At 40.3% G+C, this 72089-nt stretch overlaps 1 protein-coding gene across 1 annotated transcript; it reads left to right on the top strand.

Moving 5' to 3' along the window:
* The first annotated feature begins 17405 nt into the window (after positions 1 to 17405).
* On the top strand, positions 17406 to 47297 carry SEM1 (SEM1 26S proteasome subunit). The gene is made up of 3 exons (XM_088833356.1): positions 17406 to 17616; positions 37397 to 37490; positions 47100 to 47297. The coding sequence occupies exons 1-3, from the start codon at positions 17541 to 17543 to the stop codon at positions 47140 to 47142; spliced, it is 213 nt and encodes a 70-aa protein (XP_088689482.1). The 5' UTR covers positions 17406 to 17540; the 3' UTR covers positions 47143 to 47297.
* Positions 47298 to 72089: the final 24792 nt, after the last annotated feature.

The raw sequence follows: 72089 nt of genomic DNA, 5'->3' as shown, positions 1-72089 counted from the left end.
TGAGATCTAGAGGTTTTAGACAGTTATTTTACAACTACGATTTTTCACGTTTTTATTTGTCCAAGAATTTTGTCATGGTAAAAGATCCAAGAAATCTTTTATTGGGATTGTAATTCTTCTCAAAGTCTAGAACCAATCATTGAGTATAGAGCATTGATAATGAAGATGCAAATGTGAGCTGTTCACAGAGATATACATCCCTCTAAGAAGAGCTAAGCCTCCTGGTGTTTAAGGAGCAAGAAAATTTCAGAGGAAAAGTCCCAACAATGAGAAACAAACTTGAATTTAGTATGGCTGTTGAAGGAGTTCTGGATATAACACCCTAAAATATACTGCTTTGGTATATTGATTTTGAGCTTGAAGGCACATGAAAAATGACAAGACAAAGGAGAAGCTTTCTTTGAACTTTACCTGCCTAAAGACAAATCCTCCAAAAGGAATTCAACTGTCATAAATCTTCTCCCTAGGATTGACTCTCATCACATGGGAAGACTAGCTGTCCAATTCAAATCCAGACAAATTGTCACAAACTATATCTCCCATCTATTCTTCAAGAGCCCATTTATCATTCTTAAAAATCATGGAGGCCTGGCGTGCTGTGATTCATGGGGTCACGGAGAGTCAGATACAACTGAGCGACTGAACTGAACTGAACTGAAGTTGCCTATGTCCCCCACTTTCCCCTATTATATTAAGACAGTATGTAAGCTCTCAAATCTCAGTGCTTTTTGAGGTGTTCCCTTTTTCCCCTGTGATATCCTGCTGTGTGTTATAATAAAAAATAATAAATTTGTTTATCTTTAATGCTGTTAATCTGCCTGTCATAAATTTATTTTATAGACCCAGCTACTGAACCTAGGAGAGTAGAGGGAACATTTTTTTTTTCTCTCCTACAAAGTTAAAGACACCACAAGTTTGGACTAGTCACACAGTATTGATAGCTGGATCAATTTTCAGAAACTCGGTTATTTTCCCTTACATTTCATTGAAACCCTTGATTCTTAAAAGGTGGGCCCCAAACCAGCAACACTGACATCGCCTGTGAGCTTGTTAAAAATGTAGAATCTCAGGCCGTAGGCAGGCAAGATTAATATAGATCTAAACACACATTAAGAGTTTAGAAACACAGTCAGTCTCAAGTATTTGCTCCAGAAAAATTTAGTTTTATTCTAGTGGACTGATGGAAGCTGAAGAAGCTACTGTCCAGGATGTAAATCTAAAAGCAGAAAGACCATGTCTGCAAGTGGCATCTGCACAGCATGTAGCTCAAAGCAGAATCCATAAACAAATAAGTTTGAGAAAAGAGAATGGAAATTATCTCCTTAATTTTGAAACTGGCAAAACTCCTTAATTTCAAAAATTTTGAAAAAATTTTCAAGTTTTGTTTTTAAAAGAAGACATTCTATTTTCACCCACTCCCCATAAGTCAAGCCATTAAAATATATATACAAATCAATTCAAAATGGATAAAAGATTTAAATGTAAGACCTGCAGCTATAAAAAACTCCTAGAAGAAAACATAGGGAAGAGCATCATAACATTGGTCTAGTCAGTTTTTTGGATATCACATCAAAAAACAGCCAACACACGTACACCCCGGGAAGATTCATGTCAATGTATGGCAAAACCAATACAATAATGTAAAGTAATTAGCCTCCAATTAAAATAAATCAAGTAAAAAATAAAAAAGAAAGTTGATTGAAACAACAATAACACCAAAAAAAAAAAAAACAGCCAAAATAAACAAGTGGTACTACAGTGAACTAAAAAATTCTGTACAGCAAAATAAACAGTAGAGTGAAACGGCAACCTACAGAATGGGAGAAAATATGTGCAAACTATATATAACTAACAAGGGGTGACTCTCCAAAGCACACAAGGAACTCCTACAACCCAACAGCAAAAAAACCGCCAAATAACCCAATTTAAAAATGGGCAAATGACTTGAGCAAACATTTCTCCAAAGAAGACATACAAAAGAGTGACAGGTATGTGAAAAGGTACTCAACATCATAAATTATCAAGGAAATTCAAATCAAAACCACAATGAAATAGTCTCTCATATCTGTCAGGATGGGTATTATTTAAAAACCCTCAAAAAGTAACTTGTATTGACAAAGGTGTGAAGAAATTGTAACCCTTATATAATACTGGTAGGATGTAAAAGTTGCAGCCACTCTGAAAAACAGTATAGAGATTTCTTTTAAAAATTACAAACAGAACTACTATATGATCCAGCAATCCCACCTTTGGACATTTATCCAAAAGAATAAAAATCAGGATCTGGAAAAGATAGCTGCACTTCCACATTAACTGCATTAACCATAATAGCCAAGATATGGAAACAATCTAAATATCTATTGATGAGTGCAAGAATAAAGAAAATGTAGTATATATGTACAATGGAGTATTATTCAGCCTTAAAAAAGAACTTCTGCCATATTTGACAACATGGATGAATCAGGAAGATATTCATGCTCAGTGAAATAAACTAGTCTTAGAAGGACAAACACTGAATGATTCCGCTTGTATGAGGACCTAAAATAGTCACACTCATAAAAACAGAGAATAGAAGGTCGCTGCCAGGAGCTGAGAGGAGAGGGAAATGAGGAGCTGCTTTTCAATCACTAAATTTCAGTTATACAAAATGAGTAAGTTCTAGAGGTCTGCAGTATAACACTGTGGTAATAGTTAACAACACTGTATTGTGTATTTTAAATTGTGCTAAGTGTTCCTACCACAACAAATTAAACAAACAAAAACACCTAACATAGATCACAGCAGGGTTCAGAGCTAGTGTCCAGTGTTGTAACCCAGAGATACCCTCATCTTTATTTTCTAATATCTCATCCTTTCTACACTTCCCCTGCTTTATTTCCACGGCTGCAAGTGGTTTTGCTTTGACCCACCTCCTTTCAAATTTTTGTTTTCTTATAGAGTTACATTTGCATTTATTACCAATGTATGTAAAATTTCGTATATTATGAATTTGGTTGGGAGAGCAGGGTCCTGAAGGTGGGCTTCATGGATTTAATCTCATCTAGAACCTGCCTTTTGAAGACACGGAGAAGCTGCAGCAAACGGTTGTGTTCTGGAGGTTAGAAAAGGCAAGTAAAAAGATAGCTGCAACAAGGTAAAAGTTCATTATTGAACTTTGATGTCAAACATGGATGCTGTTGGAAATAAACTTTTCTTCTAACCTTGAGTTTTATGCATTGATATAAGGTGGGAGTCAGCATTATTCTTCTTTCTACTTCAAACTATTACTATTTATTGCCTATTTACCATATGCCAGGCACTCTTCTGAGTATTCTATATGAAACCGATCCTTTAATCCTTACAACAACCTGACAGGGAAGGTAATATATTACTCCCACTTCCAAGATGGGTAAACTGAGACTCAAGACGGAAAGTAATTTTCTAGGACCTCTCAACTGATAAGTAGCAGAGCTTGAGTTTGAACTAAGGTAGACTGACCCTGGAGCCAAAGCTTTTTGCATACTTCGAATGGACATTCTCTTCAGTTCTTCATGACTGGTCAATTAGCTGTTACTTCCAAAATCAAAAGGAAAGTGCCTTTGAAATCAGTCCTTCCTTTAGATATCAGCCATTTGATGATCCCTCACCTGGAAAGAAATACAGAAAGGACAATCTTAATGATCCATTCTGCCCCATGACTGGTCAACTCCACAGCAAACTTAAGTATTCAGGTATTTGTGGTTTAACTTTTATTATGTGCATCCCATTCACTTCTCCAGTGGACCACATTTTGTCAGAACTCTCCACCATGACCTGTACAACTTGGGTGAGACAGACTGAAAACCACAATCACAGAAAACTAACCATACTGATGACATGAACCACAGCCTTGTCTAATTCAATGAAACTATGAGTCTCATCTCATTCTCCCCAAATTTCCTAAACTATTGGTCATCTGCTGAATATGTTAGCTTCTTCTGATTTTAGTCAATTTCTGGTTCCAAGTGATTAATCACTATTTAAGGATCAGTTTGGTGTTCTAGTCATACAGTGTCATGGTGGAAAGACACTATCATTTAAGCCAACTCACACTTACTATGAAATTCCTAAAGATGACACATCCAAGAAGATGAAAGGCATTATTTTGTACTCATTTCTCAGCACTCACTTCTTTTGAAAGATTTCCTTGGCCTTGTTGAGGTCCCCAGAACAAGCCACCAAGCTATGCTGCCAGCTGTCTTCCCAACTCAACCCCATCTCATTCAAACACTGAAGTTTCTCTGGGCATCATCTTCTAACAGCTGAATCAGATCAATACTTGCTGTTGAACTGGAGATAGGTCTGATTTAGCATGACATCATAGATGCACAATTGCACTCATCTCACACACTGCTGCTGCTGCTAAGTCACTTCAGTCATGTCCGACTCTTTGCGACTCCATGGTCTGCAGCCCACCAGGCTCCTCTGTCCATGGGATTTTCCAGGCAAGAGTACTGGAGTGGGGTGCCATTGCCTTCTCTGCATCTCACACACTAGTAATGCTCAAAATTCTCCAAGCCAGGCTTCAACAGTACATGAACTGTGAACTTCCAGATGTTCAAGCTGGTTTCGGAAAAGGCAGAAAATCCAAAGATCAAATAGCCAACATCTGTTGATTATTGAAAAAGCAAGAGAGTTCCAGAAAAACATCTATTTCTGCTTTATTGACTATGCCAAAGCATAGAGTGTGATCCACTGTGCGGAAATTGTGGAAAATTCTTAAAAGAGATAGGAATGCCAGATTACCTGACCTGTCTCTTGAGAAATATGTATGCAGGTCAGGAAGCAACAGTTAGAACTGGACATGGAACAACAGACTGGTTCCAAATAGGGAAAGGAGTATGTCAAGGTTGTATATTGTCATCCTGCTTATTTAACTTATATGCAGTGTACATCATGAGAAACGCTGGGCTGGATGAAGCATAAGCTGGAATCAAGATTGCGGGGAGAAAGATCAATAACCTCAGATATGCAGATGACACCACCCTTATGGCAAAAAGTGAAGAACTAAACAGCCTCTTGATGAAAGCGAAAGAGAGTGAAAAAGTTGGCTTAAAGCTCAACATTCAGAAAATTCAGATCATGGCATCCGGTCCCGTCACTTTATAGTAAATACATGGGGAAAAGGAGGAAACAATGACAGACTTTATTTTTTGGGGCTCCAAAATCACTGCAGATGGTGACTGCAGCCATGAAATTAAAAGACGCTTACTGCTTGCTCCTTGGAAGGAACGTTATGACCAACCTTGATAGTATATTAAAAAGCAGAGACATTACTTTGCCAACCAAGGTCCGTCTAGTCAAGGCTATGGTTTTTCCCGTGGTCATGTATGGATGTGAGAGTTGGACTGTGAAGAAAGCTGATCGCCGAAGAATCGATGCTTTTGAACTGTGGTGTTGGAGAAGACTCTTGAGAGTCCCTTATACTGCAAGGAGATCCAACCAGTCCATTCTAAAGGAGATCAATCCTGGATGTTCATTGGAGGGACTGATGCTGAAGCTGAAACTCCAATACTTTGGCCACCTCATGCGACGAGTTGATTCACTGGAAAAGTCTCTGATGCTGGGAAGGGTTGGGGGCGGGAGGAGAAGGGGACGACGGAGAATGAGATGGCTGGATGGCATCACCGACTCTGTGGACATGAGTTTGAATGAACTCCGGGAGTTGGTGATGGACAGGGAGGCCTGGCGTGCCGTGATTCATGGGGTCGCGGAGAGTCGGACACGACTGAGCGACTGACCTGACCTGAACTCCTTGGAAGTAAAGTTATGACCAACCAAGATGGCATATTAAAAAGCAGAGACATTACTTTGCCAACAAAAGTCCACCTAGTCAAGGCTATGGTTTTTTTTGGTAGTCATGTATGGATGTGAGAGTTGGACTGTGAAGAAAGCTGATCGCTGAATAATTGATGCTTTTGAACTGTGGTGTTGGAGAGGACTCTTGAGAGTCCCTTGGATTGCAAGGGGATCCAACCAGTCCATCCTAAAGGAGATCAATCCTGGGTGTTCATTGGAAGGACTGATGTTGAAGCTGAAATTCCAATACTTTGCCCACCTGATGTGAAGAACTGACTCATTTGAAAAGGCCCTGATGCTGGGAAAGGTTGAAGGCAGGAAGAGAAGGGGATGACAGAGGATGAGATGGTTGGATGGCATCACCGATGCGATGGACGTGAGTTCGAGTAGGCTCTGGGAGTTGGTGATGGACAGGGAAGCCTGGTATGCTGCAGTCCATGGGATAGCAAAGAGTGAGACATGACTGAGCAACTGAACTGAACTAACTGAACTGAATGTGCATCCCAAAAGGAACTTTAGGTTTCATTTGCTTGAGATAAATGGAATCATCTGTAAAATCTGCTTCTGACTTGACTTTCTGTGAAGTTAAATGTAATCAACTAATTACAGATATTGTTACCAAAACACAAGTCCGTGTGCTTGACACACAGTGAGGCTGAACACTACCTTTAATAATATTAATGGTCTTGCAGTAACATTTGCCTGGAAAAGCATAGGCAAAAACAGACCACAGTAGTGGCCACGTGGAACAGAGAAAGCTGTATTGAGGGCCCTGCAAGGAGATGGGTGGCTCATGCCTTAAAAACCCCAAACTCTCAGAAAGTTCTCAGCAAAGCAGTTTCTTAGGAAAGGTTAGGGAGGGTGTGGTGAGTTGCTGCAAACTTCCTGGTGTCAGTGTAAGGTCAGACCCTGGTGGCCTTCTTGGCTTCCCCTTCCCAGTGGCCATCTTGGCTCCTTCTTCCCCTCTTCATCTCCCGCTGGAGGGAAAAAGTCCCACCAAACCGCTGAGGAATCTCTGACGTAATAATCCTCTGCCGAGATCTACCCTCCTTCCTGACCTCCAGAGCGACCAACCTGGTCTTGCCACCTCGACTAGCTGACCATTCACAATCTCGCGTTCCCGAGCTTTGCCTTATTTAGGCCTGTCCAGGTTTATATGATGTCACTTCCTGCCCCGAAGACATAAAAATCGCACTCTGCCTTTGTTCGGGACAGAACTCCTCGTGGCCGTTCTTTCTTTCAGTCAGTGGGTTCTGCCCAGGAGCGCACTGCCAATAAAGCCTGTTACTTTCCCTTGGTGTCTGGGTTATTTCCTTACAGCTTGAGATGCCTGTTTTTGCGACCTTACATTTGGCGCCCAACGTGGAGCCCGAGGAGAGAGCCCTCCCCGCTGGCCACGGGGCTTGCGGCTCCATCGGGCCCGGCCCACACCCTGGGTTGATCCACCGCCTCACTGAGACTGTTCAACCGTCTGACAGGGTATGGGGTAAGTTCCCTGGGTTAGGTCCCAGAGTAGCTCTCCCCCTTGGCGAGTAATCCATGGGAGTCCAGTCCTTGCGGGCCAGGCCCATCACGAAAATCACAGCACTGTGTCTGGCTCCCTTCTCCGGGCACCAGTTGAGTCAGACACGTCCGCCTCAGCTGCGATAGCCCCCTCCGCAGGACAGGTCCTACTTCCTGGGCACCAGTCGATCTCGGAGACATCCATTTCGGCTGTGGTTAGCCCTTCCGCTGGGGTGCTAAATCTTTTGGGGACGGGACGCCTGATTGATTTGCCCCTAAGCCTATATTCCGTAGCTTGCCAATGGGGACAACTGTTTCCAAGCCTGACCAGGGTTGGTCAACTCCTTTGGATTGCCTTCTGGCCAACCTTAAAACTCTGCATCTTTCAAACGATATATGACACAAACAATTGATTTTTCTCTGTTCTGATGCCTGACTCCAATATTCTCTTGACAATGGCTCAAAATGGCCCTCAGTGGGAACTTTGATTTTGATATCCTCCGTGATTTAGATAATTACTGTCGAAGGACGGGAAAATGGTCTGAGGTACCATATGTGCAGGCTTTTTGGTTGTTGCACTCCCGTCCTGCCCTCTGTACTAACTGTTCTCCTTCTCAGATCCAACTAAGAATGCCTCCACCTGTGCCTCCGCCCACTGCCTCCCCCTCGGTAACCGTCTCTCCTACAGCTCCAAACTCTCTCTCTGCTGATAACATCCGAGGTCAAACGCCACAACCCATAGACGAAAATTCTGCTTTCATAGTCCCTCCAGAAGACTTGGTGGCCCCTCCTCCTCCATACACTGTGGCGGCCCCAACTCCTCCTCCTCTATCACCTCCTACCTCTCCAATTCCACCAGATCCTCCTACAATTGCTGCTCCCGCTCCTTGATCTCCCTCTCCAGAAAAAGCAGATCAGAGACCCCCGTCCATTCCCTCCCTCTATCCGCCTCTTCCAAAAACACCTCCTCCCATGTATTCGCCTGTTAGTTCCCATACTAGGTCTCAAACTCTATCTGCCATATCTGTTCCTATACCGCCCACACCGCCCGCTTCCATGTTTCCGCTTTGGCAGGTCATCGGACCTGAAGGGCTAGCTTACGTCCATGTTCCTTTTTCGCTGCAAGATCTGTCACATATTGAACAAAAACTGGGCTCCTACTCAACAAATCCTTCTAACTACATAAAATATTTCACTCAATTGTCTCGCTCTTATGCTCTCACTTGGCAGGATGTCTATGTAATTCTAGGCTTCACAACCACTCCTGAAGAACGGCAGGCCATTTGGGCGGCGGCCAGGATGGTAGCTGACCAGTGCCATCTAGCAAATTCAGCTGATCCTGATTGGCCCCCAGCTGCTGCCGCTATTCCAGATAGGGATCCAGGTTGGGACTATCAGGATGGAAGGCGGGGAAAGGCAAATATTCGGCACCTGATGGAATGTTTATTAGAGGGAATGGAAAACACCTCTCTTAAAGTTGTTAATATGTTAAAACTGGATGAGGTAACTTAGGGGCCTGAAGAAAATCCGGCAGCTTTCCTTAATCGACTAACGGAGACCCTACTTATACTCGGATTGCCCCTGATTCCCCGATGGGAGTCGCCACTTTGGCTAATCGTTTCATTTCTCAATCAGCTCTGGATATTAAAAAAAAAAGCTATCCAAAGCAGAGGACGGACCACAGATCCCCATCCGAGATCTGGTAAAAATGGCCTTTAAGGTATATAACGCACGGGAAGAAGTAGCCGAAGCCAGCTGCAAGGCAAGGCTTAAACAAAAGGCCAAACTTCAGGCTAGTCTCCTAGAAAAACATACCCAGTCACTAGTAGCAGCTCTAATGCCGTCTACACGGCCTCAGGGGGGCCCCCAGAAGATACCACCAGGAAAATGTTTTAAATGTGGCCAGGAAGGGCATTGGTCATGCTTCTGTCCTAATCCTAGGCCTCCGACTAAGCCATGCCCACGCTGTGGGAAACAGGGACACTGGTCGAGTGACTGTCTGCAGGGGTCTCGGACTACGGCCCCTCTAGGCTGAGTCCAAAACCCCAAAAAGGTGGTCCAGCCCTTGTCCCCTGCTCTAGAACTTCTCTCTCTCGATGAAGACTGACGATGCCCAGACTCGGGGACCCCCATCACTCAAGCCGAGCCTAGGGTAATGCTTCAAGTGGCGGATAAGTCTATCAATTTTTTGATAGATACGGGGGCTACTTATTCCATGCTTCCTTCTTATGGAGGACTTTTAATTCCTTCCCAGGTCTCGGTGGTGGGTATTGACGGCAAGCCTTCCCACCCACTTCAGACAGGACCTCAATTATGCCAAATTGATGATCATTTATTCACACATTCCTTCCTGGTACTCCCTTCCTGCCCAACTCCTCTGTTGGGACGGGATGTTTTAAACAAACTAAAGGCAACTATACACCTGCCTACCTCAAATTCAGGCAGTAACTCATCCTCTTCCATACCACTACTTCTCCTATGTGCCTCTAATTCAGTTTCGATAGCTCATATAATCTGGGACACAGAAATACCTATAGTAGCTACTCAACTTACGCCGATCCTTATCAAACTCAAAGATCCTACCCACTTCCCCAGCCGTCCTCAATTCCCTATCTCACAAGCACACCTGCAAGGTCTTAAACCGATTATAGACTGCCTTATGGGCCAAGGACTTCTAATACCTACCACCTCTCCTTGTAACACGCCTATTCTCCCAATACGCAAGGCTTCCGGAGGCTACCGTTTAGTCCAGCACCTTCGCTTAATCAATGAAGCTGTAATTCCTGCACACCCAATAGTCCCTAACCCTTACACTTTATTATCAAACATTCCTCACAACACAACCCATTTTACTGTAATTGATCTAAAAGACGCCTTTTTCACTATCCCGCTACACCCCCTGACTTCACTCCCTGCTCTCCCTACAACCTCTTCCACCGACCCACCTGACTCACATGTCTGTTCAGAAATTATGGAAACTCTTTCCCAGCCCTCTCCTAATCTTTATGCTGAACCCCTAAAATGCCCTGATAATACCCTTTTTGTAGACAGCAGTTCCAAACGACATGCCAATGGACGCCGTACGGCAGCTTACGCCATTGTAACCAACTCAGGTATATTAGAGGCTAATACACTCCCAGATGGGACTACTTTCCAAAAATCAGAATTAATAGCCCTAACACGAGCCTTATTTTTATCTGCTGGAAAGCATGTTAATATATACACAGTCTCTAAATATGCTTTTTTAATAGCACATTCACACTCAGCTATTTGGAAAGAAAGAGGCTTCCTTACCACCAAAGGCTCTCCAATTACCAATGCTCCACTTATTACAAAGCTCCTAGAAGCCATCTCACAACCTGCCCAGGTTGCCATCATACATTGTAAGGGACACCAGATGTCCTCTGATCCTGTATCCATGGGAAATAATAAGGCCGATCAAATAGCCAAACACTTGGCTCTAAGCCAAGTACCTTCATCCATATTATTCCTAAAAACTTCTCTCACTCCGCAATATTCCAGTGATGAAGCCAGAGGCCTTTTATCCCAAGAGGGGTCCTCCCGGCATCCCTCAGGCTGGATTATGTTCCTTAACAATTATTACAGAAATTCATAACTCTCTTCACATTGGCCCAAAAGCCCTTCTGACTTTCCTAAGTCCTCTTTTCTCTCCCTTACATCTCCAGCAGGCAATTCAAACAGCATATGACCAAACCCCTCAATGAGGTTTCCGACCACCTCATAAGACTCATCAGCTAAGGGGCCATCTTCCTGGCCAGGACTGGCAAGTTGATTTTACCCACATGCCTCAACATAGGTCTTTTTGATACCTTCTGGTCTTCATTGATACCTTCTCGGGTTGGAGAGAGGCATTCCCCACAGCATCAGAAACTGCCAGCATGGTCGCAGATAAACTTCTAAATCATGTTATTCTCAGGTTTGGCCTGCCCACTTCTATGCAGTCTGACAACGGTCCAGCCTTTGTCTCTCAAATAACCCAGCAAGTGGCTAAAGCCCTAAATATCTATTGGCATTCACATATTCCTTACAGGCCTCAATCATCCAGCAAGGTTGAACGGGCCAACGGCATTCTCAAGAACCATTTGACAAAACTCTCCATCAAATTACACTTGTCCTGGGTCGAACTTCTGCCGGCGGCACTTAACTCGGATCCGGACTACTCCACACTCAAAAACAGGTTTAACCCCCTTTGAGCTGTTATACGGTAGGCCATATCTACTCACCAATCTCCCAGACCCTCCTTGCCTCCTCTCGGAAACTACCTGCGTTATTTTACATTGCTCCGATCTCTCTTACGTGAACACGCAGAAAACGACCAATCTCAGGACCCCTCTCTAAATGCTGTGGCCCCCGGTGATCAAGTGCTCTTAAAAAATTTGACTCCTGCCCCTCTTCAACCTAGATGGATGGGCCCCTTGACTGTTATCCTTACAACTCCCACAGCAGCTAAACTCTTGGGACATGAGTCCTGGTATCATTTGACCCGACTGAAGCCAGCACCCTTGCATGGGTTGCCTCCCCAGCCTTCTACTCCAACATACTCATATACTTCAAAAAGTTTAACCCCCACTAAGCTTATTATATCCAAAACCCCATTACCACCCATTGCTGAATCTGAGTAATGATTCTTCAGCTTACTGGGTGGGATTTAGCTCTTTTATTCCTATTAGCTATAAGATGGCTCTAGACATCCTTACAGCGGCCCAAGGGGGAACATGTGTTATTATACAGGTTGAATGCTATGTATATATTCCTGATTTATCAAATAATGTGTCATCTGCCCTAAAAGATATGCAAACTCAAATCCAAGCTATATGTCTAATGTTCAACCCCCATTTTGGGCTTCAGTTCTGGCCTGGATAAAAGGCAACTGGTGGAAATCGATTTAAATCATTCTTATTTTCATAATAGTGCTCTTACTGTTCAGACCTTGCATCCTACAATGTATTGCTCAAAGGATTCAGATGATGGTCCAAGCTGCCACTGAAAAAATGATGCTACTAGCTACATATTCCAGAGTCCCCTGTTGAAGACCCAACAAGACTATAAGACCACAAATAGAGTCAAGACCACTTAGAGTCCGACCATGACCCCTTCCCATGACGCCCCTGTTCATCAGGAAGCAGCCAGAGACGACTACGTCACCCCTTATCCTATCAAAAGGGTCAGAATGTAAGGTTGGACCCTGGTGGCCTTCTTGGCTTCCCCTTCCCGGTGGCCATCTTGGCTCCTTCTTCCCCTCTTCATCTCCCGCTGGAGGGAAAAAGTCCTGCCAAACCGCTGAGGAATCTCTGACGTAATAACCCTCTGCCGAGATCTACCCTCCTTCCTGACCTCCAGAGTGACCAACCTGGTCTTGCCACCTCGACTAGCTGACCATTCACAATCTTGCATTCCCGAGCTTTGCCTTATTTAGGCCTGTCCAGGTTATATGATGTCACTTCCTGCCCGGAAGACATAAAAATCGCACTCTGCCTTTGTTCAGGGCAGAACTCCCCATGGCTGTTCTTTCGGTCAGTGGGTTCTGCCCGGGAGTGTACTGCCAATAAAGCCTGTTACTTTCCCTTGGTGTCTAGGTTATTTCCTTACAGCTTGAGATGCCCGTTTTCACGACCTTACAGTCAGAACCTGTGTTCTTGACGTCAGGTAATGGTCAGGTAATTTGCATGTTTGCTCAGTCATGTCTGAGTCTTTGTGACTGTGTGAACCGTAACCCATCAGGCTCCTCTGTCCATGGGATTTCCCAGGCAAGAATACTGGACTGGGTTGCCATTTCCTTCTCGAGCAGATGTTCTCAACCCGAGGATCGAACCAGCATCTGGTCAGGTAACATGTTCCTGCCAGTCTCCACCAAACAAATGTTATTTTCTGCTCTGACAACAAAGAGCCAGGTTCCCAGACACAACGTTCCCCCTCCAAGGTCCATGCCTGGCTGAGAGGAGGCAGATCTCAGCTGGTAGCTTCCTCAGGGCCAAGTCCCCAGGCCCCACCCAACCATCATCCCTGGTACCTGAGGGGGCCGGGTACCCAGGACCCAACTAGCCCTCGGCCTCCTCAGGCTGCCCAGAGAACAGGGGCTAGACCCACAAACCAGGTCCTAGGCAGAGAGCTCCTGCCATTAGGTTGCAGAGGCGGGGACAGGGAAGAGGTTCACCACTGCCTCAAGGCCTGGGCCTGGCCAGTCGGTGGCCTTGGCGAGGGCTCTGGAGACCTGCAGGACACAGCTTCAGTCTGTTCCCTGGGCCTCCGAGGTCAGCTGCCAGCCATAAGCCACGTGAGCTGGAGAGTCCCTGGGAGAAGGCCAGGAGCCACCTCTTACCTCACACTTCCAATCCACCGGCCAAGTGGAACAGCCCCACTAACGGTCGCTCAGTGACAGTTGCTCGTTTGGGGGAGGGGCCCACTGTGGTGCCTGACCAATGGCTGAGCGACTGCTATCAGTCTTCTGGGTAACCGTTGCCAGGTAACAGCGGCCGACACAGCAACAGCCTGCGATGATGGCGGCACCCGGCCCTCCTCTATGATAACATCGTCTGATATGTAGGTGACGGCATAGGTTTAACTGATGGAGAAGGCAATGGCAAGCCACTCCAGTACTCTTGCCTAGAAAATCCCATGGATGGAGGAGCCTGGTAGGCTGCAGTCCATGGGGTCGCTACGAGTCAGACATGACTGAGCGACTTCACTTTCACTTTTCACTTTCACACATTGGAGAAGGAAATGGCAACCCACTCCAGTGTTCTTGCCTGGAGAATTCCAGGGACGGGGGAGCCTGGTGGGCTGCCGTCTATGGGGTCACACAGAGTCGGACACGACTGAAGTGACTTAGCAGCAGCAGCAGCAGGATGCTTCTCCTTAGAGTTGTGAAGGGTTTCCCCTCCAGAGAGCTAAGTCAATGCTAAGGGTTGTTTTCTTCTTCATTCTACTGCTTGCCCTCTGCAAGTCTACCTACATTTTATGTTTCTGCCATTTTCCTACATGTATGTATGCTTAGTAGTGGTAGAAAGAAATGATTCCAGGGGTTCTTGTGTCAACTGTCGACCTCTTCACACATTGAGATAGTTTGTTTCCTATCCTTATGAAAACGCTTTAGCACTTCACCACTTTTTAGCACTGTGAGTTTGGCCACATCACAACCTCTCTGTGCCTCAATTCCTATAAGCACAAAGGGGATTTTTTTCTACTTACTTCATAGGGCAGTTGTGAGGACAATTCAGTAAGTAAATATTTCGCACAGTACTTGATACTTGTTGAAATCTGAAAGTGTCAGTCGCTCAGTCTTGTCTAACTCTTTGCAACCCTATGCACTATAGCCCACCAGACCCCTCTGTCCATGGGATTTCTCAGGCAAGAATACCGGAGTGGGTTGCCATTTCTTTCATCACGGGATCTTCCTGACCCAGGAATCGAACCCAGGTCTCCTGCATTGCAGGCAGATTCTTTACCGTCTAAGCCACCAGGGAATACTTGTTAGCTATTATTATTTTATTATTATCATGACTTGTGGAGGACCTGACTTACTTGCAAAATATCACCAAGATATCATCTAAGAAACAAAACCCACATTCTGAGACTTTTAGGGTTGGTATGGAGAATCTGAGATATTTAAAATGTACTTCAAAAAAATAAATGAATAAAATGTACTTCAAAGAAACTAAGTGATTTGCCTAAACTCCTGTTTAGTAGGAATGGGTCCATCAAATACATATTCTTATGTGTTCAATTTAACTAAGTAATAACGCTGCTTACACTTTATTAATAGCTACCATTTTCCAAAGTTTTTCCATATACCATGACCATTAAAATAAGAAGTTGTTCATTGTGCCACGTGCCATGATGACTAAAATGAAAAGTTATTTCAGTGGTTCCAGCATTCTGGATTTAATGAATCAGCAAATTTTTTTAATTGGAGATTTAACATAGGGCTGTTTTTTAAAAAAATTAATTCCTTTAAATTGAATATATTCTATTCTAGGAGAAGATCATTATATGTCAAAAACTCTTGACTTTTTGGTTAAAAATTTTATAGCACTTCAAAAATGGAGATAGATAATACATCCTATAACACAAAATTCACGATTTTGAAGTGTACACTTCAGTGGATTTTAGTATATTCCCTACACTGCAACCATCATTACTATCCAGTTCCAGAGGACTTTCATCACTCCACAAAGAAATCTTCCACCTATCAGCAGCTAGTCCCAGATCTCCCTTATCCATCTATTCAGTTCAGTTCAGTCACTCAGTCATGTCCGACTCCTTGTGACCCCATGAATCACAGCAAGCCAGGCCTCCCTGTCCATCACCGACTCCCAGAGTTCACTCAAACTCATGTCCATCGAGTCGGTGATGCCATCCAGCCATCTCATTCTCTGTCGTCTCCTTCTCCTCCCGCCCCCAATCCTTCCCAGCATCAGAGTCTTTTCCAGTGAGTCAACTCGTCGCATGAGGTGGCATAGTAGTCAATGTTTCTATCTCTTCAGATATGTCCTTTGGAATATCTTTTATCTATGCACAAAATGGCTGTCTCAGATATGTGATCTGGTTTTCATTCTTTGCTGTCTAAATTAAACTGCCTGCCCAAAACTTTGCCTTGGTGTGTGGGTTGCCAGGGGCATATGTAATATGTATAACAGAAGGTACAGTAGAGAGTATGAAACTCTTAAGAGACCTCACTGTCTACATTTACTTCCAATTTTTAATTTCGTTCATCTTTTCTTTCATTAACTTGGTATTTAATCATATAACATGCCAAATTACATATACTTTGAACTTAGTTTGAAGACAGCTAATGTTCTCAGTAATCAATACAAATAAAAACAGTATTATAAGAACGTATTTTTTAAAAAATTTACATCTAAGTTCCCAAATTCTGGTCCAAATTTGTGCTCTTATTTCATTGCTCCATTGTATGTGCACACATTCTGTTCATTTCTAAGACAATTTTATTTTAAAATAAAGATTCAAATGTATTACATTTCACTATGTTTTACCTGTTTACATGTCTCTGAGTGGAATATGAACTCCTTGAAGTAAGGCCTTTGTCTATGTTTGATTTTCAGCACACTGCATGGTACATGGTATAAAATAATGTTGAATGAAGTAATGTGATTTAAATACATAAACAATGTATCAAAACCTACAATAATACCCAATTATATAAAACAACTCCTCTATAATACTACCTATGTTAGTTGCTTAGTTACATTCATTCTTTGCAACGCCATGGTCTGTAGTCCACTAGGCTCCTCTGTCCATGGAATTCTCCAGGCAAGTGGGTAGTTACTCCCTTCTCCAGGGATCTTCCCAACCCAGGGACAGAACACAGGTCTCCTGCATTGCAGGCAGATTCTTTACCATCTGAGCCACCAGGGAAGCCCAATATTGTATACTACATATACACATATCATCTAAAGTTTTATGTAGTTCACAACCATATTCAAAATAATACTCAATATTTGAAAAATTCAAAACGACATATTTAGAACACTATAAAATGTCACATGTATAGAGTTTTACATAGTATTCTAATACCTTGTAAATTAGTTATTACATATACACAGCACACTGTTTAGCAGGGTATTTATCATAGCTTATGCACAAGACAGAAGAAAATTGAACAATGAAAAAGCTTGGAGATTAAAGTCAGGCAAACAAACCCGCATTTGGATTGTTTAGCACTACCTGAGTGATGCAGGCAGTTCTTTGTGAATTTTCTGTGATGTGGAGACATTTAATTTCAGGGTTAGGGAACTGGTTTAAGGGTTAATTAATTAACTGTTTAATCTAATGTAAGAACCTGCACTTGGCCGACTTTTGAGGAACTTTAGCCGATACTTCATCCCTCAGCCTAAACCAGGTAACGGCATTTATTTTTTCCACACATTAGGAGTCTTTTCCAGTTAGGGAAACCTACCCTGTTTCTCAATTTGTCAAGTCAGAGAGTCCGGGTAAAATGGTAAAGGCACAAAACAATCCATCTTTCTAACTCTTGAATAACTGCTAAACCCGCAGGAAGCGCCGGGCGGACCTCCAGTATCCCAGCATTCCTTGCGCTACCCGGCTGCTCTTCTCCCGTATCTCTATGGTAGAGTCAGCATAGAGGCGGTCGCGGCAACGGCGGAGGCGGCTGCGGTGAGGAAGAACGAGGGTTCGAACTTTCTTACTGGCCTGAGAGCTTTGGGGCTCCTGGGGTCACGATGTCAGAGAAAAAACAGCCGGTAGACTTGGGTCTCCTGGAGGAGGACGACGAGTTCGAGGAGTTCCCTGCGGAAGGTAGGCCGCGGCCCCTGGGCCTCGTGGACCGTGACTCAGGCCTCCGAGTGGAGGCGGTGTGAGCCGAAGGGCCCGGCCGGGGGGCGCCGGGGGGGAGTGAGGGCCGTGCCGTTGGGACTCGAGGCTCTGCTCGCTCGACCCTTCACGGCTGCTTCGGGTCGGAGTGTCACGGTGGATTCACCTCAGCAGTGAGGCCAAATTCTGTTTCCTCACTGGGAGGAGCCACGGTGGTTCCCCAGCCCAAATCCGGTTGGTGTGTCCTGTTACGCTTCAGCTCGGTTACCCGCCACCTCGTTCGTATCTACACAGTCTTTTCCCCTTATTTACTGTTGTCGTTACTATTATTTGTTTTAGCAGTCTTCCTTTGCCTTGAACCCTTCCAGAGTTGAACTGTTCCTAGTTAGACCAGTGCTGCTTACTTTCAGGATTTCGCACATGACGCCTGTTGAGTAGAATGGGAGGATCAGGTGTTGATGCTTAACACCCGTTATTGCCTTTCTCTTGTTCCTCATTCACTTTTGATCACTTAAAGTTTTAGGATTTATAAAACCCCAAGACGTCTGCATTTTTGTTAGCTTCTTGGTTGCCAAGAGGAACTTGTAAGTAATAGCAAATAGGTAACAGTGGTTGAGTGGTTGCTTGTCTTGAATGTTTTGCTTGTATTAATTCATTTTCACAAGTCTAGTAAGTAGTAACTGGCATTAACATTTTTCAGATAAACAAACAAGCTTAGAAAAGTTAAGAAACTTGCCCAGTGTTGCATAAGTGGCTTGAAAAAATGGACAGCTGGTTGGTTCAGTTGACACTAGCACTCTCTTTAGCGGTATTGCTTCTGTTTGTTAGATCGTTGTTGCCAGTTAGATTTCCAAAATTAATTGGTTTTTATGGACTAATTGTTATGCATAGGATAAATATTTGTCTCCTAATGAAAGTGGCTTTTCTAAAAGTGGTAGAGAATTGGGGTTGATGGTGAACAGATCTGTTACATTAAACTGTTATTGCGTCACCAAAATCTTCCTAAATTGTGCTCCTACTGTGTATAAAACCGCATAGCTGTAACATTTGTTATTTTTATTTATAGTGTATTCAGTTTAATGGAAGAAGACATCAGAGCACTTATTACACAAACTCATAAACTAACTCAAAAGTACATTTATTTTCATTTCTGGGATTCATTTTGTGTTGTTTTTTGTTTTGGTAGTGGATTTATCTGTCCAGACATATTTTCTTGATCTCACTTTCAACTTGGTTCATAATCCTTAACTGTGAGCTACCTAGTAGAAAATTGGCCTATTGAGATTAGTATCTGCTTATAACTCAAACTTAATATTTGATATAGTTAGCATTTATTCATTGTTTATCAGATACAAGATACAATATTAGGTACTTTATCTACATTTTATACTCTAATTCTCACAACTCTAAGGAAACAGGCTCAGAGATTGTAAAAGCAAGTCATCAAGTGGTCAGGATCTAAAAGGTCTTTGAGTCCCCAACCCAAGCAAAGTGAAAGTGAAGTTACTCAGTCACTCAGTGGTGTCCGACTCTTTGCGACCCTGTGGATTGTAGCCCACCAGGCTCCACCTTCTTTGGGATTCTCCAGGCAAGAGTACTGGAGTGGATTGCCTTTTCCTTCTCCAGGGGATCTTCCTGACCCAGGGATCGAACCCAGGTCTCCCGCATTGCGGGCAGATACTTTAACCTCTGAGCCAACAAGGAAGCCCAAGCAAAGTTCAGCCTAAATCCCTAACGTTTAGCACAGTGCCTGGGACATGGTAGATGGTCAGTAAATGCTTGTTGAATGAACAAACTTGTGTTTAAGATAAGTACTTGAGAATTCACTGCTTAAAAAGTATGGTGGCTCAGATGGTAATCTGCCTACAATGCGGGAGACCTGGGTTTGATCCCTGGGTTGGGAAGATACCCTGGAGAAGGAAATGGCAACCCACTCCAGTACTCTTGCCTGGAAAATTCCATGGACAGAGGAGCCTGGTAGGCTGCAGTCCATGGGGTTGCAAAGAATTAGACACGACTGAGCGACTTCACTTTCACTTTTTCAAAGATAATTGTACCTGATGACACATTTGATGTTTCAGCAACTTTCATCAGTTTTTGCAGAATGTTATTCTTACACTGGTTATGTTGTGAGCATCAGTTTATCCAAAATATTTATAGTTACATATGTTTAAAAAATCTTACTAAAGTTAAAAGGAAAAACAAAGAATTTTCTTTCCTCTGAACAGACTGGTTTTCTCTCTCACAGTAGACTGGTTTGTTAGCATTAGTAGCTCACCATTTATTGGTCACCTTACAGAAAATTTATCATCTTCAGGTTTGAATATGTAGAACTTAATTCATTCAGGAAACTTTCTCTTTAGAATGAGAAATAACGTTTGAAATGCCTTTGCATGTTCAGATTTTTGTACGTTCTCCAGCTTATATTTCAAATAGGTAAAGTCAGAGAAGTGCTGTTCAAAGCAGTACTTTGAAACTGGCCTGTTTTGAATCTTTCAGTATTTCAGTTTTCAGATCAGCTACTAGTGCCCTGAATTACTTTTCAAGTCTTTTCCCTTCTTTGGAGATTGTTTTCCTTGTGATTGTCTTATGGTAAATATGCCATTGATAAACTTGCTAGCAGATCATGATTAAAATTGCCCATAGCCATGTTTGGTTTATAGGAAGTCTTACTTTCAGTGGTCTATTGGGTTCTATGCTCCAGAAAGTGAATGATGTCCATTATCTAAGGTAGCTTTCAGTTAAGAGCCCGTTTCATGAAAGTCATTACTGAAATTGTGTATCTTTGGTTTGACTAAAGAATTGTAGGTCTTTTGAGGGTGTTGTTGCTTCATCTCATTCTGGATAAGAATGTGTTAGGTGGGTGTCAGTTCAATCATAAGGAAAGGGAATTTCTGTTTTAGAGAACTAAAATAGTTCAGTGTTTAGTCTAATTAGTCTAAAATAATTTAGTGTTTTCATGGAGACTTCTTTGTTTCTTCTGAATAGGTTTTCTTCAGGGTGAGGTGTAACATGTAGGGTGATTTTCTGAAGTTGCAAGGGAACAAATGCTCCTTTTTATAATTTATAATGAAAATAAAAATAATCAAATGAAATCTAATTAAACTTAAAAGCTTCTGCAGCAAAGGAAACCATAAACTAAACAAAAAGATTATAGATGAGAAAATATCTACAGATGAAGGGACACACAAGACTTTTAAACTTTAAAACTGTGTATCTGTATTGTTAGTCCTCATGATTCTAATTGGTGGGTATGTAATCTGGTCATAAACAGGAACTGTTAAAAATCACTTTTAGGATCTTTGTGAATTCTGCAGCTTCTGGACTATTTAAACTGCTTGAGTATAAGCTTTATTGGAAGACTTTCCACATTTTGAAAATGGTCATAATAGTTTTGGAGGCTTGGAATGTTTAGAAGTTTAGAACTGGAAAGCAACTTAAAGTCAAGAGAAGCTAGCACTTGTCAAGATCTTATAGCTAGGTTAGCAGGGTGGCGCCTAAAATTGAACTAATCTGTAATATATTTGAAATTTTAAACAATTTTGTAAATCAGACATAAAAGCTGTTAAAATATTTTCATTAATCTCATTTCTCTTACAGTGAGAAGTGGGTGTGAATAAAAATGGGAAGAGCCAGTGGGCCTTTAAGTTCTTTTATTCGCTTCTTCCTGTGCCAGAATTGAGAGGTTTTTTTCCCCCTTTTTTGAGGGAAAAGAATATTTAAAATGAACCTGATTTTGCCTTCAGAAGCAATGATGTTTACAAGAAAATACTGTTACACTTAGTAGTCTGTGCCTTTTCTATAAATCAGTGAAACTGCTGTGCTAGCTGAAGCAGACTGTGTGCTAAGTCAATTCAGTAGTGTCTGACTCTGTGCGACCCTATGGACTGTAGCCCACTAGGCTCCTCTGTCCATGGGATTTACCAGGCAAGAGTACTGGAGTGGATTGCCATTTCCTCCTTCAGGGGATCTTCCCAACCCAGGGATTGAACGTGCTTCTGATGGTTCCCTAATGCTAGTATTAACATTGTGGAATAACTGAGGCACTTTGGCCTGTGCCTAACAAAATAGGATATCTTATAGTGTAGTTCTTAACCAGGGGAGTATTTTTGGATATCACATTCACTTGTCTAGTGAGAAAGTAGAATAACTTAGCATATAGTGGGTAAAGGTCAAGGATTTTAAACACCTGCTATGCATAGACCAGTCCTTCACAAGGAGGAGTTGTCCTATGAGAAATGTCACTGAGAAATATTTATGTGAACATTGGATCCCAACTGAAGTTAAATCCTCAACAGGAAGGTTCCTTAAAATCTTAAATATTGAAAGTAGATACAGCTAATACCATGCCAGATACTATACTAGTCAGTTTACCTAAAACCAGAAGGGCTTTGGTATAGTAAACACATAAATTAAATCGCGTTTAAATTAGTTGCATGGTAGTAGCAAGAAACATAGAATTATGTTAACTAAAATCTTATAATAAAAAAGATAAATAGTGAGGGACTTCCCTGGTGGTCTAGTGGCTAAGACTGAACTCGCAGTGCAGGGGGTGTAGGTTCCATCACTGATCAGGAAACTAGATCCAGCATGCCACGACCAAGAGTTCCCATGCTGCAACTAAAGATCCCGCTTGCCACAACTAAGATCTGGTGCAGCCAAGTAAATAATAATAGTAATAATAAAAAGAGTGGGCCATGCCTCAGTCTTACATATATTAAAAAAAAAAGATAAATATACTACATGCTAAAGTACATATGTGATTTCTGTTCATGGTAATCATATGCAAGAAGAAAGTTTCTGAGCCCCAGGATGTGTGTGTATTTCCCTCACAAAGGACAGTATTTTATATACTGTTTTTCTACTTGCTTTTACATTATATATCTTAGACATGTGTCACATTAACATAAACATCTACCTCATGCTTTTTAATAGTTGTGTTCTACTAGTCCATTGTATGCACATTAAATAATCTATAAATATCTATTGATATCTAGTGGTTTTAGGTTTTTTGTTTGCTTGTTTTTATGCTTTGTTTTTTCTGTTACAGAATATATTGAGGTGAATATTCTTATATCTTTGCTTTTGTTCTTATTTGTAAGATAAATTCTTAGGATAGTTTGATAGTTATTCCGACTATCATTCCAACTATTAACAATGGAATAAATTAATACTCATTTATTCTATTGTTGATAATCTCTTTATTAAGTTAGTGTCTGTGATTCTTTTCCACTGTTAGATTACACTTTCTCTCTTTGTAATTAATAGATATTTTACTGAGAGGGACTTTGAACCTATGTAAATACAGTTTTCCATTCATTATCAGACTTTCAGTTTATTTGTTTGTGTATTTGTATCAGTACAGATTCATGGATTCTCATTCAGTGGGTTATAATTTGTTGCTGTTATTTATTTTGATCTTTAGAGTGCCCCAGATTTGAACATCAGAAATCCCATCAAGCTGTCTTCTGTGACCTTTTGATGTCACCATCATTCTTTGTGCATTTTGTAACATTCTGATATAACAAAGTATTTCAAGCTGCTGCTGCTGCTAAGTCGCATCAGTCGTGTCCAACTGTGCAATCCCAAACCAATTTTATCTTTTTCCTGTTCCAGTCCTGGAATCAGCCATTCCTTTAAGCTGCAATCGTTTTGGTGGAGATGATACTTGGATGGCAAGATCTTACCTCCAGTTGTGCTAATGACTTTTGAGATGCTCTCAATGGAAGGAGCTAGGAAATACACGAATGTGTGTATACATATATACTCTTTTATATCTATTTATGTATGCGGTAGTATAAAACCATGAATTCAGATAGATCTCTCTAGTTTACAGTTCAACATCATAGGGCTCATTCTAGTTTGTTCCCTTTTCACATTTGTAACTTTCTTCCCCAATAGTGAGAACCTGGCTTCTGTTATCATAAATAATTGTCTGTTGGGTGATTGTCCTTCTAACCAATGTTTGTTGCCCTCCCCACCCAACAAATCCCCTTAGCATCTCACTTGGGCTTCAACATTTTATGCCAGGCCACTGTCACCTTTCCTTCCTCTAGTTTTAGATGGTTTCTTCACTCTGCCTTGGCTATGACACAACAACCACACAACACTGCCCCTCCACAGGAATGCACTTCTGGCTCTGCTTGGGCTCTGACACCTTATTCCAAACCAGGTACCTTTTGAATTTTGACATAGTCTCAGATTGCCGTTTACAAGTGTTAGTCACTCAGTCGTTTCCGACTCTGTGCAAACCCCCATGGACTGTAGCCCACCAGGTTCCTCTATCCATGGGATTCTCCAGGCAAGAAGACTGGAGTGGATTGCCATTTCCTTCTCCAACTATGGTTCACCTTTTCCCTCAGAAGGTTACCTATACTCCATATTAAACATTTTAGTCTTTACAAACATGAGGGATGAAAATGGAATTGCATCATTTGATTTGGATTTATTTCTTTGAGTGACATTGACCATTGCATTTTTTCTTGAATTGTTACCTTCTTAATCCTCAGTTCCTTCATGTAATTTGTGGATAATAACTAGAGTCATGTAGCCACCTCATGCGATGAGTTGACTCACTGGAAAAGACTCTGATGCTGGGAAAGGTTGGGGTGGGAGGAGAAGGGGACGACAGAGAATGAGATGGCTGGATGGCATCACCAACTCTGTGGACATGAGTTTGAGTGAACTCTGGGAGTTGGTGATGGACAGGGAGGCCTGGCGTGCTGTGATTCATGGGATCGCGGAGAGTCAGACACGACTGAGCAACTGAACTGAACTGAACTGAAGGATTATATGATTATATTAGTCTGTTTGAGCTGCCATAACATAATACTGTAGATTGAGTGACTTAAACAATAATAATTTATTTTCTTGCAATTTGGATTGTGGAAAGTCCAAGATTAAATGTTAACCTGTTCAATACCTGGTGAGGGTTCTTCTCCTGGCTTGCAGATTGTTGCCTTCCCACCATATCCTTACAGGGTAGAGAGAGAGAGAGTGCTCTCTGGATTCTCTTCTAACAACACTAACTTCATTATGAGGACTCTACTCTCATGATTTCATTACTACCCTCATTACCTTCTAAAGTCCCCATCTCCAAATACCATCACAATGAGAGTGACTAGGGCTTCAACATATGAATTTCAGGGTTTGACACAAGCATTCAGTCCATAAGAATGATACATTTTATGTACAGCATAGACTTTGGCACAAAGTTGGGATTCAATGAACATTAGTCCCCCCTTTTTTTCTCCCTCCTAATGTTAAGGATTTGGATTTTTGTGTGTTTGATATTTATTTAATTTGAACCATTTTTGACAAATATTTTGTAATTTTAGATGTATCCAAAATTAAGCTTGTTGAGCTTGTGGGTTATTTGATTATCTTTTAGTATTAAAAACTTACAAATTAAAAAACACTGTCAAAAGTTTTTCCAAAAGTACTTTAAAAATAGTTGGTTATTTACATAAAATATGAAGATATATACTGGCACACACTGTTTTAAGAATGTGTACAGGAGATATAAAGAAATACAGTGGAATGAAAAACCCCAAGTCAAGATACTAGTGCTTGCCAGAGCTTTGTGAGAGGTGTGACTCAGGATATTAAACAGTAAAACTACTTGGAAAAACTATTTGCTTACTTAACTTAGTGGAATGAAGAAGCATTAAGCAGTTGTGATTTAAATAGTGTTCTGCGTTACATAGTAATGTTTTTAAACATAATCCACTGAAAGATGTGATGAACAGTGAAAACGAGGGGAAAATAGAAGTTTCAAAAACTATACTTACACTTTTCTGAAGTATTAAAAATTCACCAAATACTTTTTTTTTCCCCAATTTTCTGTTCTGTTATTGAAGTAATGCTTGATAGAAATAGTATTATCTTTATTCTGGACCCAGTTTCTCTTTTTTACCTTCATCACCCCTTAAGTTTCCTTGCAGTGGTTATTACATAATAAATAACTTATTAATTGGATATATGTTTGTAGAGTGCTTCCTATAAATCTGGCACTGAAAGGGGCAGAATGAGAATGATTCTAGCTGCCATTTATCAGTACAAAGTGCTTTAAACAGTCTTGTGTAATCCTCATAACAGCATAATGACAGTTTTATAATTCAGTCAGTTCAGTTCAGTCGCGTCCAACTCTCCGCGACCCCATGAATCGCAGCACGCCAGGCCTCCCTGTCCATCACCAACTCCCGGAGTTCACTCAAACTCATGTCCATCGAGTCGGTGATGCCATCCAGCCATCTCATTCTCTGTCGTCCCCTTCTCCTCCCGCCCCCAACCTTTCCTAGCATCAGACTCTTTTCCAGTGAGTCAACTCGTCGCATGAGATGGCCAAAGTATTGCAGTTTCAGCTTTAGCATCAGTCCTTCCAGTGAACACCCAGGGTTGATCTCCTTTAGAATGGACTGGTTGGATCTCCTTGCAGTCCAAGGGACTGTCAAGAGTCTTCTCCAGCACCACAGTTCAAAAGCATCAGTTCTTCGGCGATCAGCTTTCTTCACAGTCCAACTCTCACATCCATACATGACCACGGGAAAAACCATAGCCTTGACTAGACGGACCTTTGTTGGCAAAGTAATGTCTCTGCTTTTCAGCAAAATAACTTAACCAAGGACCCAGTTAACTAGAAGCTGCATTGAGTGAAATTTGACTCTTTAGGTAGATATTTGTCTGTGAATTTAGTGATATAAATGTCAGTGGAGATATGGATCAGTAAGTGTTCATGCCAGGCTTGCGCTTTTTAGTATTTTGCAGGTGCTTATCCTATGGGGAGGGCTGCAAGCCTTTCTCTCCCCACCCCCAATTAAAGCAGAACACCTTCACTTTTGACTGGGTTTATCTGTTGGGTTTCTGGGTAAGGTTTTGCTTGGTTTCCTTCCAGTGGAAGGGGAATTACTGGTGGTGTGAGGATTAAGCCATTGATAGTAAAGTGCAGCAGCAGTTTAAAAGAAGGGGAAATTATTTCCAGTTGTGTACCATGTAAGGCAGCGACATTTGAACAGAGCTTTCAAAATGTAGAAATGTAGGAAAGGGATTTCCAGAAAAAAAGAGGACTAGATACTTGGAGGTAGAAAGTCAGTGTCTGTGTGTGTTTTATTTGACTATGAAGTAGTTGCACGTGCAGGTAGTTTGGGGACTAATCATGGAAAGCTTTAAGTCACATGACCAGTTTGGACCTGATCCTTAGGTAGATGAGAAGGGGGGAGGATTGTTTGTTTGATATGTGTAAGTTTCCTTAAGCAATAGTCAGTTTAGGAAAAACTAACCCAGCAGAATTAATTTGAAAGGATAGAAAGAAAGAGTCTGGGAAGCTAATTAGCAAATTGTTCAAATAGCTTAGTTAGGTCTAAGGGCCTATAGTAGGTTGTTATTAGAAAAGAATGATGCAGAAATAGCAAGGAAGCTTTGGCAACTAGTTTGGTACTGAGTGTGGGAATAGGAAAAAATCAGGGATTGTGATTTTGCACTTCCATGACTAGTGGAAGACCCATGGTGGAAAAGATAAGAATAATTCATGGCTTTGGGGAATTTTATAGAATTAAAGCGTCTAGTTCAAGGCTATGGTTTTTGCCGTGGTCATGTATGGATGTGAGAGTTGGACTGTGAAGAAAGATGATCACCGAAGAATTGATGCTTTTGAACTGTGGTGCTGGAGAAGACTCTTGAGAGTCCCTTGGACTGCAAGGAGATCCAACCAGTCCATTCTAAAGGAGATCAGTCCTGGGTGTTCATTGGAAGGACTGATGCTAAAGCTGAAACTCCAATACTTTAGCCACCTCATGCGATGAGTTGACTCACTGGAAAAGACTGATGCTGGGAGGGATTTGGGGCGGGAGGAGAAGGGGACGACAGAGAATGAGATGGCTGGATGGCATCACCGACTTGATGTACTTGGGTTTGAGTGAACTCCGGGAGTTGGTGATGGACAGGGAGGCCTGGCGTGCTGTGATTCATGGGGTCGCAAAGAGTCGGACACGACTGAGCAACTGAACTGAACTGAAAGCACTGATCAACAAAGAGGACCAAAGTTAGCGTGTTTGTAGTGGGATCTGATACACACACACACACAACGTATATTGTTGTTGTTCAGTCACTAAGTTCTGTCTGACTCTTTGTGACCTCATGAACTGCAGCACGCCAGGCTTCCCTGTCCTTCACCGTTTCCCAGTGTTTGCTCAGACTCATGTCCATTGAGTTGGTGATGCCATCCAACCATCTCATCCTGTGTCGCCCACTTCTCTTCCTGCCCTCAATCTTGCCCAGCATCAGGGTCTTTTCCAGTGAGTTAGCTCTTCGCATCAGATGGCCAAAGTATTGGAGCTTCAGCATCAGTCCTTCCAATGAATTTCAGGGTTGATTTCTTTTAGGATTGACTGATTTGAATTCCTTGCTATCCGAGGGACCCTCAAGTGTCTTCTGGAACTCCATAGCTCAAAAGCATCAGTTCTTTGGTACTTAGCCTTCTTTATGGTCTAACTTGCACATCCGTACATGACTACTGGAAAAACCATAGCTTTGACTATACCTACCGTTGTTGGCAAAGTGATGTCTCTGCTTTTTAATATACTGTCTAGGTTTGTCATAGTTTTCTTCCAAGGAGCAAGTGTCTTTTAATTTCATGACTGCAGTCACAGTCCACAATCATTTTGGAGCCCAAGAAAATAGTCTGTCACTGTTTTCATTTTTTCCCCGTGTATTTGTCGTGAAGTGATGGGACTAGATGCCTGATCTTAGTTTTTTGAATGTTGAGTTTTAAGCCAGATATGTTTAATTATTGATGAAAGGAATTACATTTGAACTTCCTTTTTTAAAAAATGTAAGAAAAATTACAGATGATTATGTAAGTCATCTTGGGCCTCTGTTTCAGACTCTGAACCACAAACAACTGAAAGTTCACCAGTACTCTGGTAGCAACATCATTTAAGACTTGCTTTTGGTTGTTTGCTCTGAAGTTCTCCACTGACACTTTTGATCCTTGTTGGAGAAAATGTAGGTATAGTATAATGGTGCTATGTTCGCAGTGATTTCCTAGCTACTGGGTATGTAGATGTTTTTGTATCATGATAACCTACAGAAATGAAATTTTATAAAAAAGTTTGATATGTTTTATACAACTTAAGCAGGAACATGTGTAAATTTAAATCAGAATGACTAGATATAGTGTGGCTTTATTATCATATTTATGACTGTAATGATGCTATTTGCAACTATGGCTGTCTCACCTTTGGTGGTGAATGTACAATTTAAAACTTTTTTGAACTTTCCTTTGTTTCTTTTATATTTTTCTTCTTGTAATGTTCTGTATATACATGCACATTTTTTATTTGAAGGAACTTTGTTGGAGATTAGTTTGTTTATATTCAGAGTAGTTTTACTGTTAAGGAATGAATGAGAGCTTGATGCTCCTGAAAATCGCTGTGAAATAGAATATTTGCAACCCTGCTGCTGCTAAGTCACTTCAGTCGTGTCCGACTCTGTGTGACCCCATAGACGGAAGCCCACCAGGCTCCCCCGTCCCTGGGATTCTCCAGGCAAGAACACTGGAGTGGGTTGCCATTTCCTTCTCCAATGTGTGGAAGTGGAAAGTGAAAAGTGAAAGTGAAGTCGCTCAGTCGTGTCCGACCCTTAGCGACCCCACGGACTGCAGCCTACCAGGCTCCTCCATCCATGGGATTTTCTAGGCAATAGTACTGGAGTGGCTTGCCATTGCCTTCTCGTCTTTACTTTTCTCCAAAGTGGTATACTTCATACTTTCAAGAAATTTCAGAATGTATGTTGGAGAGTGGGGAGAGTAAATACTTTTAAAAACATTGAGAGAAAAACTTTTTCATACTTAAATGTCAAGGTGATACTTAGATGAAGTATTGGGATCTTTGATAACTGATTTTTGAAATTTAAAGCCAGTCGAAGATATAGTTCTCACTGGCAACTGTGAACAAAGCCAAATTTGGGGCAAAGTCTCAAATAATTTAGGATTGCTAGAAATTTAAGTATTAAGCATCTGTTATTGGTTATTTCCAATTCTGACTTCTTAAAATATGGTAATTTTTTAGCAGTATGCATCTGGAGGTCTGCACACTGAAGTAAACACAGCTGTGGTTATTTAAATGATTAATCACAATCTTGGCAGTGTATTTAGTTTTGAAGATACAGTGTGTAGTTTATAGTCATCTATGTATTGAAGGAGGGCATTAGACATAAATCAGGTATCCTTGTTTGATTTTTACTATTTTGCCCTTTTTTATAAAAAAAAAAAAGTATTTCTGAGTTTACTGCTTTAAAAGTAATTAAGATTGCATGGTTATCAATGCAGTGTTATAATGGAAAAGTAAACACAGTTCAGAGATGTTTTGCAAGAGAAGCCTGCCAAATTGAGATTAGTCAATCATGTTTTTATGTTGCATACTCATTAAGTTGTATTTACATATATTGTAGTTTATATATATTGTAACATGTATAGTATGGAGGACTTATAAGAGTTGGAAATAAATTTGGGGATATTATACCCTATTTATACTTTTTATGTAATATAGTTCATTCAGTACATTCCTAGATAAAGAAAATCTTTATTTACAGTTTTTGTTTAAAATAGGTTATAGATTCTGGTTTGTTTTTGTATGCTCCCTAGTGCAATAATTATGAAGTAGTAGATAATAATAATACCTAAGGAATATAGAGCTATTGTCATGAGTCTTTTTGTGTGTGTGTTCTACCTAAAATCTTGCTCACAATACTGTTTTTTCTCCATTCATGAGCCAGTTTCTTTTTCTTGGGACTTTATTTCTTCTTTCGTTCTTTTCCTTTTCTTGCCATTAAAGTTACATGAAAGGGTTGTTAACAGAGAAAGAGATGCGTGACTCTTATGCTAAATGATCATCAGAATTCAAGTTGATAAAGTGAACATTGTGCTAGTCTTAAAATTTTTTTAAAAGACACTGTTCAGGGACTTCCCTGGCAGTCCAGTGTCTTAGACTCCACGCTTCCACTGCAAAGTGTGTTGGTTTGCTCCCTAGTCAGGATTAAGATTCCTGCATGCTGCAGTGACGCTCTCCCCCCAAAACATAGTGTTCAAACTAGTATTTCCCATATTATTAATATGTGAAAGAGTTAAGAATTGGACCTCCTACAAAATAAGTTATTGAACCTTTTATGTTTCTTGTTCTAGATTATCTGAAGCAATAAAGTACAAATTAACAAGTTGTTTTTTTCAGTCTCTCAAGGCTAAAAGAATTAAAGCCAACTAGAAGATATTTTAATGACACAAGTAATACCAATATTAAAATCAGTGTTTTATTTTCTTTGGCCCCTTACAGCTTGTGGAATCCTAGTTCTCCAACCAGGGATTGAACCCAGGCCTTTGGCAGTGAAAGCATGGATTCCTAACTACTGGACTTGCAGGGAATTCCCTGAAGTCAACATTTTAAATCAGGTCATAATTAGATTAAAAGTTCCTGTGGGCCCTGTATTTTAATTATGCTCTAAAGGGTAGGCTTACAAGATTAAGAGAGAAATGTGAAATAAGTGTTCTTGTTATTTTATATTTCTGACCTGAATCTTTTGATATATAATCATTTCCTTAAAATTTTAGGAAGCTGGTTAGTTAGAAGTGGTTCAGGCTGATGTGAGGTTTGGTGTCTTAGAACTTTAAAGTTCAGTTGTGACTTGAGCCTATGTCATCTCTTTTACTCAGGATCATGTATTGTATTCTAATGTATTTATGTATCAAATTAATCAAATCACAATATACTCAAATTATTTTTGGGGACATTAAGCTCTATTAGGTATCTTTATAAAGATTCTTTAAAATATTAGTAAAATAGATGCTTCTTTTGACAATTCCTATTTCTAGGCTTAACTCAAATACGCTTAAAATTTGGAATATGAGGTCATGAAATAATGTTAGAAAAAAGTTAATAAATATTTTCTTGTAAAATAGTCTTCTCTTTCTCTCTCACTCTTTTTTTTTTGGTAGTGGTAATGGTGATTTCCAAAGAGGGGTATGCTATATAGTGATCTCTAAGGCTTTCTCTGTTTCCAAAATTCTGAAATTTTAAATAATCTTCAGTCACGTTATAAAAACTTGAGGTATAAAGCTAAACTTTGCTACATTGATTTAATGAAATGATTTTGTATGAATTTTTTATACTGGAAGGTGTTAGTGTGATTAAATCAAGAAACAAAAAATCCTAAGTCGTCCATTAGTACTACTAGATAGCTCAGAGCTGTAGGTTATAGGAAGACTGGAGGGGATGAGGACAAATAACATTTTAGAGTCATTATTCACTTGCTATAAAAGGGATTTTGGTGTTTTTTAGTTGCCCAGTCATGTGCAACTCTTCATGACCCCATGGACTGCAGCATGCCAGGCTTCCCTGTCCATCGAGTCGGTGATGCCATCCAATCATCTCATCCTCTGTTGTCCCCTTCTCTTCCTCCTCAATCTTTCCCAGCATCCGGGTCTTTTCCAGTGAGTCAGTTCTTCACATCAGGTGGCCAGGTGGCCAAATTATTGGAGCTTCCGCATCAGTCCTTCCAATGAATATTCAGGGTTGATTTCTTTAGGATTGACTGGTTTGAACTCCTTCCTGTCCAAGGGACTCTTAAGAATCTTCTCCAGCACCACAGTTCAAAAGCATCAATACTTTGGCGGTCTGCCTTCTTTATGGTCCAACTCTCACATCCATACATGACTCCTGGAAAGACCATAGCCTTGACTAGAGAGACCTTTGTTAGCAAAGTGATGTCTTTGCTTTTTAACACACTTGTCTAGGTTTGTCATAAAAGAGATAATGCTTTGCATTTTTCCATTGTAAGTTCAACATTCCAGAATTTGAATTTCTGTGATTTGAAGTACCTTATTGAATTTTAATTAAAAGATAAATCATGAGGTTGACTTTTGGTGATTTAGTATTAGAGAAATATATCTACTCTTTGAGCTCCCTTTTAATTTAAAATTGATCTCAGGCTGCAACCCATACCATCTTAATGTTCCTGTTGTATACTTAATGCTGCAATTTCTGTCCCCTTTATTTTTGCCTTAAAACAGCTCCCTTCTTTGTGAGATTTCTTTGCTCTTAGAAGAGCAAAAAGAAAATTTGTATGTAAGAATTTAGAGAGTAAACAGTTTATTATCAATTGCAATGACAATATGAGAATAACAATACTCTTTTATCCCTATACCTAACGATTAACTCTTGACTTAACTAAGTCAGTTTGCTTGTTTATGAATGTTCAGAAATGTTATTTTTTAATCTTTAACCTTGGAAGTAGATATTCTTTTTTTTTTTTTTTTTGGCCAAACTGTGTAGCTCCCAGGACTTTATTCTCTGACAAAGGATGGAATCTGTGCCTTCTGCAGTGGAAGCACAGAGTCGTAACCACTGGACCTCCTTGGAAGTCCCTTGATACACTATTTTTTTTTTCAAATTTAGTTGCATTAGCTTTCTGCGTGCTCTTGCATAGACTGAAGGAAATCCTGAATGTGATTTTCTTTTCTCTAACTTCTAATCTGTACTCACTATAAACTATAGGTGGATTCATAAGCAGAATAAAAATTTCAATTTGAAAGGTACTTCTGTAAGAAAGGAGAACATGTAAGGGTATCTCTAGCCCAGTCAACTTAATTTTGAGATGTAGTTAATATTTAGTATTGTTAAGTATTACTGTTGTTAAGGACTTCAGAGAATGGTAATAGGATTTGAATTTAGATCATTAAAAATATTTCCTCTTTGAGAATAATAATATTACTGGAATATGTAAAGATATTTATGCAGATAAAGATCAGTATTTTTGATTATTGAAAGTTTACTAATGCATGCCTTATTCACCACCCTATACAGACGATTGAAACAAAAGTGAACCTAAGCTTCCTTCAGTTCAGTTCAGTTCAGTTGCTCAGTCATGTCCGACTCTTTGCGACCCCATGAATCACAGCACGCCAGGCCTCCCTGTCCATCACCAACTCCCAGAGTTCACTCAAACTCATGTCCATCGAGTCGGTGATGCCATCCAGCCATCTCATTCTCTGTCGTCCCCTTCTGCTCCCACCCCCAATCCCTCCCAGCATCAGAGTCTTTTCCAGTGAGTCAGCTCGTCGCATGAGGTGGCCAAAGTATTGCAGTTTCAGCTTTAGCATCAAGCCTTCCAATGAACACCCAGGATTGATCTCCTTTAGAATGGACTGGTTGGATCTCCTTGCAGTCCAAGGGACTCTCAAGAGTCTTCTCCAACAACACAGTTCAAAAGCATCAATTCTTCGGCGATCAGCTTTCTTCTCAGTCCAACTCGCGCATTCATACATGACCACTGGAAAAACCATAGCCTTGACTAGATGGACCTTTGTTGGCAAAGTAATATCTCTGCTTTTGAATATACTGTCTAGGTTGGTCATAACTTTCCTTCCAAGGAGTAAGTGTCTTTTAATTTCATGGCTGCAGTCAGCATCCACAGTGATTTTGGAGCCCAAAAAATAAAATCTGACACTGTTTCCCCATCTATTTCCCATGAAGTGGTGGGACCAGATGCCATGATCTTTGTTTTCTGAATGTTGAGCTTCAAGCCAACCTTTTCACTCTCCTCTTTCACTTTCATCAAGAGGCTTTTGAGTTCCTCTTCACTTTCTGCCATAAGGGTGGTATCATCTGCATATCTGAGGTTATTAATATTTCTCCCAACAGTCTTGATTCCAGCTTGTGCTTCTTCCAGCCCAGCGTTCCTCATGATGTACTCTGCATATCAGTTAAATAAGCAGGGTGACAATATACAACCTTGACGTACTCCTTTTCCTATTTGGAACCTGAAATAAATTGCCTGAGAGAAAATTCCATCTTTTCAGGCACTATATCTTAAAGAAATTTCCCACATGATCTCTCTTCAGGGAGCACTCAAAGAGATGATCGTGTTTTCTTACAGTAAATACAGTTGAGAATTTTACATGATTCATTCACAATACATGATATTGTTGATCTCTTCTGTCTTGAAATTTATACTCTTGATTCCACTGGAAGCACCCACTGCCCTGAGATTTACCACTCAGAGGAAGAGAACTTGAGAAACGTAGTTCCATTTACCCAACATTTTTTTTTGAGTGCCTACTCTGAGCTTTCCTGGTGGCTCAGATGATAAAGAGTCTGTTTGCAGTGCAGGAAACTCGGGTTCAATCTCTGGGTCAGGAAGGTCCCCTGGAGAAGGGATTGGCAACCCACTCTAGTATTTTTGCCTGCTAAATCCCATGAGCAGAGAAGCCTGGTGGACTACAGTCCATGGGGTCACAAAGAGTCCGACATGACTGAGCTAAGCAGCTAACACACTATGTGCCCAGTACTCAGCTCTAGGTATTCGAGTTCCCAGTTTAATAAAATATGCTTCCTACCTGAATGTTTTGAATAGTTGCTTATGGAAATAGTGGTGGTCATTTTGGGCATCAGTGGAAGATAAGTATAGAGTAAGAAGGACAGAAAAAGACCACTAATAATTCATGACAGTAGTTACTTATTAGAAACATAGCTAAGAACATTTTAATCTTAAAAAAAAATCAATAAGAAAAGGAATGAGTTAGGCTTTTCTTATAAAGCACATACAGATTTTAAGCTATTCAGCAATGGTTCATATTGGTATTATATTTATCATATTATGTACCTAACAAAATATTTTAAATGCCATTTGTCAACATCATGAAAATGCTTTCATGATGAACAGAAGAAAATACTTCCATTTACCTGGTTTTCCAAACCAGAAACTTAGGAGGCATCTTAGCTGTCCTTTCTCCTTCAACTCTCACAATTAAGTCCTTTTCATTTCAACTCAAAAATCTAGTTAGTCTCCCCCTCCCTAATATTGCTGCCATTATGTTAAAAGAGATTATTCCCTTCATGAACTATTGAAAAGTGTTACTAAGTTGTGTCTGACGCTTTGTGGCCCCATGGACTGTAGCCCACCAGGCTCCTCTGTCCCTGGGATTTCCCAGGCAAGAATACTGGAGTGGGTTGTCATTTCCTTCTCCAGGAGATCTTCCTAACCAGAGATTGAACCCTGGTCTCCCACATGCAGGCAGTTTCTTTACCATCTGAGTCACCAGGGAATCCCTACTAGGACACATTTAAGAGTGAATATGACACATGCTTACTGTTTTTGGAGGGGATGGGATCAAGCAAAAATATGCAAGATGTGATTTAGTTCTTCTGAATCTTTCACAGCCAGTTGTGCATATGCACAGCAGGTGTTGTGTAGTTTAAGGGTATAGAGATAAAAGTTTTTACTCTTAAGGCGCTCAGATACTCAGAATGGATATAGACATGTAAACTGAGAATTACGATTGTACAATATGTAGGTGCTGTGACAGAGATATACATGAAAGAGGGGACCTTGTCTCTGAAGGCAGAGGAGAGAGGGAAAGAGGCATGCTTCTAGAGGTGATATCCAGAGTGGTTTTCTAAAAGCTATTTTTCTCAGGTTTTGAAACTTTTAACCCTGTAGAAGTTTTCGAGGACACAGCAAGGGGTTGTATAATGGGTGAAGGGATCAAAAGGTACACATTTGCAGTTTTAAAAATAAGTCATGGGAATGTCATGTATAGCATGATGACTGTAGTTACTAATACTCTGTGGCATGTTTGAAAGTTGCTAGGAGAATAGATCTTAAAAGTCCTCATCACAAGAAAAAAAATGGTATGTATGCTGGTGATGGATTTTAATTTGACTCATTGTGGTGATCATTTCTCAGCATATACAAATATCAAATAATGTATACTAACATCTACTGTTATATGTCAGTTACAATGTTATATATCAATTATACCTCAAAAAAAGGTCAGCAAACACCCACATTTCATCAGTTAATGTTTTGTCATATTTACTTTGTTTCTATCAAAGTATGATTTAAAATATATATTTGAGAAGCATTTGCAAGTAAACACAACAAAGTGACACTTGGTTCTTAAATATTTCAGCATGCATGTCTTAAAGAATAAGGACATTCTCTAAGATAATTTTACAGCCACGTTTAAGAAAATATTAAATTCTGCTTTTTATTTTTATGTATGAGTTATCTTTTTAAAAAATAATTTTATTTTTGGCTTCGCTAGTTCTTTGATGTCTCTTTGATGTTGCATGCCCTTTTCTCTAGCTGTGGTGAACAGGCTTCTCATAGCAGTGGATGTTCTTTTGTGGAACATGCTAGGGTGTGCAGGCTTCAGTAGCTGTAGCTCCTGGGCTCCAGAACACAGGCTCAATAGTTGTGGCACACTGGTTTAGCTGCTCTGTGGTGTATGGGATCTTCCCAGACAGGAAATAAACTCATGTCTCCTTCATTGGCACTGGCTCATCACTGAGCCACCAGGGAATCCCTGAGTTATCTTTTTTTTAATTTAGCAGTTTTGAATTCCAGGCTGATATCTTCCTGCTGCTTAACTTACTTTAGTGTTACTGGTGCTGTGTTTTGAAAGACTGTATAATAGACCTTATAAAAATAAGGCCAAGGCAAAATCCAACAGTAAAATATTCTCCTGAAGTTATAATAAATTTTCATGGCAAATAGAATTTTTTGTATTAACTACTATTTTAGATTATCTGCAAATTCAAAAATTGAGAGGACATGATAGCATCAATTTAGATTTAAAGAGGAAGATTATTATTTCTCATAAATATGGTTTCAGATGTTTTGACTTGAGAGATTCTTAAGTAGCAAGATTTCTGAAGCTTTTGTCATTATGAAAATTATGTATGAGAAATACTTAGCATCTGTTTCTGTTTTTTAGACTGGGCTGGTTTAGATGAAGATGAAGATGCACATGTCTGGGAGGATAATTGGGATGATGACAATGTAGAGGATGACTTCTCCAATCAGTTAAGGTAAGTTTTAAGTCAAAATTTATATAGCTTAGTATTGTAAGTATGCAAATTGTAACTTATATATGACAATTGACCTTTGATATATTTTTGAATTATGAAAAGTAAAACACATTGCCTTCATCTTTTGTATTTCTAAACATGAATTCTTTGGTTAATTGCATAGAACTTTTGTTCTTTCTAGTCTTTTTATAAAAGTAGATAAATAAAAGCATGTTTGTCTTCATGCATTTAATTCTGTTACTGTTAATTTTCTACCAATATTGAACAACTCAACAGAAATTAGAATCGTGAAGTACTCAGACCCAATGTATTAGTGATTCTCAAACGGGGATGGAGATTGAGGTGTTGGGAATGTACCTTTTCATATTTACGTCAGTTCAGTTCAGTTCAGTTGCTCAGTCATGTCTGATTCTTTGCGACCCCATGGAGTGCAGCACGCCAGGTCCCCTGTCCATCACCAACTCCCGGAGTTTACTGAAACTCATATCCATTGAGTCGGTGATGCCATCCAACCATCTCATCCTCTGTCGTTCCCCTTCTGCTCCCGCCTTCAATCTTTCCAGGCATCAGGGTCTTTTCAGATGAGTCAGTTCTTCACATCAGGTGGCTAATGTATTGGAGTTTCAGCTTCAACATCAGTCCTTCCAATGAACACCCAGGATTGATCTCCTTTAGGATGGACTGGTTGGATCTCCTTTCAGTCCAAGAGACTCTCAAGAATCTTTTCCAACACCACAGTTCAAAAGTATCAGGTCTTCGGCACTCAGCTTTCTTTATAGTCCAACTCTTGCATCCATACATGACTAATGGGAAAACCACAGCTTTGACTAGACGGACCTTTGTTGGCAAAGTAATGTCTCTGCTTTTTAGTATGCTGTCTAGGTTGGTCATAATTTTCCTTCCAAGGAGCAAGCATCTTTTAATTTCATGGCTGCATCACCATCTGCACTAATTTTGGAGCTCAAAAAAAATAGTCTCTCACTGTTTGCCTGTGTATTTGCCATAAAGTGTTGGGACCCGGATTCCGTGATCTTAGTTTTCTGAATGTTGAGTTTTAAGCCAACTTTTTCACTCTCTTCTTTCACTTTAATCAAGAGGCTCTTTAGTTCTTCACTTTCTGCCATTAGGGTAGTGTCATCTGCATATCTGAGGTTATTGATATTCCTCCCGACATTCTTGATTCCAGCTTGTGCTTCATCCAGCCCAGCGTTTCTCATGATGTGCTCTGCATATAAGTTAAATAAGCAGGGTGACAATATACAGTCTTGACATACTCCTTTCCCCATTTGGAACCAGTCTGTTCCATGTCCAGTTCTAACTGTTGCTTCTTGACTTGCATACAGATTTCTCAGGAGGCAGGTTAGGTGGTCCAGTATTCCCATCTCTTTCAGAATTTTCCACAGTTTATTGTGATCCAGACAGTCAAAGGCTTTGGCATAGTCAATAAAGCAGAAGTAGATGTTTTTCTGAAACTCGCTTTTTCAGTGATCCAGCAGATGTTGGCAATTTGATTTCTGGTTCCTCTGCCTTTTTTAAATCCAGCTTGAACATCTGAAAGGTCACAGTTCACGTACTGTTGAAGCCTGGTTTGGAGAATTTTGAGCATTACTTTGTTAGCGTATGAAACGAGTGCAATCATGCAGTAGTTTGAGCATTCTTTGGCATTGCCTTTCTTTGGGATTGGAATGAAAACTGACCTTTTCCAGTCCTGTGGCCACTGCTGAGTTTTCCAAATTTGCTGGCATATTGATTGCAGCACTTTCACAGCATCATCTTTTAGAATTTGAAATAGCCCAACTGGAATTCCATCACCTCCACTAGCTTTCTTCGTAGTGATGCTTCTAAGGCCCACTTGACTTCGCTTTCCAGGATGTTTGGTTCTAGGCAAGTGATCATACCATCGTGATTATCTGGATTGTGAAGATCTTTTTTGTATTGTTCTTCTGTGTATTATTGCCACCTCTTAATATCTTCTGCTTCTGTTAGGTCCATACCATTTCTGTCCTTTATCGTGCCCATCTTTGCTTGAAATGTTCCCTTGGTTTCTCTAATTTCTTGAGAAGATCTCTAGTCTTTCCCATTCTATTGTTTTCCTTTATTTCTTTGCATTGATTGCTCAGGAAGGCTTTCTTATCTCTCCTTGCTATTCTTTTTAACTCTGCATTCAAATGGGTGTATCTTCCTTTTCTCCTTTGCTTTTTCCTTTCTCTTCTTTTCACAGCTATTTGTAAGGCCTCCTCAAACAACCATTTTGCCTTTTTGCATTTCTTTTTCTTGGGGATGGTCTTGATCCCTGCCTCCTGTACAAGGTCACAAACCTCTGTCCATAGTTCTTCCGGCACTCTATCAAATCTAATCCCTTTAATTTATTTGTCACTTCCACTGTATAATCATAAGGGATTTGATTTAGGTCATCCCTGAGTGATCTAGTGGTCTTCCCTACTTTCTTCAATCTGAGTCTGAATTTGGCAACAAGAAGTTCATTATCTGAGCTACAGTCAGCTCCTGGTCTTGTTTTTGCTGACTGATAGAGCTTCTCCATCTTTGGCTGCAAAGAATATAATCAGTTTGATTTTGGTATTGACCATATGCTGATGTCCACGTGTAGAGTCTTCTCTTGTGTTGTTGGAAGAGCATGTTTGCTATGACCAGTGTGTTCTCTTAGCAAAACTCTGGTAGCCTTTGCCCTGCTTCATTCCGTGCTCCAAGGCCAAATGTGACTGTTACTCCAGGTATCTCTTGACTTCCTACTTTTTCATTCCAGTCCCCTATAATGAAAAGGACATCTTTTTTGGGTGTGAGTTCTAGAAGGTCTTATAGGTCTTCATAGAACCGTTCAACTTCAGCTTCGTCAGCATTACTGTTTGGGGCATAGACTTGGATTACTGTTATATTGAATGGTTTACCTTGGAAACGAACAGAGATCATTCTGTCATTTTTGATATTGCTTCTAAGTACTGCATTTCGGACTCTTTTGTTGACTATGTTGGCTACTCCGTTTCTTCTAAGGGATTCTTGCCCACAGCAGTAGATATAATGGTCATCTGAGTTAAATTCACCCATTCCAGCCATTTTAGTTCCTATATTCCTAAAATGTTGATGTTCACTCTTGCCATCTCCTATTTGACCACTTCCAATTTGCCTTGATTCATGGACCTAACATTCCAGGTTCCTATGCAATATTGCTCTTTACAGCATCGGACTTTTCTTCCATGTACGGATCTACTTAAAATGATTAATTGAGGTAAAATTTATGTAATTGTTTTAAAAGTGTATAATTTAGTGCCATTTTATATATTCATAATGTCATGCAACTGTCATCTCTAGTCCCAAAACATTTTCAGCACCCCAAAAGGAAACACCGAATGTATTAAGCAGTCACTCTGCATTCCTCTCTTCTACCAGCCCCTGGTAACCCCTGATCTGCTTTCTGTCTCTGGATTCTCGTATTCTGGGCATTTCATATGAGTGGTGTGATATAAATGATTTGTATGTCTAGCTGCTTGCACTTAGCATGGTGTTCTCAAGTTTCATCCACGTTGCTGCATGTATCAGTATTTCATTCCTTTTTATGGCCAGTAATATTTTATTGTATATATACGTCACAGTTTGTTTATCCATTCACTGGATGATGGATATTGGGTTGTTTCTAGCTTTTGGCTATTGTGAGCAGTGTTGCAGTGGACATTCATTTACACATTTTTGTTTGAATTCTGTTTTTACTTTGTGGGGGATATAATGGAACTGCTGGGTCATATTGTTTAATTTTTTTGAGGAACTGCCAAGCTGTTTTCCATAACAGCTGAATAATTTTACATTACTGCTAGTAATGTGTGAAGGTTCTAACCTTTTCACAGCCTCACCAAAACTTTTTTTTTTTTGTCATTTTAACCATCCTAAGTGGATGTGAACTGGTATTACATTGTAGTTTTGATTTTCATTTCTTTAATGACCCTGATGAGCTTCTTTTTACATGTTTGTTGTCCACTTTGCCATTTGTTACTAAGTTGTAAGGGTCCTTTATTTATTCTGGGCACTAGGCCCTTATGGGACATACTATCTACAGATATTTTCTCCCATTCTGTTAGGTTGTTTTTTCACTTTCTTCGTAGTGTTCTTTGCACAAAAATTCAATTTATCTTCTTCCTGAGAACTCATTGCTAAATTCACAGTAATGAAAATTTATCCCTTTGTTTTCTTCCCTGGTTTCAGAATTTTGACTCTTACATTTAGGTCTTCAATCCATTTGACATGAATTTTTGTATATGGGGTATATATAGGAGTCCAGCTTCATTATTTTGCATGTGGATGATATCCACTCCAGTATTCTTGGGCTTCCCGTGTGGCTCAGCTGTTAAAGAATCTGCCTGCAATGTGGGACACCTGGGTTCTATCCCTGGGTTGGGAAGATGCCCTGGAGAGGGGAAAAGCTACCCACTCCAGTATTCTGGCCTGGAGAATTCACTGACTATATAGTCCATGGGGTCACAAAGAATCAGACAGGACTGAGGGACTTTCACTTTCACTTTCATCCAGTTTCACCTGCACTATTTTTACACTCAGTTCTTTCCCCCTTGTTTTGTTTTGGTTCCACCCACACACAGTTTGTCTTGGCCACAGATACCTAAGTAGACTGTCACATGCTTTACTCAAATCATAATATAGAAGTTATGTTGCAGTCTTAGAATTTCCTAGTGTCTAGTAATTTTTTCCAAAAGATAGATAATTTATAGTAAACTTTTAAAATTTTATTTTTAGTAGTGGTACAGTAGCTTTTGTTCAGTTTTTGGTGTATTCAAAAACCCTATAAACTAAAAAGTTTTAGTATTTTGATTGAAACTAATAGCAACTTTACCCATCTCCTTGTTCCCCTTTTTGGACATAGTACAATTTGCCTTTCCCTGTTATTCTGGTTCTTACACAGTTCTCCATGATTTCTAAAAATTGCTTTTTTTTTTTCCTTCTTTCAGTACCTTGAGATGTAATTATTCAGAGCCTTGAAACTTGAAACTACTTTAATATAGTTTGGCGTTATCTCACCTGTCTTAATTTTCAGTTTTGTCTTAATGATGTCGTCTTTCTTTTTTGCAGTTTTTTTTGTACAAGATAGGAGTAATAGCTGTTAAGCCAGTAGTCGTGCTTTTCCTCTAAAATCTGTTCTGAGCATTTGATCTATCTCTTACTCTTCTTTAGCGATATATGGCTCTCAGAAGCCCCCTTTGTTCTTTTTACAGATCTCATTCCATTCTGGGATTAAATTAATTCTGTGTGTACAAGCCTTTGCCACTTTTTGTATTTCTTTTTGATTTGTTTTGCTACATCAGCGAAAACTCTTGTTAACTTTTTTTTTTTTGATGCATTCCTTCTTTCTTTCTCATTAGAATCATAATTTGCTGTTAGTATACAACTCTGCTGATCACTATTTGTTGTGATTTTCATCATGTTTGACTTTTTTCTTTCCTGTTATCTTGAAATTTTTAAAGTTGAAGCCAAGTAAATTTTCTTCCTTTCCTATTCAGAAGAGTCAAATTTCTCCAAAGTGGCTTTTGTGAAAGAGGTATCCTTCATTAGTCAGAAAATAGCACTCTTCTTTTAATAATTAAATCAATACTTAGGGAATATTTTTTCTTAGGGGAGTTTTAGTAGTCAGTGTTGATAATTGGATTTCTTGTCACTAATGCATCTTGCCTTTTTACTGGCTTGGAAATAGAACATTATCTTTATAGTCTTATATTAGTGTTTATTTTTTTGTGTCGTGTGCTTTAGTGGCTTTAAGTTATTTTCCTTCTGGCTTCTTACACATTCTAACTTGTAGCAAGGAACATTTCATCTTTTCTGGGACTAGCTGACTGAAAAATATCTGATAATCTTTGTGTTTGTAGAGAGTTTCAGTTCAGTCAGTCGCTCAGTCTTGTCTGACTCTTTGCAACCCCATGAACCACAGCACACCAGACCTCCCTGTCCATCACCAACTCCCGGAGCCTACCCAAACTCATGTCCATTGAGTCGGCGATGCCATCCAGCCATCTCATCCTCTGTTGTCCCCTTAACCTCCTGCCCTCAATCTTTCCCAGAATCAGGGTCTTTTCCAGCTCTTCACATCAGGTGACCAAAGTATTGGAGTTTCAGCTTCAACATCAGTCCTTCCAATGAACACCCAGGACTGATCTCCTTTAGGAGGGACTGGTTGGATCTCCTTGCAGTCCAAGGGACTCTCAGGAATCTTTTCCAACACCACAGTTCAAAAACATCAATTCTCAGGCACTCAGCTTTCTTTATAGTCCAACTCTCACATCCATACATGACCACTGGAAAAACCATAGCCTGACTAGACGGACCTTTGTTGTCAAAGTAATGTCTCTGCTTTTTAATATGCTATCTAGGTTGGTCATAACTTTCCTTCCAAGGAGCAAGTGTCTTTTAATTTCATGGCTGTAATCACTATCTGCAGTGATTATGGAGCCCAACGTCAGCCACTGTTTCCCCATGTATTTGCCATGAAGTGATGGGACCGGATGCCATGATCTTAGTTTTCTGAATGTTGAGCTTTAAGCCAACCTTTCCACTCTCCTCTTTCACTTTCATCAAGAGGATCTTTAGTTCCTCTTCACTTTCTGCCATAAGGGTGGTGTCATCTGCCTATCTGAGGTTACTGATATTTCTCCCGGCAATCTTGATTCCAGCTTGTGCTTCTTCCAGCCCAGCGTTCCTCATGATGTACTCTGCATATAAGTTAAATAAGCAGGGTGACAATATACAGCCTTGACGTACTCCTTTTCCTATTAGGAACCAGTCTGTTGTTCCACATCCAGTTCTGACTGTTACTTCCTAACCTGCATTCAGGTTTCTCAAGAGACAGGTCAGGTGGTCTAGTATTCCCAAGTCTTTCAGAATTTTCCACAGTTTATTGTGATCCACACAGTCAAAGGCTTTGGCATAGTCAATGAAGCAGAAATAGATGTTCTCCTGGAACTCTCTTGCTTTTTCGATGATCTTGTGGATGTTGGCAATTTGACCTCTGGTTCCTCTGCCTTTTCTAAAACCTGCTTGAACATCTGGAAGTTCACGGTTCACGTATTGCTGAAGCCTGGCTTGGAGAATTTTGAGCATTACTTTACTAGCATGTGAGATGAGTGCAGTTATGCAGTAGTTTGATCACTCTTTGGCACTGCCTTTCTTTGGGATTGGAATGAAGACTGACCTTTTCCAGTCCTGTGGCCACTGCTGAGTTTTCCAAATTTGCTGACATAATGAATGCAGCACTTTCACAGCATCGTCTTTCAGGATTTGAAATAGCCCAACTGGAATTCCATCACCTCCACTAGCTTTGTTCATAGTGATGCTTCCTAAGGCCCACTTGACTTCACATTCCAGGATGTCTGGCTCTAGGTGAGTGATCACACCATCGTGATTATCTTGGTCGTGAAGATCTTTTTTGTACAGTTCTTCTGTGTATTCTTGCCACCTCTTCTTAATATCTTCTACTTGTCAGGCCCATACCATTTCTGTCCTTTATTGAGCCTGTCTTTGCATGAATTGTTCCCTTGGTACCTCTAATTTCTTGAGAAGATCTCTAGTCTTTCCCATTCTATTGTTGTCCTCTATTTCTTTGCACTGATCACTAAGGAAAGCTTTCTTATCTCTCCTTGCTCTTCTTTGGAACTCTGCATTCAGATGGGTATATCTTCCTTTTTCTCCTTTGCTTTTCACTTTTCTTCCCTTCACAGCTATTTGTAAGGCCTCCTCAGACAGCCATTTTGCTTTTTTGCATTTCTTTTCCATGGGGATGGTCTTGATCCCTGTCTCCTGTACAGTGTCATGAACCTCCGTCCATAGTTCATCAGGCACTCTGTCTATCAGATCTAGTCCCTTAAATCTATTTCTTACTTCCACTGTATAATCATAAGGGATTTGATTTAGGTCATACCTGAATGGTTTAGTGGTTTTCCCCACTTTCTTCAATTTAAGTCTGAATTTGGCCATAAGGAGTTTATGATCTGAGCTACAGTCAGCTCCTGGTCTTGTTTTTCCTGACTGTAGAGCTTCTCCATCCTTGGCTGCAAAGAATATAATCAATATGATTTTGGTGTTGGCCATCTGGTGATGTCATGAAAGAAGCTGAATGAATTTGGTGAATTACTACGTAAATCTTAGATTGAATCTTGGGTGTTTTTTTTCTTGTAGTTGTAAAATAAGGGAGAATGAATAATCTACATAGAGTTTGTTAAAAGGCAGCAGAAGCTATTGTTTAAGAAATTACATCTATTTTAAATAGGAAACATGCGAAGGACAGGTATTATAATCTTCAGTTTCCTGGGGTGGGGGTAAATGGAAACATTTTCATTAAATTTAGCAAAGGAAGGGATAGAATCGGAACTTGTGGTGATCTCTTGACTCATAATCCAGCGTTTTACCACCAGCCCATACCATCCTCTACACCTGAGCAGAAGACAAAGATGATTCATATGAATAAGCTCTGGCTTTAATATTATTCATGAACTTTAGGTCAGTATTTATATTATAAATATATAAAAATTTTAAGGAAGTGAAAGAATTTGAGGAAAGGAATAATATTTATCATTCCTTCCATGTATTTTTTTTCCCTACTATGTATTTTTTGCATTGCATTTACAGTAGATCGTGTGATAGTGTGTCTAAGCTAAATTATGCTTGAGAACAAATGTCTTTTTATCTTAGATATAATGATATAGGTGCTGCACATTAATCATACTTAACATTTGTACGTGTTTTATAAATTGGCCCTCATAATTTTGTTAACTTTTATAAAATATAAATTATGGCAGAACAGTGCCTGGTGATACTTGGAATGGTAGTTTAAATAACTGAGATTGATTACAGGACTAAAAACCTTTTGGTGCAAATGTTTATACAGAGCAGATCAGCAGAACTGAAATTTCAGGTTGAAAAAATTACTTAAAATTTTAAAAAGTATCTTTTAAAAGTGTTTGTACCAATACCTGTTTTTTTATATTTTCATCCATATTTAAAGTTAGGAAAGGGAAAGGAGATGGTAGGATGAATGGAAGTGAAGTGTTATTTAATACTTTATGTTACTGTATTTATTTTGCCTACATAGCTAATACAGAATAATTCTCACACACCCTTAAATTTGATTAATAACTTTCAGTTAGGGTGATACATATGTCAGTATGAAAAGTAATCTCTTTATTCTTTATGTATAAATAACAGTATGATTATAAAAATCCCTGAAACTTTGGTAGCATGTTCTTAGCCATATGGTTAATGATACTTAAAATTTATGCTTAAATATTTATTATGAACAGAATACTTATACAGTATTTGGAGAATATCACTAACTCCCTCACATTTCTTCTATAGATAGATTTATCAGAAAAATAAGGAATATAAAACATAGTTTATAATGGGAAAGCAAAGTTTTATTGTCATTATGTTGATACACATCCAGTTTCCTTCTTAGGGACTAAAGTAAAACTATTTGGTAGCATTTTAAATTGATGTTCAGGGTGTTAGCTCATTCATTTATTAATTCTGTTATTTCTAAAAATCATCTTGTTTCTTTATCATAAAGAATGCCTAGTGATGATGTTCTTTTGTCTTTCTTTATAGAGCTGAATTAGAGAAGCATGGTTATAAGATGGAGACCTCATAGCATCCAGAAGAAGTGTTGAAGCAACCTAAACCTGAACTGTTTACTAAATTCTAGAACAGAGAACCCAGGATGGGATACTTAAAAATGTTTATTTCATTACCTGCTTTGATTTATTTTTGTTTTTGTAACACACAAAAATAAATGTTTTGATCTAATTTTGGTTTGGTTCAGAAGTCTTCATCTTTTGATTCTAATCATTAATTTCTTATTGTGCTTTTTCCAGAACTTTATTATAGACAGCAAAATTTTCTCGTAATGAATTTTTTTCTTTAATGAATTCTTTGTTTTTAATGTTAACTAAGACCCCACCTCATGCAGCGAGTTGACTCACTGGAAAAGACTCTGATGCTGGGAGGGATTGGGGGCAGGAGGAGATGGGGACAACAGAGAATGAGATGGCTGGATGGCATCACCGACTCGATGGACTTGAGTTTGAGTGAACTCCGGGTTTTGGTGATGGACAGGGAGGCCTGGCGTGCTGTGATTCATGGGGTCGCAAAGAGTCGGACACGACTGAGCGACTGCACTGAACTGAACTGAACTCAAGGCTCTAAGAGTGATTTTGAGACTAGAATTCATCTGATTGCCAATTCAGTATTCTCTTAAACCACATAGATTAAATGTTGGTCTTATTTATAAGGTACTTCTTTTAAGTTACATTTAACCTTAATTTCATCTGTATTTTGAAAGCTTAGGCATCTACTGACATTTCTAAGGTGAACCTTCATAATCTGTGTTTTTAAAATATTAGTCATTTTAAATTGCTGTAATTAGTTTCTGAGCCATTAATAATATTAGTAGTTGATAAAATATTATTAGTACTTAACATTCAGAGTGATTTGACCACAGTTCTAAGAATGATGTCTCTGTCAAAACTGAGGAAGTGGACTCAAGATATTTTGTTAACATGTACACATTCTCATATACTATGTAACAGATTCAGTTAGCACAATTAAATTTCTGCACAGTGGTTACTATTGCCACATCTGCTTTTGTGAATGAGGAGATTTAATTTGGTAAAGGATTCTTATAACATTCAGAATGGAGCTAATATATATAGCTTTTATTAGGAATATTTTTAAATTTTAATGTGTTACTTGTTTACACATAGAGTCATTGGTACTCTTCAGTAATTTAAAATCTAAAATTTATGTATCATGAGATAGTATTGACATGAAAAAAGGGTTGGGCACTTGAAATATCATTTGAGGTGTGCCTTGAAGTTATTTTAGATGTAGATAATTTTATTCTAAGACAAGCGTGCCTCTGCTTTGTCTACTAGATGAACAGATGGAATAAAGAATAAGAAAGAACTTTGGAAACTTTTTTTTTAATGATTTTTTAAATCATTTAATGAAGCACAGGCAGCCATACTAATGTAGCTTGTGAAGAAATACGATGTACATTTTCTCGGTATTATGATCAGTGATTATAAGGGCATCATTAGTCTCCATGTCACCCTGATGGTGTCAGATTAGTACACAGAGGGATGGCCATCTCCTAGCCTTGAATTTAAATTGGTGAGGTACAATTTTGAAATCTCATAGGAATTGGGCAGAGATTTTAATGGGTTACCTCTAGTTTCTCAGTGTTTTGTTCTTAATAAGTTTTCAAAATTCAGTTTACGTGGCTTTCTCTGAGTACCTGATAATAGGTCTTTGGCATCCAGATGATGAAGCACATCAGTGGTAGAAGATTAGACCAGCCAGACAGCTGAAGAAAATTATCTTTCTGGATTTTACGGTTAGTTGATATTCTTTAACTTTGGATCTTCACAATGAGTCTGAAGCAAGCAAGAAGGGCCTGTTTATTGTAAACATTTTATCGAATAGAAAACTGGATCTCACAGAAAAATGAGGAGATGAAAGGGTCCAAGGTTGCTTGTGAATTGTCAGATATAGACTCGAACCCAGGTTTTTAACCTTATAATTTTTCATGAAAGAGGAGAGTGAAAAGGTTGGCTTGAAGCTCAACATTCAGAAAACAAAGATCATGGCATCTGGTCCCATCACTTCATGGGAAATAGATGGAAAAACAGTGGAAACAGTGTCAGACTTTATTTTTGGGGGCTCCAAAATCACTGCAGATGCTGATTGCAGCCACGAAATTAAAAGACACTTACTCCTTGGAAGGAAAGTTATGACCAACCTTGATAGTATATTAAAAAGCAAAGACATTACTTTGCTAACCAAGGTCCGTCTAGTCAAGGCAATGGTTTTTCCCGTGGTCATGTATGGATGTGAGAGTTGGACTGTGAAGAAAGCTGATCGCCGAAGAATCGATGCTTTTGAACTGTGGTGTTAGAGAAGACTCTTGAGAGTCCCTTATACTGCAAGGAGATCCAACCAGTCCATTCTAGAGGAGATCAATCCTGGATGTTCATTGGAGGGACTGATGCTAAAGCTGAAGCTGCAATACTTTAGCCACCTCATGCGACGAGTTGACTCACTGGAAAAGACTCTGATGCTGGGAAAGGTTGGGGGCGGGAGGAGAAGGGGACGACAGAGAATGAGATGGCTGGATGGCATCACCGACTCAGTGGACATGAGTTTGAGTGAACTCCGGGAGTTTGTGATGGACAGGGAGGCCTGGCGTGCTGTGATTCATGGGGTCGCGGAGAGTCGGACATGACTGAGCGACTGAACTGAACTGAATTTTTCATAATCCTAATTGAATCATTTTAAATTAAAACTAATATTTAAATTAAATGTAAATTAAATTATATAATTTAAATAAAATGTAAATTAAAGGTGTAATTGTGGTCAGGTTTTTGTTTGTTTGTTTTTAAAGAGTTTTCCTCTTTTATTTTTTCAAATTTTATTTGTTTTTTGGCCACACTGCAGATCCCTGCTCCCTGTGGTGGAAATGCTGGAATCTTAACCACTAGGCCACCAGGGAAATCCCTGATGGTCAGTAATTTTCATCAGGTCTTGGATTAAAATTTTTGCCATTAGATGCTACTGAATGCCATTGGATCCCACTGAATATTTAACTTAGAGAACTATAATAATGAGTCCTCTCTTTTGAAAAATATAGTGTTAATAATGCTTTTTTTGTGTTTCAAGATCTGCCTCATATTTTTTAAAGGTACTTCTATGTTTTCTCTCCCATCCTCAACCTTAATTTAATGATGGAATATTTTTCACCCTTTGGCAGTGAGCTGACAATTTGCACTAATAGTCCACCCCAGTGACTCAGTGGTAAAGAATCTGCTTGCCAGTGCAGGAAACGCAGGAGACTAGGGTTCAGTCCTTGGGTCAGGAAGATTCCCCTGGAGGAGGAAATGGCAATTTACTCTTGTATTCTTGCTGGGAGGGAAAGTCCCATGGACAGAGGAGCTTGGCAGGCTACAGTCCATAGGGTTGCAGAGTCAGACAGGACTGAATATGCATGCAGTCCACTCATATGTGATGTTAAGGAGTTGGACTAGAGTTCTAGAGTTCTCTAGCTACCTTAGTGGCTTCTGTTGTACTCCACTTTTAAATTTTGGTATGGGTCCAGACCCTGCCCTGGGTCTTCTTGCTTTATCCATACATTAATCATCTCATCCCGTCTCAGGTGCTTAAAACAACAAAACTAGCTCTATGATTTGATTCTCTATTTTCAGTCTTGGCCTCTCCCTGAAGCCCCAAACTCCTATATTCAGCTGACAGCTGCATCACCTCTCCAGTGTCTAATGGGTATCTTAAAGATAACTTGGTGAAGAGAGAAGCCTTGATAATCTTTCTCAAACCTGATCTTTCCTCTAGTCTTCTGCATCTCACTGGGTGGCCCCTTTATCCCCATGCTGAAGCCAGCACTGTTGAGCTTTTCTTGAATCCTTTTTTCTCCCAGTTTTCAGTCCATTGAAAAACTCTTGTCAATTCTATCTCCAAAGGATATCCTGTGTTGTTGTTATCATTGCTTGTCTACTAGCAGCTTCCATTTCCCTCTTCCTCTTTTCTAACAGATACACATTTCCCCCTCTCAGATATCCATCCTTCATTCACATAGACCATGTGACTCAAGGCAAGCCAACCCCAACCCCAGTTCATCTTCTGTATAAGTGAATGAGGGACGGACTGACTTTCCAAGTGTGAGCTAGTGAAACAATGGGCCAGAGTCAAAATTGCGAAGAGGAATTCTGGCTCTTGAAATAGCACATAAAGGGGGGCTCTTCCTCTGCATATGAATAAGGGAGCATCTAATCTCGGAAGCGGCAGTCATCTAGCAGCCATACCAATTTGAGGGTTAAATTATTAGAAAGCCTGGAGAAGTGGTTCTTTGATGTCATTGAACCTGCTGTAGCACTAGGCTTCCTGTAAAAGAAGCCTACAAATTTCCTGGACATTTAAGACATCTTAAGTTGGAGATTTGGTTTCTAACGTTTATGTCCAGAATCTTATCTACTTCCACTTATTAGTGTCTTAGTCTAATCTCCCACCATTGTTCACCAGGACGTATTGCAATGATCACCTACCTGGTCTCTGCTTCTGCTTTCTCTGCCCAACAGTCTTGTGGGAAAGACAGGGGTCTTGTTAAAATTTAGATCATGCTACCCCTTAAACGCCATCAGGGGCTTCTTAAAGCAGCATAAAATCTAAACTGCTTATAAAGCCAACATAATTTGGCTTCTCGTTATCTTACATCACTTGATTTTCAGTAATGTCATATTTTGGTCACTTAATGAAGAATTTAAAAAAAGCTCACCTAAGCAGAAAATGATTATACTACACGTAGTTGGCTTGAACATGGGAAGGGCCTTTGTACAAGCTGTTGCCTGGAATGCTTGCCTTCTTCATCCGTACAACTCAGGCCTTTCCTAGCCACTAAGTCTAAAGTCAGTTCAGTCACTCAGTAGTGTCCACTCTTTGCGACCCCGTGGACAGTAGCATGCCAGGCTTCCCTATCTATCATCACCTCCCAGAGCTTGCTCAGATTCACATCCAAGGAGTCAGTGATGCCATCCAACCATCTCTCATCCTCTATTGTCCCCTTCTCTTCCTGCCTTCAATCTTTCCAGCATTAGTGTCTTTTTCCGGCGAGTCAGTTCTTTGCATTAGGCAGCCAAAGTATTGGAGTTTCAGCATCAGTCCTTTTAATGAATATTCAGGACTGATTTCCTTTAGGATGGACTGGTTGGATCTCCTTGCAGTCCACGGGACTCTTAAGAGTCTTGTCCAACACCACAGTTCAAAAGCATCAATTCTTCAGTGCTCAGCTTTCTTTATGGTCCAACTCTCACTTGCATACATGTCTGCTGGAAAAACCATAGCTTTGACTATACGGAGCTTTGTTGGCAAAGTAATGTGTCTTTCTTAATATGCTGTCTAGATTGTCATAACTTTTCTTCCAAGGAACAAGCATCTTAATTTCCTGACACCTGTCACCATCTGCAGTGGTTTTGGAGCTCAAGAAAAAGTCTGTCACTTTTCCATTATTTCCCTATTTGCCATGAATGATGGGACCTGATGCCATAATCTTCATTTTTTTGAATGTTTTAAGCCGGTTTTTTCAGTTTCCTCTTTCATCAAGAGACTCTTTAGTTCTTCGCTTTCTGCCATAAGGGTGGTGTCATCTGCATATCTGAGGTTATTGATATTTCTCTGCATATCCCAGCAATCTTGATTCCAGCTTGTGCTTCATCCAGCTTGGCATTTCACATGATGTCCTCTGCATATGAGTTAAATAAACAAGGTGACAATACACAGCCTTGATGTACTCCTTTCCCAATTAGGAACCAGTCCGTGGGTCCATGTCTGGTTCTAACTTCTTGACCTGCATACAGATTTCTCAGGAGGCAGGTCAGGTGGTCTGGTATTCCCATCTCTCAGAATTTTCCATAGTTTGTTGTGACCCACACAGTCAAAGGCTTTAGCATAGTCAATGAAACAGTAGATGTTTTTCTGAATTCTCTTGCTTTTTTGTGATCCGGCCGATGTTGGTGGTTTGATCTCTGGTTCCTCTGCCTTTTCTAGTTCAGTTCAGTCACTCAGTCGTGTCTGACTTTGTGACCCCATGAACCGCAGCATGCCAGGCCTCCCTGTCCATCACCAACTCCTGGAGTCCACCCAAACTCATGTCCATTGAGTCGGTGATGCCATCAACCATCGTCCTCTGTCGTCCCCTTCTCCTCCTGCCCTCAGTCTTTCCTAGCATCAGGGTGTTTTTAAATGAGTCAGCTCTTTGCATCAGGTGGCCAAAGTATTGGAGTTTCAACTTCAACATCAGTCCTTCCAATGAACATCCAGGACTGATCTCCTTTAGAATAGACTGGTTGGATCTCCTTGCAGTCCAAGGGACTCTCAAGAGTCTTCTCTAACACCACAGTTCAAAAGCATCAATTCTTTTGCACTCAGCTTTCTTTATAGTCCAACTCTCACATCCATACATGACTACTAGAAAAACCATAGCCTTGACTAGACAGACCTCCAGTCTAAATCCAAAGTAGTTGATCCATAAGAGGTTACATGCTTTAAAAAAAAAAAAAGCTCTTTAATAATGATTTTTCCATTAATGTTGCAGTGCAAATGATTAGAAGTGTATGTTTTCAGAAAGTAATGGTGAACAATGACCAGAATATTGACTTGGCTTTGCGCTCTCATGTAGTGTCCTTGGGCGGGGTTTCATTTTATAGTAGCTATAGTTTGAATCCACTTGTCAGGTGGAATCACTGTATTATTACTCTCTTTGTTCCACAGATGTCATGGAATTAAATGAAGTTAATATCTCTGCCCTCTTTGCTATCCTTCGACTACTGTTTAAAGTATTAGAACAGTATCAGTGATGGCAATGAGGTAGAATGACATCTTAGAGTAAGGTGACTGTTAGAGATAGTCTTGTATTCTTTTTTTTTTCCCCCAATGGAGATAATAGTTATAGTTGCAGGCAGGACCGTGAGCTAATATTGCAGTGGTACATGGGAAATTGAAAACTCTAAATTGATATCTTCACCTGGTCCAGCACACCTTTATTTATGGTGTAATATTGTGTATTTTTCCTCTTGTTGTTTATGTCCTTTGTTTATTATTGATCTCCTATTCTAGGTTGTGAATTCTTTAAAGGTAGAACCCCTTTTGTATTCGTCTTATACTTCCTTGTCTTAGTTTGGGTTCTCTCAGAAGCAGACCTAGAGATGAGGATTTGAATGTGAGTAGTTTATTACAGAAGTCATGAAAAACTGGGGAGTAAGGAAAGAAATGAAGGGAAGCTAATAGAGTATATATCAAGCAAATTACCACAGTGACCAAATAGACCTTAATTCTACCTGGGAATTTTGGAAGGCTGTTTACAACATACCTCAGTTACTTGAACCAAGAGGCTGCAGGCAGGCTATTTATCCACCAGCTCCAGTCCATCATTGGTTGAGGGTTAGTCTGAGAGAGGGAAATTGTTAATTTCCCAGTAAATCATGGTTTAGCCCATGTGCATGTTGAGTAGATTTCTGACTGCCACGGAAAGATTTCAGGCAGAATCATAGCTGCTGACAGTTGGAAATGGATTGTCATCCCTGGAAATGGTACGCAATGAAGATGGGACACTGACAACAACTGCACATACCTAGGCTATACGTAATGTGTCTTAAGATATTTACTAAAGATATTTACATTTTACCAGCTATCTCGGCATCTCTTAGCCCAGTCAAGTTGACACTTAACATTAATGTTACAGTTAAAAAAAAAAAAAGATATTTACTAAAAATCTTGAAACCGTTGATTTGGGGATCAGAAGAAGGATTGGCAGAATCAGCATAGACCAGGAAGTAGAGTAGAGATACAGTATCTTTTAACAATAAGAGATAACTTTTGCCTTCCTTCTGGTTATCAGATACAAATCTTTATAAAAAGTAAATAGACATTTAATTGCTACCTTCAGGAAAATGTGTTGCAGAAAAATTTTCATAACATTTTACTTTGATTAAAATATGGCATCACTGAAACCCAGTAAGATTCAATAGATTGAACCATGTTTATATTTTCAAGATTAATCTCTTGCTTAAGGTAAAATGATATGCTTTTATCTACATTAGTTAAGTAAATAAAGATGATTTTACTAAGGATGTTTTTATTTTATGGTTGGCATTTTATGTGTAGAAACCTGTGGTCCAAGGTAATTGAAAGTATCTTCATGATTTTGATGATATTTCTAAGTAGAGGAATGGACAGAACACTGATTTTATGAGAAGAGCAATTTTTCTTTGCTAACACTCTGATGCTGGGAAGGATTGGGGGCGGGAGGAGAAGGGGACGACAGAGAATGAGATGGCTGGAAGGCATCACTGACTCGATGGACATGAGTTTGAGTGAACTCCGGGAGTTGGTGATGGACAGGGAGGCCTGGCGTGCTGTGATTCATGGGGTCACAAAGAGTCGGACACGACTGAGTGACTGAACTGAACTGAGCTGAACGTCACTATCATTAACTACAAAGATGATAATTTGTTTATATCATTTAATATTTGTCAGTAATTTCCCCTTTACTTTAAAATTTCCCCTTTAAAAAATGGATAGATGCTAAATTACTTCAACTTTGGAGACATATGTATCTTTCCTCTGAAGCAATTCTGTAGAAAAAATTATACAGGATAAGAATGTCTTGCTGAAATTTATCAATTATAAACAAAATGTTAAATGCTGTTGATTTATAAATTGGAGAGTTTTCTTCATATTTTACAGTTTAGCTTGTTAAAATAGTAAAATGTTTGGAAGCTAAATTTTCACTCTTTGACCTAGTCGTCTTTCTCTGTATATAGTTACTAGTTGTCAATAGTGTAAGGGATTGATTTCTGTTTGATTTTATTGTTTTTCAAATTAAAATTAATTATTGATAGACAAATAATACAAATATACTTTGCCTTGGGAAATTTTTTTTCTTAATTTTTCCTCTTTTAATGAAATTAGTAGTCTTGTTTTTAGAACTGTCGCAAGGTGCAGGTCCTGGGAGCCTGTGTGGTGTGAGGATGAGGATCCACACGTCCCTCTGTTTCAGTCACGAGTTTTTTGACCGTTTTTGCTTTAGCCATTGGGATTCAACGTAAGATTTTACTTGGCAAAATTGATTCTGCTGCCTTTCTTCTAACGTTTGATAACAGTGATCTAGATTTTCTACAATATTGGCAATTTCTCCTAAATACTACCAAGTAAGTTAGATTTTACTTTCTGTCCAGATTCAGGGTAGAGCCACTTCATACTGTGAAAATTATGAACATTTTTTCTAAGTTTGCTGAGTCTCTGTTATCTATATATTTGTGACTGTGATTTTAGGTCTGTAGAATTGGACAGATTCTTAAAGAGTGTCTACCTCTACAATAGATGGAGATATAAACCCTAAGCAATTGTGACCTGTCCCCAAGGTCACGTCGGACAGAAGCAAGAAAAGATTCTGTTCCAATATTCTTTCCACTGCATTGAACTTTCTCTTTTAGAGGTTCTATTTCATCAAGTTTTTTTTCCCCAATATATGTATTTTCTTGGTCATACTGTAGGACATGTGGAATCTTAATTCCCTGATCAGGGATGGAAACTGTGCCCCTTGCATTGGAAGTGCAGAGTCTTAACCATTGGACTGCCAGGGAATTCCTGTGTATGTGTGTTGTTTACTTGCTAAGTTGTGTCTGACTTTTGTAATTTCATGGACAGTAGGCCGCCAGACTCCTCTGTCCATAGGATTTTCCAGGCAAGAATACTAGAGTGGGTTGCCATGTCCTTCTGCAGGGGATCTTTCCAACCCAGGGATCAAACCCTTGTCTCCTGCATCTCCTGCATTGGCAGGCTGATACTTTACCACTGAGTCACCTGATAAGTCCCTTGTTAAATATTAGGAAATATTAATGGCATACAGAAAAGGATGAGAACAAATAATATTGCAGAAGAAATTCATCCATTCAAAAAATATTGAAGAGCTACCATGCATCAGGTTCAGTTCAATCACTCAGTAGTATCCAACTCTTTGCGACCCCATGGTTTGCAGCACACCAGGCCTCCCTGTCCATCACCAACTCCCTAAATTTACTCAAACGTACGTCCACTGAGTTAGTGATGCCATCCAACCATCTCATCCTCTGTCATACCCTTCTCCCACCTTCAATCTTTCCCAGCATCAGGGTTTTTCCAATGAGTCAGTTCTTCTCATCAGATGGCCAAAGTATTGGAGTTTTAGCTTCAACACCAGTCCTTCCAAGGAATATTCAGGACTGATTTCCTTCAGGATGAACTGGTTGGATCCCCTTGCAGTCCAAGAGACTCTCAAGTCTTCTCCAACACCACAGCTCAAAAGCATCAATTCTTCAGTGCTCAACTTTCTTTATAGTCCAACTCTCACATCCATACACGACTACCAGAAAAACCATAGCTTTGACTAGACGGACCTTTGTTGGCAAAGTAATGTCTCTCTCTCTGTCTAGGTTGGTTATAACTTTCCTTCCAAGGAGTAAACATCTTTTAATCTCATGGCTGCAATCACCATCTGCAGTGATTTTGGAGCCCCCCAAAATAAACTCTGCCACTGTTTCCACTGTTTTCCCAACTATTTTTCCACTGTTTTCCCACTGTTTCCCTCCCAACTATTTCCCATGAAGTGATGGGACTGGATGCCGTGATCTTAGTTTTCTGAATGTTGAGCTTTAAGCCAACTTTTTCACTCTCCTTTTCACTTTCATCAAGAGGCTCTTTAGTTCTTCACTTTCTGCCATAAGGATGGTGTCATCTGCATATCTGAGGTTATTGATATTTCTCCCGACATTCTGGATTCCAGCTTGTGCTTCATCCAGCCCAGTGTTCCTCATGATGTACTCTGCATATAAGTTAAATAAGCAGGGTGACAATATACAGCCTTGACATACTCCTTTTCCTGTTTGGAACCAGTCTGTTGTTCCATGTCCAGTTCTAACTGTTGCTTCCTGACCTGCATACAGGTTTCTCAAGAGGCATCAGGTAGCATGTTACTCATTGAAATGAGGCTGTTAACTTACATGTGTTCTATGCAGTGTGCAGTGTTCATGTGAGTTGAGTAGATAGCTCCTGACCTTGAGGGTTAAAACAATTTGTGTTAACACTGTCTTGCACATTGATTTCATCTTGACCACCTAGAATACCCATTGATAACATCGAGATTTTTTATAGGTAGTTAACTCTACCACTTCCTTACTCCATCTCTCCTCCCAACTCCTCCACCTTCAGAGAGCTAAAAATCAAGTTCATCTGTCCCGTCCTAAACAAATGGGTGAAAACATAGGGCCAGTTCTAGGCCAGTTAAACTGTTTATCCTGGGACCTTCTATGTCAGAGAAATACAAAGATGTCAGAGTTCATTCTTTCCTGACCGCAGAATAGTTCCTGTTTCTGAGATCCTCTCCTTGACGGAGCATCCAGATTCTATCCTTCTGAAGCCTGGCGTTTCAGACTTATCTTTGATTCTCATAACTTTAATGTCCTTTCACTAAATCCCCTTGCATGCTAAGTCACTTCAGTTGTGTCAGATTCTTTGCAACCCCTTGGACTGTAGCCCACCAGGCTCCTCTGCCCATGGGATTCTCCAGGCAAGAATACTGGAGTGGGTTGCCATTTCCCAGGGGAAATGCCTAGGGTATCTTCCCAACCCAGGGATCAAATCTGTGTCTCCTGTGGCTCCTGCATTGCACATGGACTGTTTACCCACTGAGCCACCAAGGAAGCCAAACCTATGTTAATTAAAGTTGGTTTCTAGAGCTTATAATTGTTTAACCCCAACCGATATCTTTGGACATGACAACACAAGTGGCTAGAGAAGAACAGGAGCTACAGATAGGTTCTTTGTCTCAAAGTCCAAAACCTGAGTCTTCCTACAATAGGAAGAAGTGACGATTCTAACTGCCTGAATGAACCATTTAGCTCTTTGTTACATTAACAAGCTTGATATCAGGAGAACTGTTGTACAATAAAGATTATTCCCTTCTCTCACTCATCTTCTCCCTTCTCATTTAAAGGCTGCTTCCTAAGGAGTGGCACTGGGCCTCTTAGGGCTGTGAAGCACTGTCATCCTTTTCTTCATTTTGATCTGTTAAAGTACCATCTCACCGGCCCTCTGCTGAGTGCTGTTGACCTTGTTCGCTGATTGCTTTTAGTGATTCCCTTCAGTGATTGATGAGATGACTGGACAGTAATGAAAACAGAGCTGATTCACTTTATCTTAGCAGGATTAAAGCCTGGAAACAAATCTAATTTTCTTTTATGGGGAGGGGAAATAGGAACAAAGATTTTGATCAGCGTCTCAAAGTAACATGAAAGGAAGACTGGTGGACTTCACATGGTAAAAGGAAACTTTGTAGAGGAAAGGAAACATAACTGTTAGATTCCTAATGGAAGGAGTGGTGGTGGTCTAATTTCCTTTTCAACAGTAAATACCATTCACATGCTAGGCATGGTGTATCTACTAGCTCACAAACCCGCCAGATAAATTTGTGATCTAAGTTGGGAGAAAAAAGACATGTGGGAGACATAAAACAATGGTGGAAAAATCTAAGAGATTAGAATGGAGATTTTGTCAGCATAATTTGATCTTTCCCTCTCCATGATCTCTGTAAAACTGGGAAAATTAGCTTGTAGGAAATTGAGATATATAGAAAGTTCTCGAGTTCTCTGAGTCTTCCCCCCTCCCCCCGCCAGTGGTGATGAATATCAAGGGTTAAGTATTAAAAACTAATCATTAGCACAGAATGTTAGATATATGTACATATTTTTAAAATTAAAATTCTAATCCTTTAATACTTGTAGGCAAGTTACAGGTACCCATGACTGTGTTGCTGCTGCTAAGTTGCTTCAGTCGTGTCCAACTCTATGCGACCCCATAGATGGCAGCCCATCAGGCTCCCCTGTCCCTGGGATTCTCCAGGCAAGAACACTGGAGTGGGTTGCCATTTCCTTCTCCAGTGCATTAAAGTGAAAAGTGAAAGTGAAGTCGCTCAGTCGTGTCCAACTCTTAGCGACTCAATGGACTGTAGCCTACCAGGTTCCTCCATCCATGGGATTTTCCAGGCAAGAGTACTGGAGTGGGTTGCCATTGCCTTCTCCAGTATAACTATGTCAAGCCTTATCATAGGAAGATGAACTATTATAAGAACACTCCTCATTTCAAATTTTCCTTGCAGCAGTAAATAGGTAGTTCAATCTATAGACAGAGAAAAAGGCACCAGAATAGCCCAGTGCAATATCACTGCATTATTGTAATTGCAGTTACACATCAATGACTTAGTCTCTAGGCCTCTTTTATAACTGAAATAAGTTTGGATGTATCAGTCAGGTTCAAGGCCAATGCCTGTCTACAATACCTCAGTGGAAATTGGAAAATGCTACCTTTCCTCCAGTAGAATGCAGCCCCTTGGCAAGTGGAACACAGGCTGGATTTCAGCTCTCCTGGTTTCTTTCACTGGGTTACAGCCTATATAGCTATATATAACAGCCCTGACTTGAGTTCTTGGTTGTGTGCAACAGAGATTAACCCTAAATATCTTAAGCCAAAGGGGAATTTACTGGGCAGGATACCAGGGGCAGCAGGAATCTGAGAAAGTGACAAGAGTTAGGGCTTCTCTGGCATCAGGAGTTAACCGAGGCTTGAACTCAGTAGCTTCCTGGTCCTTGGGTCCCAAGTGCTGCAATGAATTGACCCTGGCCTGTGTGCTCTTCTTTTGTATCGCTCATTCAGGATTTACAGCCCCAGGAGTGGTGTTTGATTGCCTGGACCCTGGGTATACCTGGGAGCTGGTGGAGGAAGGAGCAAGCTCCCCACTTCTGAAGTGGGAGTTGGCAATGAGAGGTGGCCCTTAGTGACCTCCCACTGAGACTACACACCATTCCAACTATCCCCAAGGGGAGGCCTGGAGGCTATTAGGAAGGTGTGTTATATGTGGAGAGAGCTGGGTGCTGGAGAACTACAAAATAATATACATCTGGTTTAGGGCTCAGGTAATAGTATCCGCTTTTTTTTTCCCACTTTCACACATTGGAGAAGGAAATGGCAACCCACTCCAGCGTTCTTGCCTGGAGAATCCCAGGGACGGGGGAGCCTGGTGGGCTGCCGTCTATGGGGTCACACAGAGTCGGGCACGACTGAAGTGACTTAGCAGCAGCAGCAGCAGCAGCAGACCAAGCAGTTACAAAACCGCTGTAAGGACAGCAACATAAAAAGTGTGCTAACTAAAGGCACATAGGCAACTGGTTTTCCTGGCCCAGGGTTGCAGTGCATGTCCTTTTCTCTGTGTGTAGAGGTGATGGCAGAAATGGGTGACCCCGAAAAGAAGAATCTCGGGTGAAAATGTGTAGTGAAATACTCAACACGTAATCTTGTGAATTCATGATTCCTCTCAGGTCTTTGTTGTCTGCCCCAAAGGCCAGAAGACAATTTTCTCAAGAAAGATCCCGAATTTCTATTATCTCCTCTCATAGATAGAAATGCTTTTTTTCTCCCTTTCTTTCTGTTTTTTACTCTTCCTTTCTCCATCCTTTCCTCCCTCCCTTAATTTCTCCTTTGCTTCACGTTCTTTCTTTTTTCTTCCCTTTTTACCTTTTCTTTCCTCTGTCTGCCATACCCATGAATAGCAACGAAGTGCCTGTTATAATCAACAAAGTGATCTGCTGGGAGTGGGGTGACATGCTGTGTCCCTAGGCTTCGGTAAGATTCAGAGCCTTCTGTGTGACCCTTCTCTGCTCCTTCGTGCTGTAAAGGACGGCTGCTGCTTTTAGACGAGATTACCAAAATGGGAGAGAGACCAACAGTGATTCTGTTTTTCAGTTGTTACCTGTGACTCTCTGCTGATTTTTCTCTTAAATTTTGAATTTTTCATGCCCTTGAGTTTCTTCTGTGTATAAAACCTTTCTGTAGTCAAGTCTGTACAAATTCCTGGTCTGGCACGTAATCCAGTGGTTTTGTCTTTCTTCCAATAATACCATTGTCCATATTATGAAACAACAGAATTCCTGCTACTTTGTATATACTTCTTTTGATGGGTTGATGTTCATTTATTTAAAAAGAATAAGACACCATCCTAAGACCTAGTGGTGTTCTAAGCCCTAGTTTACTTTTCTGTTTTATTGGAAAGGAAAACTTATAGACTCTTTGCGTATCTTTCAGTCTAGCAGTAGAGACCAGGAAAAAACATGTAGACAACTGTGTAAATATGTAATTACAAATTATGAGGGAAATAATTTTAAAGAAAATCAGGGCTCAATAATAAAAATAGTAACAGTTGTTGTTGTCCAGTTGCTAAGTCATGTCAAGCTCTTTTCAACACCACGGACTGCAGCCCACCAGGCTCCTCTGTCCTCCACTATCTCCTGGAATTTGCTCAAATTCATATCCATTGAGTAAGTGATGCTGGGATCTGCTTAAGAAATTATATGAGTTTGAGGAAGGTAAATCATGATCTGAAAATTGACAAGGAACCTTTATACAGGTGAATGGGGAGCTGGGAGTCAAGGGTGGGGGAAGTACGGTTGGTATGGGGGCGCGATGTAAGTGGTATATATTATTCAAGACGGGCCAGGCTTAAGCTGTAGTGACAAGTAGCCCCTAAATCATCATAGCTGAATGCTTGTTTATCTCTTGCTTACATAAAGTATGTTGTGTATGACAGCTGTATTCTTGGTGAATCAGGTCCATCACATGGAATTCCATCTCTATACACAGCTGCCACATTCTCCACCAAAAGTGGGGAGGGTTATATGGTACTTTTCTCCACTGTTAACAGACCATTGAGCGGGTCTGAGTTCACAGCCCTCCCTAAGCACAAAGAGCTGGAATGCTCAGGAGGGGGTTAAGAGCTGTGTATTGTTGAGCATTGAGTCACTTCCATCTCAGAGTCTGTGGGAGTAAAACAGGAGCTAGAACATTCCAGGCAGAGAGGGCAGCCTGGAGGAAAGTTTTGAGGTAAGATTTTGGTCAGTATACTGCAGTACTGTTGGGTTGTAAGAGATCATGCTACTTCCTTTAGTTATGTAGAAGACGCACAGTTGAGGTGTGACATCATCAACTGTTTCAATTACCGGAGTTAATGCAAAATCATGTCTTTCATATAAAAATATGGCTTCAAAATCTTAGAGTCCTAGATGGGAAAGAGATAACTACTAATAATTACTAATATTATACTGTTTGTGATAAATATGTGCTCAGTTGTGTCCAACTCTTTGCAACCCTATGGACTGTAGCCTATGGACAGGCTCCTCTGTCCATGGGATTCTCCAGGCAAGAATACTGGATTGGGTTGCTGTTTCCTCCTCCAGGGGATCTTCCTGACCCAGAGATCGAACATGGGCCTCCTGCATCTCCTGTGTCTCCTGCGTTGGCAGATGGATTCCGTACCACTGAGCCACCTCATCTGTGGAATGGGAATAATAGTACTTAGAATAAACTGAGAACATGCATATGCTATATTTATAAATATATAAACATATACATTTATATATAAGTATATATAAATATATACATTTATACTGTCCAACTTGTGTTTTCTGCATTGTATTCTCCACCAAGCTGTCGGAATGAACCTAATAAAACATAGGTCAAATTAAAAAATATATATATATATAGTACAGCATCATCTTTTAGAATTTGAAATAGCTCAACTGGAATTCCATCACCTCCACTAGCTTTGTTCATAGTGATGCTTCCTGAGGTCTACTTGACTTCGCATTCCAGGATATCTGGCTCTAGGTGAGTGATCACACCATCATGGTTTTATCTGGGTCATGAAGATCTTTTTTGTACAGTTCTTCTGTGTATTCTTCAGTTCAGTTCAGTTCAGTCGCTCAGTCGTGTCCGACTCTCCGCGACCCCATGAATCACAGCACGCCAGGCCTCCCTGTCCATCACCAACTCCCGGAGTTCACAAACTCATGTCCACAGAGTCGGTGATGCCATCCAGCCATCTCATTCTCCGTCGTCCCCTTCTCCTCCCGCCCCCAACCTTTCCCAGCATCAGAGTCTTTTCCAGTGAGTCAACTCGTCGCATGAGGTGGCCAAAGTATTGCAGTTTCAGCTTTAGCATCAGTCCCTCCAATGAACATCCAGGATTGATCTCCTCTAGAATGGACTGGTTGGATCTCCTTGCAGTATAAGGGACTCTCAAGAATCTTCTCCAGCACCACAGTTCAAAAGCATCGATTCTTCGGCGGTCAGCCTTCTTCACAGTCCAACTCTCACATCCATACATGACCACGGGAAAAACCATTGCCTTGACTAGACGGACCTTAGTTGGCAAAGTAATGTCTCTGCTTTTTAATATACTATCAAGGTTGGTCATAACTTTCCTTCCAAGGAGCAAGCGTCTTTTAATTTCATGGCTGCAATCAGCATCTGCAGTGATTTTGGAGCCCAAAAAAACAAAGTCTGACACTGTTTCCATTGTTTCCCCATCTATTTCCCATGAAGTGATGGGTCCAGATGCCATGATCTTTGTTTTCTAAATGTTGAGCTTCAAGCCAACCTTTTCACTCTCCTCTTTCACTTTCATCAAGAGGCTTTTGAGTTCCTCTTCACTTTCTGCCATAAGGGTAGTGTCATCTGCATATCTGAGGTTATTGATATTTCTCCCAGCAATCTTGATTCCAGCTTGTGCTTCTTCCAGCCCAGCGTTCCTCATGATGTACTCTGCATAGAAGTTAAATAAGCAAGGTGACAATATACAACCTTGACGTACACCTTTTCCTATTTGGAACCAGTCTGTTGTTCCATGTCCAGTTCTAACAGTTGCTTCCTGACCTGCATACAGGTTTCTCAAGAGGCAGGTCAGGTGGTCTGGGATTCCCATCTCTTTCAGAATGTTCCACAGTTTATTGTGATCGACATAGTCAAAGGCTTTGGCATAGTCAATAAAGCAGAAATAGATGTTTTTCTGAAACTCTCTTGCTTTCTCCATGATCCAGCGGATGTTGGCAATTTGATCTCTGGTGCCTCTGCCTTTTCTAAAACCTGCTTGAACATCTGGGAGTTCACGGTTTACATACTGCTGAAGCCTGGCTTGGAGAATTTTGAGCATGACTTTACTAGCGTGTGAGATGAGTGCAATTGTGCGGTAGTTTGAGCATTCTTTGGCATTGCCTTTCTTTGGGATTGGAATGAAGACTGACCTCTTCCAGTCCTGTGGCCACTGCTGTTTTCCAAATCTGCTGGCATATTGAGTGCAGCACTTTCACAGCATCATCTTTCAAGACTTGAAATAGCTCAACTGGAATTCCATCACCTCCACTAGCTTTGTTCGTAGTGATGCTTTCTAAGGCCCACTTGACTTCACATTCCAAGATGTCTGGCTCTAGGTCAGTGATCACGTTATCGTGACTATCTTGGTCGTGAAGATCTTTTTTGTACAGTTCTTCTGTGTATTCCTGCCACCTCTTCTTAATATCTTCTGCTTCTGTTAGGTCCATACCATTTCTGTCCTTTATCGAGCCCATCTTTGCATGAAATGTTCCCTTGGAATCTCTAATTTTCTTGAAGAGATCTCTTGTTTTTCCTATTCTGTTGTTTTCCTCTATTTCTTTGCATTGATCACTGAGGAAGGCTTTCTTATCTCTCCTTGCTATTCTTTGGAACTCTGCATTCAGATGCTTATATCTTTCCTTTTCTCCTTTGCTTTTCGCCTCTCTTCTTTTCACAGCTATTTGTAAGGCCTCCTCAGACAGCCATTTCGCTCTTTTGCATTTCTTTTCCATGGGGATGGTCTTGGTCCCTGTCTCCTGTACAATGTCACGAACCTCCGTCCAGAGTTCATCAGGCACTCTATCAATCAGATCTAGTCCCTTAAATCTATTTCTCACTTCCACTGTATAATCATAAGGGATTTGATTGAGGTCATATCTGAATGGTCTAGTGGTTTTCCCTACTTTCTTCAATTTAAGTCTGAACTTCGCAATAAGGAGTTCATGATCTGAGCCACAGTCAGCTCCTGGTCTTGTTTTCGCTAACTGTATACAGCTTCTGTGTATTCTTACCACGTCTTAATATCTTCTGCTTCTCTTAGGTCCAGACCATCTCTGTCCTTTATTGTGCCCACCGTTGTATGAAATGTTTCCTTGGCATTTCTAATTTTCTTGAAGAGATCTCTAGTCTTTCCATTCTATTGTTTTCCTCTATTTCTTTGCACTGATCACTGAAGAAGGCTTTCTTATCTCTCCTTGCTATTCTTTGGTACTCTGCATTCCAATGGGTATATCTTTTCTTTTCTCCTTTGCCTTTTGCTTCTCTTCTTTTCTCAGCTATTTGTAAGGCCTCAGGCATCCATTTTGACTTTTTGTACTTCTTTTTCTTGGGGATGGTCTTGATCACTGCCTCCTGTACAATGTCACGAACCTCCATCCATAGTTCTTCAGGCACTCTGTCTATCAGATCTAATCCCTTAAATACATTTGTCACTTCCATACTAGATAGCATATTAAAAAGCAGAGACATTACTTTGCTAACAAAGGTCTGTCTAGTCAAAGCTATGGTTTATCCAGTAGTCATGTATGGATGTGAGAGTTGCACTACTTTGAACTATGGTGCTGGAGAAGACTCTTGAGAGTCCCTTGGACTGAAAGAGAGATCCAGCCAGTCCATCCTAAAGGAAATCAGTCCTGAATATTCATTGGAAGGACTGATATTGAAGCTGAAACTCCAATACTTTGGCCACCTGATGTGAAGAACTGACTCATTGGAAAAAGACCGTGGTGCTGGGAAAGATTGAAGGCAGGGGGAGAAGGGGATGAAAGAGGATGAGATGGTTGGATGGCATCACCGACTCTATGGACATGAGCCTGAGTAAGACCTGGGAGTTGGTGATGGACAGAGAAGCCTGGCGTGCTGCAGTCCATGGGGTTGCAAAGAGTTGGACATGACTGAATGAATTGAATTGAATATATAGTACATGCATCTTCTCAGTTTAAGTACTATTATTCCCATTCTACAGATGAAACAGATACAAAAAGGCCAAGAGATTTGCTTAAGGTCACACAGCTGGTAAGTGATGGAGCTGGTATTCAAACCCAGGCAGTCTGACTCAGGGCCTGTTTCACCACTAACTCTAATGCAGACTGAAAATGTTTTCTTGGTCTTGGCCAGAAAGGGCCTTGGGGACCAGGTGTCTGATCCTGTAGAAGAGGAAGTGTTATTGCATCTCGCAGGCTCAAGATGGAGGACAGGAGAAAGGAATGAGTGTAAGGTGCTAATGGAGTTATATGACCTTTTGGGGTTAGTGTTTATCCTTAAAATTCAGTTTGGGATAGTGAGAAGTCATGACTTTGTTAGCTTAACTAGATATTGTCCTGCTGTTCTTGTTGTTGGTCTTTCATATTGAGTATTTCTGGAAGCTTCATCCTACTATAGTTGGAGAACAAAAGGTACCCTCTACTGCTCTAGTGCCCAAGTCATAGAGGCACCATCCAGGGACCCATCATTAAAGCACAGAAACCGGAGGGACAAAAACTCAGTGGGGATAATCTGAAGGTTCTTGGACAACTGCCTTTCCCCACCTACTGTGTTTCCCCTCAATACTAAAACCTAGGTGGGTCAGAGGGTCTCCCCTCCAAACTTTAGAGTAGTTGTCTGCCGAATTCAATAACTTGGCACCCAGTCGTGACCTTGGGGCAGACTTGGGGCAGACTTCTTGGTTTTCCACCCATCTTTTTTTTTCCCCCGCATAGTAAGTGACTGTGGGATAGAAGTGCAAAGTAACTACCTAGAAGCCCTGGGAAGAAGTGCTGGGTGTGCAGGATATTCAGTAAATAACTTTCAGGGAATTAGACTTGAGAGACCGTTGAGTTTCTATTTGTCTTACCTGGAGTCAAAGCAAGTTTCACTCGATGAGGGCACTGACCTGAGAACAGGCATGAGTTATGTAACCAACCAGGAGACGGGGAGTGTTTTGGTTTTCTAAAAATAAATCCATTTTTATAAAAGATAGCTCTAGGACCAAATTCTCCCTCCTGATCTGGGCATCATATAATAGCAGTATGTGTCTCAGCTTCAGTGTACACTGTGAATTTAAAGTTTTTTGACAGTATTATTCAGATAGTTAATTTTTTTCCATTTAGCACTAGTCGTGGATTATAGTTTTCAGATTAGTTCTGCTCTCTATCCCCAGAGCATGTTTCCCCAGCATATTCTATGATATTTCCTGCCTCCTGGTTTTGATCATGCAGTTTTCCAAGCTGGGATGCCCTTTCCTCATTTCTTCAATTGGCAAAATCGTCATTATTCTTTAGAATTCATTTTAGGGCATTATCCCCTACTGGAAGCCTTCTTTTTGGACTCCCAGATTGGACTTAGTGCTTCCTGCTGCACTCAGTACCTTCATCTTATTTTTTATCTTCATTAAATTGAAAGTATCTGCTTTGAGGGGTTTCCCTCCCTTCATTAAATTCTTAAGTCCTCATGGGTAGGGTCTGAATTTGTTCAGCCTTTTCACCTCTAGATCTAGCAAAGTCCTTAATGATGTCCTTAATTCTCCAGGCCAGAATACTGGAGTGGGTAGCTGTTCCCTTCTCCCAGGGATCTTCCCAACCCAGGGATCGAACCCAGGTTTCCCACATTGCAGGCCGATTCTTTACCAGCTGAACCACCAGGGAAGTCCTTAATGATGTCAGTTAGAGCCTAATTATGATGGGTAAAAGCTGGTGATAAGATGTAGGGAGAGTTCCACAATTCTTTTGGAGCTTTGGAAGTGAGAACTGATTCTATATAGCCATTATTGAAACAATGGAATCAAAATTAAGCTCCACAATCCAGTCATTCCAGAAAAGGTAAATAGAAAATACCGAAGGTAGATTTAAAATATATTGCTGACTTCTGACTTGTTTTGAAGCAAGATGTTTATTCCACGTGTCTTAATTTGCACAGTGCAAAATGACTGTGTTGCATTGATTGAAATTTGTGGGGCCTGGTATCTTATTGAACCATTGGAGATCAACCATTATAAATGCAGCTCATTATGCCAGAAACACCACTGCCACTTAACTGATGCAGAATTGAAGACCAAGAGTCCTGGAGCAGTATGCACTGATTTGACATTTTCCTGAAATCGACAGGGGATATATTTCCATGTGGCAAGCTACTGAATCCCCCTACCCCAACCTCCCTGCTTTTCAAGTTATAAACACTTTCCTCATTGACATTTATTAGAAAGTAACACAAAGCAGATTTCTGGGTTTGTATTCTGTGGATATTTCACATTGGGCATATTGTAAGCTCTCCGTTTGCCAGGCATGTTGGCATTCTTGGAGGTTAAGCTTTTAAATCCTGTTCTTTCATTTTAATAATTTCATTGACTTAACCTTTATATAGATGAAATGTATAGTTTCCTCAAAGAATACTTTGGTGCTCCATGCTTGCCGAAAGAATGCTTCAGGTTAGATTCAGTCTGTGATCTGTCAGGTGATGATACAAAAGGTTTAACTTAAACACAAACACTAGGTCACAGAGGGCCAGGATCCAGATGGTTTTGTATTTGGTTACACCACCCTACCTCTCCCTGTCATCTCTACCCTTTCTTCTCTTTTCTGCCATCTGTCAATATACTTGAATGAGGAACTTAATCACATGTGCTATCAACAGGTGTTTTTTTTTTCCCACCTTCTCTTTCATGAGGTAGTAATAAAAGAGTATATCATGTGGGAGGAGTGTTTGGGGGAGAATGGATACATGTATATGTATGGCTGAGTTCCTTTGTTGTCCACCTGAAGCTATTAATATCACATTGTTAACTGGTTGGGCTATGCTTAGTGGCTCAGTCATGTCCAACTCTTTGCAACCCCGTGGACTGTATAACCCATGAGGTTCCTCTCTCCATAGGGATTCTCCAGGCAAAAATACTAGAGTGGGTTGCCATGCCCTCCTCCAGCTGATCTTCCCAAATTAGGGATCAAACCCAGGTCTCCCGCATTGCCGGGGGATTCTTTACCATCTGAACCATAAACAGTTTTTTGAAAGGGAGTATATCATAAGACACTATCTAGGTTTACACTGTACTCAATCTTTACTCCAGAGCTAAATAGCTTAAGACTAAGACTGAGCCATTGGTATTTCCAATATTTGAGGCAAAGGTATTGAATGTTATATTTGATCTAACTTAAACCTGCTGCTGCTGCTGCTAAGTCGCATCAGTTGTGTCCAACTCTGTGCGACCCCAGAGACGGCAGCCCACCAGGCTCCCCCATCCCTGGGATTCTCCAGGCAAGAACACTGGAGTGGGTTGCCATTTCCTTCTGCAATGCATGAAAGTGAGAAGTGAAAGTGAAGTCACTCAGTCGTGTCCAACTCTTAGCCTAGATAGCATATTAAAAAGCAGAGACATTCCTTTGCCAACCAAAGTCCTTCTAGTCAAGGCTATGGTTTTTCCAGTGGTCAGGTATGGATGTGAGAGTTGGACTGTGAAGAAAGCTGATCGCCGAAGAATCGATGCTTTTGAACTGTGGTGCTGGAGAAGACTCTTGAGGGTCCCTTGGACTGCAAGAAAAGATTCAACCAGTCCATTCTAAAGGAGATCAATCCTGGGAGTTCATTGGAGGGACTGATGCTACAGCTGAAACTCCAATACTTTGGCCACCTCATGCGACAAGTTGACTCACTGGAAAAGACTCTGATGCTGGGAGGGATTGGGGGCGGGAGGAGAAAGGGACGACAGAGAATGAGATGGCTGGATGGCATCACCGACTCGATGGACATGAGTTTGAGTGAATTCCGGGAGTTTGTGATGGACAGGGAGGCTTGGCGTGCTGTGATTCATGGGGTTGCAAGGAGTCGGACACGACTGAACGACTGAACTGAACTGAACTGAAGGAGTGAAGTATAATTCTCTTCCATTATTTTGATCTTCCTTCTATCCCATCCATTCTTTCCATGCTATGCTGAATTATATATTTGATTATCAATGGTTTTTATTATTTAAAAATTGTATGTTTTGTTATTAATTTAATAATGCATTATAATTTATTATGGGCTTCCCTGGTGGCTCAGAGGGTAAAGTGCCTGCCTGCAATATGGGAGACCCAGGTTCAATTCCTGGGTCGGGAAGATCCCCTGGAGAAGGAAATGGCAAACTACTCTAGTACTCTTGCCTGGAAAATCCCATGGACAGAGAAGCCTGGTAGTCTACAGTCCATGGGATCTCAAAGATTTGGACACGACTGAGCAACTTCACTTTCTTTCACTTTATAATTTGTTATAGTAAATTACCACATTTGTTTGGAAGTTGAACATTTGAAATTAACCAATATGAGAAATTAACAACATCATATAAAATGGCTTATGAACCTTGCCATCAGAATCACCTGATTTATTCTGTGCTCAGTTAAGTACTAGCTGTGAGGCCTTAGGCACATTGCTTGATCTTTCTAAACCTCGTCTGAAAGGGGATATAGGACTATGTAAACTGAGGAGTTATTGCAGGGTTAATGAGATGAGTCTTTACAGCATTTAGCAACGAACTTGGTGCTCTGTAAGTACTCACTAAGTGATAATAGTTTTCATTTTTAATGTTTATTCTGTTAAACTAATTTTGATCACTAAACAGATGAAGGAATGAAATGAGTTTTTTTAAAAACCTACTACTCTATTTTTAAATGTGATTCTATGGTGGTTTTTTAAAAACTATGTTTATTATATGTAGAGAGACACATGTACCCCAATGTTCATCACAGCACTGTTTATAATAGCCAGGACATGGAAGCAACCTAGATGTCCATTCGCAGACGAATGGATAAGAAAGCTGTGGTACATTTACACAATGGAGTACTACTCAGCGATTAAAAAGAATACATTTGAATTAGTTCTAATGAGGTGGACGAAACTGGAGCCTATTATACAAAGCGAAGTAAGCCAGAAACAAAAACACCAATACAGTATGTTAACACATATATATGGAATATAGCAAGAGGATAACGATAACCCTGTATATGAGACAACAGCAGAGACTTGGATGTGTGGAGCAGTCTTTTGGACTCTGTGGGAGAGGGCGAGGGTGGGATAATTTGG

The sequence above is a fragment of the Moschus berezovskii genome, chromosome 3 (genome assembly GCF_049115385.1).
Source record: "Moschus berezovskii isolate FMDL1 chromosome 3, NW_MosBer_1.0, whole genome shotgun sequence".
Classification (NCBI taxonomy): domain Eukaryota; kingdom Metazoa; phylum Chordata; class Mammalia; order Artiodactyla; family Moschidae; genus Moschus; species Moschus berezovskii.
This window is presented reverse-complemented; position numbering and strand designations above follow the sequence as displayed.

Excerpts from the sequence above, each read along its gene's own strand:
- SEM1 (XM_088833356.1), top strand. The coding sequence starts at position 17,541 with ATGTCAGAGAAAAAACAGCCGGTAGACTTGGGTCTCCTGGAGGAGGAC. Across the intron at positions 17,617-37,396 it reads CGAGGAGTTCCCTGCGGAAG|ACTGGGCTGGTTTAGATGAA; the intron begins GTAGGCCGCGGC and ends TCTGTTTTTTAG. Across the intron at positions 37,491-47,099 it reads GACTTCTCCAATCAGTTAAG|AGCTGAATTAGAGAAGCATG; the intron begins GTAAGTTTTAAG and ends CTTTCTTTATAG.